The following is a 72,089-nucleotide window of genomic DNA, read 5'->3' as shown; positions in this document are numbered from 1 at the left end:
ATGGACAGCTTCATCATGGTCATAACAGCGGTTCCCACCTTCCAGGGACCCCCGCTCAACATCCAGATAGCTCCGACGCACATCCGGGTCTACTCCATCAATTTCGAGCTAATATATTTAAAAATAACATAATTATATCTAAAAGCATCTAAATACCTGGGGAAAGCCTTTCATATTCGTATTGTTGGTTACTCATCCCTTTGTCTATAAGCCACAATCGACCAACACTTTCTATTGCTACCTGTACTCTGAAACCAACACAAATATAACTGGGAAACAATATAAGGAATAAGAAAAAATGAATTTACCTGTACACATCATTAAATATTTCCCTATAAGGAGGTGTAATGAATCAAAGAACGAAGAAATTCGACATGTAACTACATACAAGAAAGATAAAGGATATGCATATCTGGAGTGTTGTCATTCTCACATTACTTTGAGAGAGTAGGGTTTCATCATATATATTGATCAACCTATGGAATTTTATGATCATATGAAGCTGAGGCATGCATGCAAACCAAAAAAGGCCCTCCATAATCTAAAACAAGCACAACTATAGGATTAGGTGTAGGTCTAGGTTTAGGGATTTTTAGTGTTTCCTTCTTCTTTTCATCAAGCTCTTCAATCACCTTCTTGATGTTTGACTTATCATTGTAAGCAAGAGAAGAATACAGTAAACAAACAACTTCAGACATAAACAAATTCAATTTTTTTAAAGAGAGAGAGAGAGAGAGAGAGAGAGAGAGAGAGATCCTTTACAGGTTGAGAAATACAGCAATATACCTCAATGATGTTTTTCTGGGATAATAAGTCATTGTATTCTGATATGATATTCCCCAATAGATTAGCCGATGCAATGAAAAGTTTGCTAATATGAATTTCACTGAAACATGTTATACACAAGGAAGCATTCATCATCTATTTTAGTCAACCATGAAAAGTAGCTACAATACAAGCAGATCTATGGATAAACTGTCTAAAGATATAAGAAGATTTATTTTCACATTTTTTTACTAAAATTTCTATCCAAACTGTCCCTAAATCATGTGGTTGGAAAAACTTTTAGGAAACAAGTCATCCATGGGCTTGGCAGATAAACTGTCTAAATCACAGGACTGATGTCTGAAGATATTGTCCTGCAAATTACAAGACACATCCAACTCTAGTGGGAGTAAGAAACAGAACCAGCATCCTTTATATTCTTGCAAGGAACTAGATACCACTATATTTCTATTTCTTTTCAAGTAAAGAACAGAGTTATTATGAGGATTACACATCATCAGAAGAACAAAGTAGTGAAAAACAAACAATATGATGTGCATTAGTCTTGCTAAGTTAACATAACTACTTAACATCATGATCATCATATTAATTATATTGGAAACTCAAATATAGAGAGGAATACTAAAGGCACTTGTAACCAATCAAAGAAGCAGAAAAGCATACCAAATGCAATACTTTTACTTCAAGAAAAAAACCAAATGCCTAAGATGACTTCGTTTTCATACAAGTTTTCATGTCCCTATTAGAAACCTGTTACATATCTGAGTATGAACTCATGACTCCATTAAGTGGAGTCCTGCAAACCAAGAACCATGGACAAAAATGATTGTCAGCATTTAATCAAGTTGGATGAGATATAAAATACAAAACTAATAAAATATGCCGACAACACAATTGATAATCATTACCATGACAACCTAAAGAATAGAAAGCATTCCTAGATAGGTCATCCTACACATGCCTCTTTAACAGGAGGTGAGCTATACTCACGCAAGCATGCATGCACAGGTGCACTAAGGCCATTATGTTGTTGATCACCATGAAGGTATTTGTCTAGAAAACTTCTAAAATGTTGTTGGCAACCATGAGGGTCCATTCATGCTTTGGATACCGTTGCACAAGTGCACTAAGGCCATTATTTGTATACAAAAAAATTTGATACTCTGCTTGAGTGGAATGGTTGATGCATAGGCATTAAAAATGCCACTGTGGCACACATGTAACTTAGATTGAACTGTCCAAATTATGCTCCCAAATCTAGATAGATATATAAAAAAATAATAATAATAATAACTAACTTCATTAATGGGCTACGTACCTATTAGACAAGGTGAGTTAGACTCACTTACCTGAATTTTATGTGCAATAGAAGCTAGATTGTGGCTTGCACCTGGTAGAAAGCTTTGATCATGCACCCATGTGAACTCCCCAGTGAAACATTACGGACCTCCTCTCAAGCCTACACAATAAAATAACTTCTTCTACTTTAACTCATATTACAAAGATGGACAAACATAAAATGAAAAAAAAAAGGAACAAATGAAACAGTTCCTTGGTACATATTATACTAATTACAACTTGGACATTTTCCTTGCCAACTAGCATGCAGTCTCTAGCTTGATGAATGCCATTTTTGTAGTGTTTTCTACAGATCCTCTGATGCAATTGACATGCATGGAGAGGTGGTACAGCTGCCTGATTTCCTAGGGAAGGTGGTCGTTGTCTCAGCTGGAATTGTGCCTGACAAAAAAGGTAGTGTAAATACCCATGTGAAGAAGGAAGACTGGCAGCTTTGGAAGATGGACATGGTGCCGAGAAGATGGACATCAGTAGTTTCTTTTAGACAAAATAGAAATTCTTGCTTTTAATTCAATCAGCCATATGTTGATGATAACATGAAAAACCAAAAAGACCCTGCTCGAGTCTTTTTCTAGTGCAAGAAGAAACTGATTTCAATATCACATGAAGTTTATTGTGCTGCCAAGTTCAGAACAGGAAACAATGAATAAAATTTGGCTGCAGCAATCATAACTAATGACAGTTTAGATTCTAATTTTAAAAAGGAATGGATATCCCACTGTAATAGGAACAACACCATAACACCATTTGTTCACAGGATTTTTCAGGTTGGTTACAGTTGCCATGCAACCATTCAAACTGGCTGCTACAATGTGATAGTAGATATGTTACAAAATACTTGCATACAAGATGGTGGGCCCATACGAAAATGATGGATGAAAATAGGCAACACTGCTACACTTCTAAGACACATTCCAAACATCATATTGTTTGAACAGTCCTAACATATGAATTAGTGGGCATCTTTTTTGTTAAAACAGGAACATTGGATTTTTCACTTTTTAACTTTCCAATAAATATCCCATGTTGGAAATGTGGCTACATGGCCATTAAATCAGCCATATGTTGATGATGGTGACGCAATAGCCCAACCCAGGACCCGATTCCTGCTTGTAATCATAAGAAAATTCTCTCTAATTAATGAGGAACGATCACATACAAACATTGGATGCTATGCTTACTATGCTACCCTGTTATTAGGACTGCTCATAGTAAGCTATGTACCTGAGCTTCACACGTGGCGGATCCTCTGTTCAAGAAACACATTGCCTAATTTTCAGTCCTGAACTGGAAAATATGTTTGCCATACTCCAGTTGAAGGTTTTGGATCTTCTGACATAGTGGACTATTGCTAGCATATGGGTGACACTCCCCTCTGTGCAAACAGCCTAAAAACATAATATGCATGGAACAAGAATTTCAGTGGAACTGTTTACTACATTGTTCCCTGTGTGAATTGGTGCTTTGGGAACTCCAAACTTAGCAAACAGACAATCAATCAGAGTAGGGATCAAGGATGACAGGTACCTTGAGTTCTGCACCAGTTTTTGCAATATTTTGCCAGAAAATCAGAAAAGAATCAGTTTTTAGAAAGTGCAGTTTTCATACCTAATATATCCATAGCTCAAGACCCTTGCTGACAAGCCTCATGAATGCATGATTAGGATTCCTAGCACAACCCTATTTAGTATAATAGAACAAAACCCATGAAAGGCTGAGTTAAATCAAATCAATTTTAGTTTCTATGGTAATGTAGCTAAAGAATTTTCCAATTTGCACTGAAATAATTGACAATACAATCCATTGTATCCAACATTACACTCTTAAACAGAGGATTGTTCAAGAAAAGAGAACAATCTTTGTTCTGATAGAATCGGTCCACACGAAAATCCTCTTCAATGAGTATCTTCTCGCGTGTAAGTAACAGGCGCCAAGCAAGAAATCCTCTTCAATGACTTGTCTTGAGAAGCAAATCTCTAAATTTACAATGTGCACATGATTAGTCAGGAAGAAAAAGAAGTGTTGCTAAAGATGTGAAGAAATAGTAACTCAAGAAGGATCTGGAAATTTTGGCAGCAGCAACAGAGATGGTAGCAAAGATTATACTCATCAATCCAGATATATGCATCTAATATTTTCTTAAATTTGGCAAAAATTCTAGATAAATTTAAAAGCCAGTGGACTGCTATGAATTCCAGTCTTGCAAGACCCAAACATGCACACATACACATGAAAAAATTGGATCTAATTAATGCAGGATGACATTTCTTTTCATTTATTTTTTATACTAGACATCATTCTCATCCTGCACAATTTATTTACAAAAATTAATTATAATAGTTCATGCATAGTGGAAACTCTCCATAATACCAAACTTCAAAAGCGAAATACCTGAGTGCAACTTGTCTTGAACAAAATTTGAATTGGTTTTTTGTGAATTTTTATAGAAAATGAAATATTATTATTTTTCTATGCTAGCAAATTTATCAAAAATTTCTCATAGTATAGGAAAAGAAAGTGACTTAAAGATGAATTCATCTAAAAGTCACACCTAATTCCTCCAAACCCTGGAATTTCAGGCAAAATTGGGCTTCCTAAAATATTCTTGATCGCTTTCAAAGATGAGAAGAAAAAATTTAGCATCAATTAAAGCATTAACTCCTTTCAACTGTATCCTCACAACTCAATTAAGAGGAAATCAAAAGCTTACCAAAGACATGTATGAGTGCTACTTATTCCTCTAAAACTTAGAAACTGATGGCAAAATCGAGTTTCTTGTGTTTATTGGCCATGATCTGATTCAATATGGGCAAAAACCAAAGCAAGTTCAATTTTCTTTTTCAAGGTCATCATCACAATCTCAATTAACAAGAAAATAAAAATAGAGATGACTTCATGCAAAATCACCACCCTAATTCATGTAAAAGATTACTGTAGCTTCCTTGGGAAATCTAGTGTAAACTCAAGCGACTAATCTAATTTCCCTGTGAGCTTTCCAGAATCAGGAAATCAGAGGAAATTAAAGTCTCTCACACACACACACACACACACACACACATTTTGTTCCTCCAAAAAAAAAAAGGATTAAAAAAAAGAAGAAAAAAAAGAGTTTCTTATATAACTTGCAATGATGCCTACCATAAAACAAGAAAATGGAACTAAATTATTACTTTTAGCTTATAATCATGAGCTTAAAATCGAGTTTCTTGCAGTAATTCACCACAATTTCTTCCAAAAAAGGAAAAACCATAGAAAATGCGATTTTTATTTAATTTTTTTAAATTTCATCATAATGTCATATTAGCAGGAAATGAAAATAAAATGTATCATAAATTCATGTAAAATATCTGGAAAATTAAGGCAATATCTAAGTTCCCTACATGTTCATTTGTCACAACTTCCTCATGAGAATTCCGTGAAAGCTGAGATATTGACATGCCCTGTGAAAATGACTGTTGTAAGACCCGTGTCCTAATCCGTACTGTTCCGTTAGCTTCCGCGGTCCTTCCGGTCAAATTCCGGCAACCTTCGCACCGTATTTGGTGTTTGCGCACGATCCTAAGCCAGGTCCCGCGCACCGACGTCGGCTTGATCCGAAAGTTTTATCATAGCGACCGCGTCGTCGCCGCGGTTCCAACGCCGTGACTTGCGCACCGAACCGATACCCAGGTAAGAAGATGCCGATCAGCGTTTATTCCGAAGAAACACCGCGTGTTGCGGATTTCGAGGGAATCTCTACACAATTAGTCCCACTAATTAACCATAAATGCAACCATACCTCAAAGTACTTCACTCATTCCCTCTTTTTCCAAAAGTCCACCATCTTTCCACCTCACCATTCCTCTTTTTCTCATTTTCAACCACAACCATCCCTCTTCTCCACCAATTTCAAACTAAACCATATCCCTCATCACTCCTTTCTTACAACCATCACTCCACCCATCCCTCCACCCATTATTTCTATCTCTCCCTCTCATTCTCTAGCAAATTTTTCAAATCCCATGAGAAATTTCACTCATCCAACACTCCCTCTCAACTTCAAGTGTGGCCCACCCTCTCATCTCTAATCTCAACCATTCATCTTTCATCAACCTCCATTAAAAGTGAAGGTAAGGAGCTAAGGAGTCCAAGGGAACAAGGAGAAAGAAGATAAGGTGGGTGATTTTCCATTAATTTAAATTTTAGGGCCCACTTGTTGGTGGGACCCATTTGGATGTATGTGATTTAATCAAGAGGGCCCATAGTGGCGGGGTTCCTCTATCTCACCGTATATCTCCCTCTATCTCTCTCCTTCTCTCTTTCTTTGTAATGGTGTGGATCCCACCAATATGTGCTACATCTACCCCGTCCATCTACATCAGACGGAGTGGCCCACTCCATTGCAGGTGATGATCCACACCATTCATTGTTTGGATGGACCCAATGTATTTATATATATATAAATATATGTATATATGTTATATTTTATATAATATATATAATATAATATGTATTATATATAATATAATATATATATATTTTATGCATATATGTTGGTGGGCCACATCTACGTGGGACCCACCATATTATGTATTTAAGCATGCCGTCCAGCGTCCCTGGACGCTGGACGTGGGCAACAGTGATGTGTAAGCTGGCATGGGCTATACTAACGAGCTAGCATAGAGGAGGGAGTGGTGCGCCACTCATGCAGGCCCCACCTTGACGTATATGCAAAATCCAAGCCGTCCATGTCGTTCCCCATTTCATTTTAGGCGTTGAGTCGAAAAATGAAGTTGATCCCCTTCCTTAGCGGGCCATACCATAGGAAACAAGTTTCCTACCTTTGATCTACTCCCTGATGCTCTGATACGTTTGAAACAGCCCAATATTAGACTCTATGGGTTTGTATCGAGCCACAGGGACTGATGGCTGGCGTGGATCTTTCTGAAGCGGGCCCCGCCTGGGAAAAACCGCGAAAAAACGGTTATACAAAAAAAAAAAATTGAAAGGAAGGAGACGCAGCAGCGCTGCTGCTGCCGTCAGAAGACGCAGGCAGCGCCTGCGGCTGCGCTGCCGCTGACGGACGAGCGAGCAGGCGGGCTGCCAGTCTCGGCCCCGCTGTGGGCCCCATCTTGATGCCGTTCGACCATCTAAACCGTGCATTTGATGGGTCCCCATGGACCAACCGTCCATCCCAAAAATCCGCCTCATAAGGAACTCATGTGGGCCATACCATTTAAAATCATATAAAGACATGTCTAAGCATATAAAAACACTTGGTGGGGCCTACCTGAAACTTGGATGCGGTTGAAACTTGGTCTGTACCCTTAGCTAAGTGGGGCACACATAATGAACGGGCTGGATTTGTGGACCACATCACGGTGGGCCCCCTGTCCATGTGGTATATATATATATTTACACATACGTAAATAAATAAAATAAAATAAAATAAAAACATCAAGGTGGGCCCCTCCCTGACCGCCTGGCCAGTTGGCTGGAAATAAACATTTCAGTGGGCTCCAGTCCAGTGGGCCCTACCCCAGGTACATGTGACCCTTTAGACATGCGTGGCAAATATATATTAATGTGGGTAGAAAATAAACATTACCGTGGGCCTTACCTGGCCCAAGCAACCTCATGGACAGTTGGATGGCAGATAAACAATACAATGGGCCCAAGTTGGGTAGAAAATAAACATTCCAGTGGGCCCAGTCCAGTGGGCCCTACCTTGGTTCAGGTAGCTTTATGAACAGTTGGGTGGAAAATAAACATTATGTTGGGCCTTAAGTTGGGTGGAAAATAAACATCACATTGGGCCTTAGGCTGGGTGGAAAATGAGCATTTTGGTGGGCCCTACTTATGTAAGTATTGTAAACCACACCCTCTATTAGTGTGGGCTCCATCCTAATGTATGTGTTTCATTCCACTGTTCAACTGTTTTGGAGATAAATTAAGGCCCATTATGGAGGCCCATCCTCATGTATTAGTGGTCCTCGTTGAGGCCCGCCTTGATTTGTACTAGGCTCGTATTATGAGGCCCATTTGATGTACTGGAGGCCCACGGGTCAAGGCCCAATAGGATGAACATAATGCCCCTTATAATGTGACTCCACCATAGCATATGTATTGACACTTATAACGGGCCACGCCTTGGGAGCAATGCTGGTTTGACGTCCACATTGATAATGTTGGTTAAATGTCCGCATTATAGCTCTCCCTAAGGCTCATTGATAGGCCCAAACTTGTGGTAAGTAGGCCGTCTAGGCCCATCTCCATTATACCTAGAACCCATCTCTTATTACATGTTTAGTATAGATGCATGATTCATGATCATTCGCACCATATGTATGCCTGATGTGAGGAGTGACCGATCATAGCATATACCTTTGGATAGACCGTTTATGGGCTTCCTGATAGGTGGAGTTGCCTCATATAAGTGCATGGTATATACAGGACTATTGCATGACTGATGGTGTGACTCATGCACTTGCATCTGTGTGATTGTAATTACTGTATGCCCTAGCGACATCAGGGCCATAGCCTCCATAGACACATCGTGGATGGCTGGGTTGGATACCGAAAATATTTGATTCTAGCATACGGGCACCATAGATGTCCCTGGGTGAAAATCCCTAAACCCGATGGTACCAGAGGATGACTCCAACGTCGAGACCGAGTGGATATACAAGCGCATGAGGGCCGAATACCAGGAGGCCGCGTCTCCCACTGTGTCGTGGTCGGTTGGAAAGGAGTGTGGCCTTACTCGCCCGAGGGTAGGGGGCAATACTAGGCTGAGTTTGACCAGCTCGCGAATGGGTCCGCTATCGACGTGCCGGATAGGTATTGGCAGACTATTGGTCAGGCGGATAGTGAGGTTTCTTACGCTCATTTGGACTGTGCGGCTAGGAGAGCGACAGTGCCATTTGGAGTGTATTGAACCCCGGTGATTATCCAGAATGAGAACTGTACTGATACATGTTGAGGATTGGCATGCTTGAGTTGCATCTTGCATCGCATGGCCGTGTTATGGCCGATAGCATTCATATCTTGCACCACATAGCCTTGGTACGGCTGATTGCATTCATGTGCTCATCATCATGATTCCGCATCACTCTGACCTTGCATTTTGAGCACGTTTATATTGCGCACACACTTACACCACCCTCTAAGCTTTTTATAAGCTTATGCACGATTGATGCGTGCAGGTGACGCCAAGACATAGTCTGGCCATAGTTGGAGCGTGCAGCCGAGCTTCTGGAGTTTTGTTTCTTTTGTTGCATTGTATTTCCCCTTTCTGCCGCATTGTACTCAAAAGTTTTTGATCATAGTGGATTTTGTGGTGGTGTTCTTGTGGTTATTGTTTGTGGGTTATGCTTTTGTTATGCTCATTATGAATCAGACTGATGACTTGAAATCCTCCTTGTAGTATTCCAGGATCGGAACCTGGTGAATGGGTGCCGGGATCCGAAAATGGGGTTCTACGGAGGCTGTCGGCGCCGGATTCGGCGATCGGGAATTTTGTGAGCCCGGTTTCCGAGTTCGGGGCGTGACAACTGTTGCGAATGCGACCGGAACTACGAAGAACATTGGCTTTTACCAAAACTGAAGTATCTGCTCCTGGTGGGATTGCATTTCCTCTCCTGCATGAACAGAGTAAGAAAATCACCACAAAAGAAGACTATAAATGTGACCGGATCGGGTTTTCTTGATAAATCTGGACCTAGAATGTGGTGGAAGGACAGAAATGGAGCTCAGATCGCAGGCCTTGCTGATCTTGAACTTCATTATCTGATTTTCAAAGGATCGTAATCTCCATAAATGCTATGTCTCCATCTACTGCTTGAAAGGAGCGGTGAAGAAGGATTCCAGCTCTTTTACAGAGATTGAAGCTGAGAAGACGAGAAAAAAAAAGGAGTAAAATCTATGAATCGGGAGCAGAAACCCTAGGCGAAAAAGCGAAGAAAGAGATCGAGGTCTTGACAGGTTCTTCAAAGATCGAAGAAATCAAAGAGATTTGTAGAAAATTAAATGAAAAAAAAGGAGGGATGATCGAGGTGTGAAAATCCCAGGGGAAAACCCTAGAAAGAGAACAAAGATCTCTCTCGCTTGCTCGCACAGCGAGTGAGAAATCTCATTCTCACCTATTTTTCGGTTAGGAATTTCTCAAGGGATTTTCAGATTTTTGAAGTTTTTCTCAGTGTATTTATTGGGAAAATCTCACTTAAAACATAAAATTTTAAAATATTTATGATAAATTAACATATCATTTTATTTATATGTATGTATGTAATGATTATTTGAAAAAAAAAAAATAATTCAAATAATTCCATTTAATATCATAATAAATTCGGTATAAAATAACAGATAATTAAAAACTGTCGAGATTTTGGTATCTCGTGATAATGACATGATAACAATTTTTTTAATTAATATTACACAAAAATTGCAAGATTTTAAAAAAACTCGGCAATATTTGTCAGGGACATGAGAATCTCTTAGATTGCCGGTAAGAACAAAAAGGTAAAATCTACCCTTCTCTAGAGCTAATCAATTCAGGAGCTCTCTTGATGGAAAATTTGAATTCTGCACCATTTTCCACTCAGGAATAATCACTTCAAAGACATTTCCAATATAAAAGATGCAATTCTCTCAGATTCCTGCAAAACAGAACCTCCAAGATTAATTCAAGGGAGTGTACGCCATTTTCAGTTCTAGAAAGTGATTCAAAGGAACTTTGCAACGTACATATGAAATCTCTCAAACTTTGCAAGAAAAAAAACTCCACTTTCGGATCTAATCATTTCAAGAGCTCATTTGAAAGAAGAACTTGAATCCTACACCATTTTTAGATCTGAAGGAAGCATTTCAAAAAATATCTCTCCAAAAAATAAAATTTTGATAATATCATTCGTAGGGATTAAACACAAATCTCGTTGAGGCCAGACATCAAACAAATGGTGTGCACCATCTTCTATGCAACAAAACTGATGAGATCGAAGAAACTAGGGACCTCATTAGATGGGCCAGGCGTTGATGAAAGGTTGCCTTAAAATGAAACGTGCACCATCTTCTATGCAACAAAACTGATGATCGAAGAAACAGAAATGTAGAGTGTAGTCATGCGAATGCTTACCTATTTGAGATGGTTCTGCACGGTGACTGGTGAGGAAGAGGGCGCTCGAAAGACTCACAGCCCAATCTCGACCAGCGATGAAGAGGGCGCTTGAAAGATGGAACGGAGAGGAAGAAAATGGCGGTCGAAAGAGGCATTTGGAAATTCCTCTTCTGAATTGGGATAAAAGATTCAAATCCGAAAAATGTGAGTTTTCCATAATTTATAAAATAAACGGTCTTCACAGCCGTACAATTAAGGTTCAAGTTACTTGATGGTTAAGATATTATTACATAAGAAAATTATAAATATAAACAATCTACAGCAAGACCCATTATTTGGATGGTCTGGATATCCATATCTCAAACCCACTTTTTCCATGAACAAGTCACCACTATTTTACTTAAAATACAAAACTCACAACTGTTCACCGTGCAAATAACAACACTATCTTAAGCTTTGGATCTGGTAGGGCTCTATGGGCCTCACCGTGATGTTTGTGTTTAATCCACACCATACATCCAGTTGTAAAAAAAATTTAATGTTGATAAAAGGAAAATTTAGCTCGAAATAAATCTCACATGAACCACACCACAGCCAAAACAATAGTGATTGGACGTTCACCGTTAATTGACATCACCATTTTTCGTGTGTCAAACATCTACCCATCATGATGGGTGTCAAACATCTACCCCATCAGTCAGATGCACCATTCCATGGTAGGGCCAAGGATTAAAACTCAAGTCAATCTGTGACTTGTGTGGGCCACACCACATACAAAAGTTGAGAGGGGTTACCCTCCATTAAAACATTCATAATTATTTTTTGGGTCCACCGAGATGTGGTTCACAAATCCAGCCCATCCATTATGTGTGTGCCACTTGGATAAGGGGTCATACCAAGTTTCAGACGCATCCAAATTTCAAGTGGGGCCCACAAAGTGCTTTTATATATTTTAGGCATGTCTTCACATGATTTTAGATGATATGGCCCATCGGAGTTCCGTATACGGCTGATTTTTGGGATATCCCATAATTTAAAGGAGACCCATCAAATGCACGGTGTTGATGTTTGACACACATCATGGTGGGGCCCACACAGCTCGACCTCATGGGGAGTTCCCCTGAGCTCTACGTAAAGAACCTTTTTCCATATATTTTATTACGATATTATATATATATATATATATATATATAATATTTTAAAAAAATATAAAAACCTATTATGTATTTGTTATATCCACACTGTCCATCCATTCTGAGATATTATTTTAAGTCATTAGCCAAAGAATGAGACATAAAAATTTGTAGTGGACCCCGCCAAAGAAAACAACAAGGAGGGTGATTCCCACTGTTGAAACTATCCTAAGGTCCATTGGAATGTTTATTTGAAATTCAACTGGTTCAAAAGTTTTTTTTTTTTTTTTTTTGAAAAAAAACATAAAATAAGGGAATATACAAATATCAACTTCATCAAAAACTTTTGTGGCCTTTAGAAGTTTTTAATGGTGGGCATTACTGTCCCATTGTTTTCTGTGTTGGGGTCCACTGGAGCTTTGGATTTAACTCATTCTTTGGACATTGCCCTAAAATGATCTCTCCAAATGGATGGAAAGTGTGAATACAAAACATACATCATGGTGGGGTCCAAAATTGAGAGGTATATAAAGATCATTTTATGACTTGATCCCAAAAATGAAAAGTATATAAATCGATATCTTAGGTGCACCACACCATATGAAAACAATAGTGATTGGATATCCATCATTAAAATCCTCCTAAGGCCTACTGTACTGTTTATTTGACATCTAATATGTTGATTAGGTCATACATGGCCAGATGAAGGGGAAAAACAAAAATCAGCTTGATCCAAAACTTTTATGGCCCCAAAATGTTTTTTAATGGTTGACGCTCATTCAACACTGTTTCCTAGAATGTGGTCCACTACAGATTTGGATATATCTCATTTTTGGTCTCATACTGTAAGATGATCTTTAAAAACAGATAGACGACATGGATTAAACACATACATCATGGTAGGGCTCACAGAGCACCAACCACCAGCCATTGGATGGTATTAGGGGGAGTAGTCAATCCGTTCCCCTTATTTGTAGTGTGGTCCACTTAATCTTTGGATATGATTCATTTTTTTGATAATTCCGTAAAATTATCTCGAAAAATGGATGAACGGTGTTGGTTGATCCTAAATTTTCAGTAAATCCAAAGCTCAAGTGGACCATGCCACACCAAACAGTGTAGAATAATGATTTCTAGGTTGATACCTTCCTTAGGCCTACAGTAATGTTTATTTGCCCTCCAACCTGTTCATAATATCAAAAAGATGTGAATGAAGAAAACCCAAAACTTCTATGGCCTCCAAGAAATTTTCAATGGTAGAGGTTCAATCACACTATTTCTTATGGTGTGGTCCACTTGAGCTTTGGATATGCTTTCTTTTGATTCTTTAGACCTCAAGTTATTTGTTAACATGGATGAACAGAGTGGATAAAATAAATAAATAATGGTGAACCCCACAGAGTTTACTCTAGTAAAGGTAACGAGTAACTCAAATGTAGTGGAGAAAGTTTTCCTTAAAACATTCATAATCATATATTGGGCCTGCCTAAATGTGATTCACATATCCAACCCACTCATTATGTGTGTCCCACTTGGATGAGGGGTCAGACCAAGTTTCAATCGCATCTAAAACTCATGTGGGCCCCACCAAGTACTTTTATATTTTTTAGGATGTCTTCACATAGTTTTAAATGGTATGGCCCACTTGAGTTTCGTTTACTGATAATTTTTGAGATATCTCATAACCTAAAGGGATACATCAAATCCACAGTATTGATGTTCGACACACATCTTGATGGGGCCCACAAAACTTACTAACATCAATTCTTAGGTTCTCATGAGGTCAGTAAGTTGGGTCACAATTTTAACCAGAATATTTGGCCCATTTTACATGTCTAGTCCATCCACTCTATTTTACTGATCAATACTCTCAATTTGAGTAGTTACTTGCCTCAATCACGCTACATATGAGAAAGATATTGGGCATACAAGATTGATCAACAATTTTAGTGAAATTTGATTTAAACATCTGAAGTTATTTACTCTTTAATTTGAACTAATTAGATTGTCCAAAAAGGATTAAAAGTTCAATTAGTGGATGTGCCTAATAATTTAATAATTTTATTTTTCACAAATAAATTTAACATTTTTTTAAAAAATATATATGTTTTTTACTCTTTTAACTAAATATCATTTTCATTATAAATAAATTTAACATTTTTTTTTACAAAATTTAGTTTTCTTTTTAAAAATATTTTTTTTTTTACAATTTGTCAATTTTTTTCACAATTTTGTTTAATTTTTAAATTTTTTTTTCAAAATATCATTTTTTTAATGTCATATTTGTTATCTAACTTTTCAATTTTCTTGTCAAAATACAAAATTTAGTTTTCTTTTTAAAAATATATATTTTTTTACAATTTGTTAATTTCTTCACAATTTTGTTTAATTTTAAAATTTTTTTTTTCAAAATATTATTTTTTAAATCTCACTTTTGTTATATAACTTTTTAATTTTTATTGTCAAAATACAAAATCTAGTTTTCCTTTTTAAAATATATATTTTTTTACAATTTGTCAAATTTTTCACAATTTTGTTTAATTTTTTAAAATTTCTTTCAAAATATCATTTTTTAAATCTCACTTTTGTTATATAACTTTTTAATTTTTCTTGTCAAAATACTATTTTTTTTATCAAATTTTATTTTTTTCAAAATTATCAACATTATTCAAAGTTCTTAATTTTTTTTTCAAAATCTAGATTTTTATAAAATTACAATTTTTTTTTCAAAATTTAAAATTTTCTTAAACATTGTTAATTATTTTTCTAAGCTTTTCAACTAATTTTTTTTTGTCGAAATTCATAATTTTTTTGGGCTTTTTAAATTTTGACTTAGCATTGGTAGAGACAGTGTTTGACAGGGCTATAAGACGGTCTAGGACCGTCTCTAATAGAGACGGTCTTTGACAATCTCCAATAGAGACGGTTTAGGACCGTCTCTAATATAGACGGTCTTTGCCGGGACTATAAGACGGCTAAGGACCGTCTCTAATGGAGACGGTCTTTGACCGTCTCAGATTACAAGTAAAAGACGGTCAATGACCGTCTCTAATAGAGACGGCCAATGGCCGTCTCAGATAACAGCATATAAGACAGTCAAGGACCGTCTCTAATGTGGACGGCCAATGACCGTCTCAAATGACCCATACAAGACGGTCAACGACCGTCTTAAATGATTTGTGGACGTTCAAATTTTTTAGACAATATTAAGGACGGTCAGGGGCCGTCTAAAATTTTAGAGACGGTTTACGGCCGTCTCTAAAGCGTCTTTAAACCAAGCAATTTTAGAGATGGTCCAGAACCGTCTCTAAATCTGTCCTTTTTTTTCATTTTTCACGTAGTGAGAATACATGATCGTTGTATGCGTGACAACTCCTTTGTGAAAGGATTTGCCATAATATATGCTATAATTAATTCATTACATGTATGTTTGAAATGTGTAGTATAAGTGTTTGATAAAATGTTTGATTGGGTGATTGTTTGATGAAATGTATTTATTAAAGGTGTTGAGATGAGATTCTCAATTACCTTAGCTATATGAATAGATTCCTTCATATAATTTACATTCGACTACGTGATTCATGTATGAAATGCCTATGTGTGATAACATGTGCACTACATGTTTGTTAAAATGCTCAAATGAGATTTATATGTGATTTGGTTGTTAAATGCTATTTGACTATCACATATGAATGCCTATTGCAACTGAGTATGATTGGGACTATCGCATAGTCCAGGCAATCGGTAACAGTTTCCGATCGAGTGGCCGAATTAGTTTCACCACCACGGACACATTCGATGAATCCGAGTCGTATGGTGATTATCGACAGTGCTTAGGCCACAATGAGTGCGTATGTGCTATATGTCAATTAAGTTAGCGTGCGCTCGTACCAATCGACCCTGTCAAGTAACCCGATTGGCCTAATGTGTGTTTACTATGAATGGACGCTACTGCTTGAATCTAAGATACCACTTACCAATGTAAAGCTCGTTTAACTTTGGTACCACGATTCGCTAAGACTCATGAGCCGAGCATAGTGGTGTATGGGACACCGTGGTCGAGCTGTCGGCCTACGCTGGGGTGACGAGCCTCCCCGTAGTGACAGTGAGCAATACAAACTCGTGAGTTGAATACGGTGGTGTATGGGACACCGTATTCGAGCTGTCGGCCTACGCTAAGGTGATGAGCCTTTCCGTAGTGACTTCGAATATAAACTAAGGCCTACGCTGAGGTGACAAGCCTCTTCGTAGTGACCTAAAGTTGCCTATCCACTACTTTCAAATCAGGGGTGATGTTACCCTATAACTTGCCTATTGTATGTGATTAACTAGGATTGACGACCCTAAATGGATCATTATTTGGGAAAATGATATAAATGGAGGTACCTTAGCTTCCCGAATCTGCTGTATGAATAGGTCTAATTAAAAACTTAGCTAACACGACCATGCACCGCATTGTATGTGCCTTTGGCGTGGGAGTTGAGCACAGTGGGAGTTTAGCATGCGTGACCATGAGATAATGTCACAGAGAGAGTGCAAGCGAAGGCATGCATCATTATCGCATATCATTCTTGCATTAACCAGAGTAGTTAGGACATGATTGTTGTACTGCTTTATCATTACTGCTTGACTGAATTGATAACATGTTAACCTTTGCCTTATAGCTCCACTAAGTTGATCACTCACTCCCACTCTGGGATGGTGTTTTAAAACACCAACCAGACTCTGTTGTAGTTGCAGATGATGTTGCGGCTTGGGAGTTGGAGCCGGCCTTTTACGACGACGAGGAGTTCTCCTACATGCAACTCTCTGGCGGGTCTATGTAGACCTTGAGTTGCGTCGCTGGGATCGCATTAGTTAAACATTACACCTTATCATTTGTAAATTTTAGAATTATACATGTAATTATTTAATCTGGTGACACGATCATACTGTGGGGTTCATATCCACTTATACACCTTATATATCTATCACAGTCTTCTACTTGCTAAATTTAATCATCTCTGGAATATGATATGCTGATTTAGTATAATCTCATTCATGTTTAATGCACTAATACAGACAACATGTAATCATCATTTTCTATGTTGCATAAGTGATGCGACGGATCTTGGGTGTTAAGCCTTTGCTCGACCCTCGAAATTTGGGGCGTTACAGGTACACTAATTTGTTGTCACTTAGGAAATCGTTCATTTTTTCAAGTTAAAATAGGTTGTGGGTTTTAAGATTAAAATCTAATTTCATGGTATGAAATTTCATCAGCCAATTCTTAAAAATTGCTAATTAGCCATCCTCATTCTGAAAGAAAAATAAAAAAAAATCAGTACATCTAAGTGGGTACTTGTTTGTTTCACAATAACATTTTAGGTGTCACTACACCAAAATCAGTTATTTGGAACATGATATTTTAGCTTTAGGAGTTGATTTAAACCCTAATTATCAATTTGATTCAAAACTTTTATGTTCCACGAAACATCCTTTTATGTTCAATCACCACTATTTCCTATAGTGTGGTCCATTCAAGATTTGTATCTATTTTATTTTTGGTCCCATGCCCTAAAATGATCAGGGCAAGCAGATATAGACAGCATGGATATACTACACATGCATCAAGGTAGGCCCCACACAACTTTCACATACAAGAACTTCCGCTTCTAATCTAATCAATTATGCTCCTTGTTATGCCAAGCATGGTTTTATGACCGTGGATTGTGTACTACCCCAACATGACCTAGGTGGAGATAAATGGTCCTATCAAGGGCTCTATGAGGCCCATTGTGATGTACATTGTCCATCCATTTTGAGAGATCATTTTAGAACATAAGTCCAAAAAGGAGAAAGATGAAAGGCTAGAATAGGTGACACCATAGAAAAAAGTGGAGATCAAAATCTTCTTTGGAGCCATAAAAGTTTTGAACCAAGCAGATATTTATGTTTTCCTCTCATCCATGTCTATTTGAGCTTATGGACAGGTGGATGGAAATTAAACATTATGCTGGCCTTTTTTCCAACAGTAGGAGTTCTTTCTCCAATTTTCCCTCTCATGTGGTACACTTGAACATTTTTTGTATTTTCTCGATGCCATTGAAGGAGTTTGATGCCATTGACAGACTGTCAATGCCATCGAAGTCCCATCAAAGGTGCCATTGAGTGCACGAGTAGAATTGCATAAGTGCAGGATTTGTTTTCTATTCTGATTGTGATATGATTTTATGCTATATATATCGAGTGTAATCAGAATTTAGTAAGCAAGAGAGGTGTTCTAGGTTTTCTAAATTCGTTCCTAAGGGTTTCAAATGCATAGCTTGGCTTGTGAGGAAGATTCGAGGCTTGTTCGAATCAGTAATTTCTATCTCTTGTAATTTCTGCTTCATAGTGCATTATTGTTGTTTTGTGTCGTGGTTTTTTCTTACAAGGATTTTTTTAATGTAAAATTCAGTTTGTTTGTGTTAGAACTTGGTTGTGCGATTGAAGTACTTTGCTTGATTCATCTTTGTGTGCTTCCGTGGTTCCCCAACAAGACATGTAGGTGTGCGTAAATTCTCCCCTAGCCTGAAGATGAATGCATGTGAAAATAAAAATAAAAATAAAATAGTCCAATCATGTGAAAGGATGAAAGAAAGATGAGCTAGATAGACTGGAAGAGCTCAATAGAATTATATCTATTTAAGTTCTCGAGCTTCAAATTCTTTAAATATTTTGGCACACTTTTTTTTATAGTCCATTAAATGTTGAAATTATTAAATATTTTCCTAGCTAGCTCATTTCTAAGTGCTCAAGAGTCCTCCAATGATGGGAAAGCCTTGACTATTGAATATTTAGGGCTATGCTTCATTGATGGTATGGCCCAATGGTTCAAATCTTGTATATGTGTATGGGGCGTACAATTCAAGAAATGTTTGATAACTAATTTAGATAACTAATGTTGATTTGGGATGTCGATTTGGGATATCTTTCTCTCAAATCTGATTTTTGAATTTGAGAACATGGGTTGTTTCCCACTTTATAATTTGTTTGTAGAATTGTTTTTTATTTTTTTCTTCTTATTTATTTTTATGACTTTCTATGAATCTAGAGCTCTAGTTTTATTGGTAGTTAGAGATAAAATTAGATCATAGAAACTAGGCTTTGGCCTTATTTTTTCTTGTCAATAATTTGTAAAAGTCATTGAAATGATTGTTTACAAATGAAATTTTGGTTGCTTTTAGTTTGGGAATTAAACTATGAATTGAAGTTTGTATTTTTGAAAATTTAGTCATTTTTACTCTCTATTTAGTTGGGCTTTCTATTTTCCTCATTGCTATTTTTTTTATGCCATGTTGGACATCAAGGATATTATTATCTTGACTTTGTATTTCCAAATGAAAACTTATCATTTTTTTTTGGAAAAGGTGGAATCAGCCACCATCATTTTATAAATGAACTGGGATATACAGCCATTCAGGCAGGTCCTAACAAAAAGAATTTGGACCCAGCCTATCATTTAGAGACCTATACAAGGCTAATAAGGAAAATAGAAACAAGGATGGCCCTGAGAAGAGGAGGTTGCAGCTGGAGAAGCAGTAGGGGCAGATCAAGGCGAGCTGACACAGCAAAGCAATGCAAGTCTTCACCGAGCGAAGAAGCTGCACAGGAGAGAGCTGGAAGTTGGTGGACTGAAACAACTAAACTACAGCATGACCCACCAATCATGTGCAGTACATAACAGTTTTTTTCTTTCTAATTAATCCCAACCCTGTTTTGTCGAGACAATAGGAACCTCTCGCAAGAGTAGGGAGATTAGAGGGGACCGAGTAAAGGTAAGAGTTTTGTGAAGCACTATTTTGCCTAGCTAATTAAGTAATCAGCCTGTCCGTTGGCCTCTCTAGGAATGAGGGCAAGGGAAAACGAACCGCAAAGAAGGAGCTTGGTGATCCTCTCCTTCCAATATTTCCATTTCCAAGCAACTGAGGACTTCCCTAGAATGCAATCGACAACCCATCTTGAGTCTGATTCGATGAGGACATGAGAAAGGCCGTGGAGGACGCATAGTTCCACCCCGTCATGAAGAGCCCGAATTTTCGCCCTGTTGTTGGAAGTAACGTCGTACCCATTGGAGAAGGCGAAGTTCATACGGCCATTATGATCTCTGCAAATGCCGCCTCCCCCAGCAGGCCCCGAATTCCGGATAGCGGAATCGTCAACATTGAGCTTGAACCAGCTAGTGGGCGGTTTTTGCCACCTAACGACCTCAAATACAGCAGGTGGGGGGCCAGGCACAGCGTAGGGGAAGGCTGGTTGGGGAGGAGTCGCCAAGCAAGGCTTGTGTCGTGTAGTACTGTTGCCCAGCCACCATAGGTATTACGAATGACGCATTGGACTGAGACTTTCATGCCATCAAAACGGGAGCTATTTCTGGCCTTCCAAATCTCCCATAGCATGAAGGTGGGAGCAAGCTGAAAGACAGAGGAATTACAACTGCGAGGGCAAGGAAACAACCACCACTAGGAGAGCCGATCTTGAATGGAAGAGTGAAGAACAATGGACACATTCATCAGGTCAACGACACGGTTCCAGACTTCATTCGTAAGGGACCCGTGCAGGAACAGAAGCGACAACGATTCAGGAAGGGGAGAGGAAGAGGAAGTCAGCCCCATATCACAACATTCACATTTCGAAGCTAGGGAGATCCCTTTGTGTTGAACGTTTCTGTCAATGGGTAGCGCATTCATGAGCACCTTCCATAGAAAAATAGAGATTTTGGGGGGAAGCAAATGGGTGTCAAACCCACTTAGCCCAAGCCCATCTCTGACCGTGTGTCCTAACCACGTCCCACCCAGATTTGACAGAAAATTGCCCAGCCAGTCCAAGGGGCTAGATGCAAACATCATTGCTGTCGGAAGTGTAGAAACCTTCATGCACGATGTGGGCCCGAATCCAGATAGGAAGAGTTACTGGCGTGTCCTGCCTCAGACCGTTAGCATCTAAGAAATCAGCCACCACTAGGTGCCGAATATCTGGTGAGATATGAATGGAAGGAATGTCCTGCAAAGGGCCCAGTCCCGACTAGTTATATTGCCAAACATTACAGCTGTCACGGCCAATTTTCCATTGGGAATGCCTATCCAGGAGGGGGAATAACTTGGAGAGCTTGTTCCAAAATGGAGAACACACTACGTGAAAAATGGAAAAAAAAAGAAAAAGGATGGATTTTGAGACGGTTGTGGACCGTTTGCAAAATTCCTTGGTTTAAAGACGGTTTAGAGATAGTCGTAAACCATCTCTAAAATTTTAGACGGCTTTTGACTGTCCTTACTATTGTCTTAAAAATGTTGAACGTCCACAAATCATTTAAGACGGTCAGAATCCGTCGTTAACTGTGAAGAAAAGACGACTATCGACCGTCTGGAATAAAAGACGGTCTTTGACCATCTTATATGCGGTCATCTGAGACGGTCAAAGACTGTCCGCATTAGAGACGGTTATTGGCCATCTTTTACTTGTAATCTGAGACTGTTAAGGATCGTCTGCATTAGAGATGGTCATTGGCCGTCTTTTATTGGTAATCTGAGACTATCAAAGACTGTCTGTATTAGAGATAGTCCTTAGCTGTCTTATAGCGGTCATTTGAGACTATCAAAGACCGTCTGCATTAGAGATGGTCCTTAGCCGTCTTATAGCGGTCATTTGAGACTGTTAAAGACCGTCTGCATTAGAGACGGTCTTAAACCGTCTCTAATGCTCATGTCAAAAATTAAGAACAAAAAATTATGAATTTCGAAAAAAAAATAGTTGAGAAGCTTAGAAAATAATTAACAATGTTTAAGAAAAATTTAAATTTTGAAAAAAAAACTGTGATTTTATAAAAATCTAGATTTTGAAAAAAAAAAATTAAGAACTTTGAATAATGTTGATAATTTAAAAAAAAATCGATAAAAAAATTATATTTTGAAAAAGAAAATTTAAAAATTTAAACAAAATTGTGAAAAAATTGACAAATTGTAAAAAAAAATATTTTTAAAAAAAGAAAACTAGATTTTGTATTTTGACAAGAAAAATTAAAAAGTTATATAATAAAAGTGAGATTTTAAAAAAAATGATATTTTGAAAAAGAAAATTTTAAAAATTAAATAAAATTGTGAAAATTTTGACAAATTGTAAAAAAATATATATTTAAAAAAAGAAAACTAGATTTTGTATTTTGATAGGAAAAATTGAAAAGTTAGATAACAAAAGTGAGATTTTGATGGTGTTGTATATCCTTACTGCCCCTATGTTTCTCCAACCCATTTTTGGGCCGGGTATAAAAAATTGTGTGTATTAAAATCTTAAGTGGACCACACCACTGGAAAGAATGATGATATAGTACCTCGCCATTAAAAATTATAAAGAGCCCATCGTAAGGTTTTAGTAATGTTTATTTGCAATCCAACTTGTTGATAATGTAAAGAAGATCTAGATGAAGGTAAACTACAAGGATCAAATTGATCCAAAGCTTTTGTGGCATTCAAAAGGTTTTTAATAGTTATTTATCATTATTTTGATTGGTATGGCCCACCTGAGATTATTGAGTACTTATGATTTGAAATCACATCCTAAAATATGATGGAAAAATATATGGACGGTGTCGATACATAAAATATATCAAGGTGGGCCCTACATGGTTAGAGTAACACCCATGAAGGAGTTACCTAAATAGTGAAATGGTACTATAAGGTAACCTCATGGGAACTTCCCATGAGGTTAATCTGTGTGCGCCCAACCATGATGTGTGTAGAGCATCAACACCATGCATGTGATGTGTCCCCTTTAAGTCCAAAAATAGTCATATACGAAACTCGGGTGGGCCATAGCATCTAAAACTATGTGAAGACATCCCTAAAATATATAAAAGCATTTGGTGGGGCCCACATGAGTCTTGGATGTGTATGAAACTTGGTCTGACTCCTCATCCAAGTGGGACACACATAATGAATGGGCTGGATCTATGAACCACATCTAGGTGGGGCCAATAAATGATTATGAATGTTTTAATGGGAGGGTAACCCTCTCAACTATAGTATGTGGTGTGGCCCACCCAAGTCATTGATTGACTTTATTTTTAAGGTCGTGGCCCACCATGGAATGGTGCATCTGACTGATGGAGCAGATCCAAAGTTCAAGTGGACCCACCATAGAAAAGAGTGGGATAGTGACACCCACTATTGAAACCTTCTTAGGGCCCGCCGCGATGTTTATTTGAGATCCAACCTATTTATAAGTTAATACAGACATGGAATAAGGTGGGACATATGCATAGTTTTGATGTGTCCCCTTTAGCTTATGAGATATCTCAAAAATCATCCATATACGAAACTCAGGTGGGCCATACCATCTAAAACTATGTGAAGACATAAAAAAATATAAAAGCACTTGGTGGGGCCCACATGAGTTTTGAATGCAGCTGAAACTGGGTCTGACCCCTCATCCATGTGGGACGCACATAATGAGCTTGATCCGAAACTTCTCCAGCTCCCAAGAAGTTTTTAATGGTGGAAGTGCAATGGCCAATTTGTACTCCACTTAAGCCTTGTTCCTGCCTAATGTTTTGCATGATACCTTATAATGATCTGAGAAAAAAGATTAGATTATAGGGCTCTATAGGGCCTACAAAAATATATGTTTTATATCGAAGTCGTCCATCTATTTTGAAATATTATTATAGGGCTCTATAGGGGCTCTATAGGGCTTATAAAAATATATGTTTTATATCTAAGCCGTCAATCTATTTTGAAATATTATTATAGGTCATGAAACTAAAAATCAGGTATATTGAAGGCTAAAGTGGACCACACGGTAGGAAACATGGAGATTAAATCACATGTGCTTCCTATGGTGTGGTCCTCTTGGGCCTTCAATCTACTTTATTTTTGGGATCATGTACTAAAATTATTTATTAAAATTAATGGACGGAATAGATAAATAAAATACATCATGGTGGGTCCCACAGAGCTCCGGACAGGACATCCATGTCCGTCTTACCCCATCCACGCCCAAAATTGGGAAATGGATTGGCTACTCTCCTAGCCACCAGCCCCGTGGCTGGTGGTCGGTGCTCTGTGGGCCCCACCATGATGTATGTGTTTCATCCATTCTGTTCATCCATTTTTAAAGATCATTTTATCGCTTGATCCTAAAAATGAGATGGATATAAATCTTAGGTGGACCACACCATATGAAAACAATAGTGATTGGATATCCACCATTAAAATCTTCCTAAGGCCCACGGTACTGTTTGTTTGACATCCAACATGTTGATTAGGTCATACAGGCCCAGATGAAGGGAAAAAACAAAAATCAGCTTGATCAAAAACTTTTATGGCCCCCAAAATATTTTTAATGGTCGACGCTCATTCAACATTGTTTCCTATAATTTGGTCCACTTGAGATTGGGATATACCCCATTTTTGGTCTCATACCATAAAATGATCTGTAAAAATAGATGGATGGCATGGATGCAACACATACATCATGGTGGGTCCCACAGCACCGACCACCGTTTTCCAAAATTGGGCACGCGCTCAAAACAGAGCCGTGCCCAAAAATCCCTCCATTTCTCTCTCTCTCTCTCCGTTCCCTAACCCTATCTCTCTCCCGATCTTGCTCTAGCTCTCTCATCTTCCTCCCTCTCTATTCGTTCCCCAATCTCTCTCTCTGTTCCCCAATCCGTCCCTCCCTCTCAGTCTCTTGCGGTCCGTTGCCGAACGCCCTACCCATGCACGCCCTCTCTCTCTCTCTCTCTGAAGCTCGGTTGAAGGTCATTCACGATAGTGAGGTATCTCTCTCTCTCTCTCTCAATCTCTCTCAATCTCAATATCGATTTAGGGATTTGAGGATTTAGGGATTTAGGGATTTAGGGATTTGGAGATTTGGGGATTTGGGGCGTGTTTGGGCAGTGAGATTAGAAGGGATTAGGTGGGATGGAATTGTAATTGGTCCTGTGCCAATTCCACTCCATGTTTGGTGGTGGGCCCCATGAGATCCAAGTGGTGCCTCTTGTTGGTGGTTGTTCTTTGGCATGTGTGGGCACATGGATGTATTCTAGCAGACATTCATCTTTGGATTTTCAAAATCCAATCTCATGTATGATGAAATAGTTAAGATCTGTTAGAGGTTTGTTAAGCCCATGTACAAGGCCTACCTTCTAATGGCATCACATGTGCCACCATGGCAGACAATGCAATATCAAAGCCATCCATCAGGTTGGTCCAACTGTCAAGATGTTCTCACCCAAAAAATCAGGCTGAAGGAGTAGAGCATGCATACCATCCTAACAGTGAGTAGTGCATAGGCTGGCTCCCATTGTGAAAATGATCATATACAAAAAAATCACCTTTTGGATGGACCCAATGTTGTATATAAATGGCATGTTGGCATGGGTGGTCTAGGTGGACAGTAAGACCATTGAGGTGGATGTTAATTTTCTTCTGTATGTATATGTGTTTCCTTTCATGGGCAAGTGTGCACTCATGTGTATATTTTTTTTTCACGATGTTTTAGTTAAACAACTTTGACATTTTTTTCAAGCATTTTCCTTAAGATTTTCTGTAAGTTCTTAATTCTTATGTTGTGATTGAGAATGGATTTCTAAATTTTCAATATTTTCTCATGTTTTTAGGTTGAAACTAGTAAAGTATTTTTGTGAGATACTAGCGTCGTCTCTCCATACTCTATTTTGCTATTTGGTGGTCCCATTAACATTCAACACCAGATATCCTATCACAGCCTTCTTTATTCATTACACCACAAAAGCCTATAGTTGCTTCTCTTGTTGAAAATAAATATCATGGTAGTTTACATTGTCTATTGTGCAATGGATTTATCCGACTTCAACTTCCATGATATATATATATATATATATATATATATATATATATATATATATATATATATATATATATATATATATATATATATATATATATATATATGGCAACCATTGCGACCATGGTGATCTATGCACCCCTCCAAATATACACTAGATGATCTCGAAAGAAAAATATAGTAGAGATTCACATTCATTATCATTGTCATTGTATCACCATCATCATAGATTGTTAGAAATGGCGTATTTGACTAAAATAGTGATCTATAGATTGTTAGAGTGACAGTACTTGTTTCAATTTTCTTGGATGGATGATGAATGTATTTGCGAATGTAAATGAAAATAAAGAACTTAAATATATATATATATATATATATATATATATATATATATATATATATATATATATAAAATATGTTATCAATGGAGGATACCTTGTTTAGGGGTTATAAAATTCTTGTAGCTTATGGTATGATGCCCTTGGTTGTATGTTACTAGTATGTATACCTAAACTCGATCCGAACCCAAAACCGAACCTTAACCTAAACTTATAACCTTAACCTAAACCTATTCTCAAATCCCAAAACCTATACTTCTAACCTAAACCTAAACCTATAACCTATAACCTAAACCAAAACTTATAACCTTAACCTAAACTTATAACTTCAAATCCTAAAACCTATAACCTAAACCTATAACCTAAACTTAAACCTAAACTTAAAGTTATAACCTACACTTATAGACTAAAGCTATAACCTATTCTCAAATCCCAAAACCTATAACCTAAACCGAACCTTAACCTAAACCTATAACCTATTCTCAAATCCCAAAACCTATAACCTAAACCTGAACATAAACCCGAACCCAAACCCGAACCCGAACCCGAATTCCTAAACCTTAACCTAAACCTAAGCCTATAACCTATAACCTAAACCCAAACCCGAACCCGATTTTCGAAACCTAAACCTTAACTTATTCTCAATTCCCTAAACCTTAACCTATAACCTAACCTAAACCTAAACCTATAACCTACACTTATAACCTAAACCTTTAACCTTAACCTAAACTTAAAACCTAACCTAAACCTTAACCTATAACCTATAACCTATACCTAAACCTTAACCTATAACCTAAACTTATAACCTAACCTAAACCTTAAACTATAACCTATAACCTAAACCTAAACCTCTATAACCTAAACCTAAACCTTAACCTATAACCTATGACCTAAATTCAATTCCCTAAACCTATAACCTATAACCTATAACCTATACCTTAAACTCAATTCCCTAAACCTTAACCTATAACCTATAACCTAAACTAAATTTCTTAAACCTTAATGTAAGCCCCGTATCCTAGACCGTACCGTTCCGTAGACTTCCGCGGTCTTTCCGGTCGAATTTCGGCAACCTTCGACCATTAACCGGTATTTACGCACGACCCTGCATCACACACTGTCAACCTAAATCGACTCAAACTGAGACTTGTACCCTTGCGGCCGCGCCGTCGCCACGGTTCTGATGCCGCGTCTCGCGCGTCGATCTGATACTCTGGCCAGGACATGCGGGCCAGCGCTCGGTGCAAGGAAAACGCTGCACATGCGAATTCTGAGAGAATCTCTATGACTTGTCACATCAATCAATCAATCAATCAATCCGATCATGTCAAGTACATGTCAAGTACATATCACCTTTCACCCATTCCCAAGCAACCCCCAAAGTCAAAAGTTTCTTGCACAAGCCCATACTTTCCTTAAACCAAAAACCACAAAAGTCAAAAAGTTCTTACACCCATCACTCACCACATCCATCACTCCATCACCCATCTCTCTTTACAACCCTCTCTCTCCTTCATTTTCAAATCATAATCCAAGCAACCCAAAAACCTCCATACGTCCAAGCTCTTCCACTCCAAGAGAGCCACAAGTGTGGCCCACCTTTCCTACCCTTTCATCTCTCATCTCAACCATCCAAACCTCATCTCCTCCGTTGGAATCAAAGCTAAGGAGCTAAGGAAGCCTAGGGTGCAAGAAGAAGCCGGTGGGTGATCTTGGATCTCCATTTCTTTGTATTTTTGTGATGTAAGGGCCCACTTATGATGGGACCCACCTTGATGTAGGCTTTGTATCAAAGAAGGGCCCATAGTGGCGGGGCCTCTCCATCCTCGCCAATCTCTCTCTCTCTCTCTCTCTCTCTCTCTCTCTCTCTCTCTCTCTCTCTCTCTCTCTCTCTCGCGTATTGTGGACCCCATATGATGTATGATCCACGCCATCTCATCCGTAGGGCCCACCTTGCTGACCACCTTTGGGTGGGCCTAGATGTAGGGGAAACACAAATAACAGCTTGATCCAAAAGTCTGGTGGGCCATGTCCCTGTGGGGCCCACCATGATGCGTGTGCTATACCCACACTATCTAGCATCCAGGGACGCTGGACGTGTGTAGAGTGAAGTGCGGACTGACCGGGGGTGGCTAACAGTGATGTGAGTGACGGTGGGGTCCATGGGACCCATCACCGTCCATCACCCATTTAGTGGGCCACACCTTGATGTGTCTTTCATCCAAACTATCCACCACCTCGAACAGTGGGGCCACGTCTAGGTGGGGCCCTCCTCTCAAATCCATAGCTCACTGGCAGACTGAGTGGAGGTACCTCGTTTCAACGGTGGGCCCCCATAGCTCACGTGGTAGACTGTGTGAAAGATACCTCTTTTCAACACTGGAGATCTAGTATCGATCCTTGTGGTGGTGACTAACATGGAGTGTGTACCGACATGTGTGGACTAACGTGGGGTGTGGACTGACGGTGGGGTCCATGGGACCCACCCACGTCGTCCATCCATTCCGATGGGCCCCACCACAATGTACGTATTTCATCCAGCCGTCCACCATCTTTGGACGGTGAAGCCCACCCCACGTGGGGGCTACCATGATGTATGTGTAAGTCTAGGCCGCCCAAGGCCTGGACGTTAATTCCATATTAGATATAATATTAATATAATATGTTATATTATATTATATATATAATATGACATATTATATTATATTATAATATCTTATATATGTGATGAGGGTGGGCCCTATGTGGCACCCACCCCTACCCTCTTTTAAATGCCTAAAAGCTGCACAGCAGCAGTATATTTGTAATATATATATTAATGTATTGTATATATATTCATTAGAGTGGGCCCTACGTGGGACCTACCTCTATGGTTCTCTAAGTAGCATTGGCTGCATGTACAGCAGTAGTAGCTGCCTTGTGGTGTGTGAACCTGTTACTGCACATAGCCGCAAGTTCCGTGGGTCCCGCCTATTCCATATCCATGTCGTCCATCTATGGGACCCACCATTATGTATGAGTAGTATCCGAACCATCCAACCATTTGCGAGATCATTTTATGGCATGAGGTGAATGAGTGAGACCCAAAGTTCAAGTGGACCCCACCAATTGTAATAATAATGGGGTACGGTGACATCCACCGTTTAAAACTTCTTAGGAGCCACGGTGGTTCCCACTCAAGTGATATTTGTTTTCACGTCATTTATCCCTATGTTAACTTATGAATAGGTTGGGTCTCAAATTACGTAAGGGTAGGCCCAATTTGACATACATTCTGCTGAACCGATCCGGCCTAACTGATTCGGCCCATTTAAATCGGCCCATTTGATTCGGCCCACTTGGTCGGCCCATTTGAATTGGCTCATTCAATCGACCCATTCAATCGGCCCGGTGAGATGTATGTGAGGCCCATAAGCGAGGCCCAATGTGATCTATGTGTGGCCATTACATTTCGTATGAATTCTTTATGTAGACCACTCCTTGGGAGCAATGTTGGTTTGACGTCCACATTGGTGGGCAATGATGGTTAGATGTCCTCACTGTGACCTTCCCTTAGGCCTTGATAGGCCATTCTCTTCATGGGTTGGCTCAAATAAGTGGGTCCCATTCGCTGTAAATGAATGACTTCATAACCACAGCCGACACCGATTATCGACCCTGATTATCTGTGCCGATTACCGATGCTGATTTTCGGTGCCGATTGCCAAGGCCGACGCCGATTATCGATATCGATTATGAGAACGTGACAACATAACATCATGATACATGTTCATATGCATCATCTGCATGCTTGTGATGAGATGAGTGATTGATCATAGTACAGGCCTTTGGGCAGATTGTTATGGGACCCCCTGGTAAAGGGAGATGCCCACATAAGTGCACGGTGCGCACATGATTGTTGTATGATTGGATTGCGTGATTCATGCATCTCGCATTGTGTGACATGTATACTGTACACCCTAGCGACATCAGGGCCATAGCCGCCACAGGCATATCGTGGTTGGCAAGATTGGATACCAAAAATCTTGTTCTACATGGGGTGTTATAGATATCTCTGGGTAAAAGTCCCTAAACCCTTATGGTACCAGGAGGTTACTCTAACATCTAGACCGAGTGGGTACATGAGCGTCGAATGTCGATTACCAGAAGGTCGCGCTTTCCACTGTGTCGTGGTCGGTTGGAAGGGGGTGCGGCCTTACCCGCCCGAGAGAGGGGGCAAAGCTAGGCTGAGTTTGACCAGCTCAAGGAATGGGTCTACTATCGATGAGCCGAGCCCGATATTGACAGGCGGATAGTGAGGTCTTTTCCACTCACCTTATTGCGCATGATGGGACGACAATCTGGCTTAGAGTGTACTAGACCCCGGTGATATTTCAGAGTTGAGCCATATTGATATGTGGACTTATATGAGGATTCACATGCTTGAGTTGCATTTCACACCGCATAGCCTTGGTATGGCCGACATCATTCATGTCTTGCATCGCATGACCTTAGTACGGCTAATAGTAATCATGGATTCATCAGCATGTTCCGCATTACTCTGATACTGCATACTTATATTATTACCTTACGCACATACTTACACCATCCTCTAAGCTTTCCATAAGCTTATGCACGACCGTTGCATGCAGGTGACGTTGGACCGCAGCAACGCTGAGGTAGGAGCGCATAGCAGATCATTTTAGAGCTTTTTATCTATTATCATTGTATTTCCCTTTATGCTTATTTTACTTATAAAGTTTCTAATCATAATGGAAATGTGATGGAGTTTTTGGTTGTTGTTTGTGAGTTATGCCTTTGGTTATGCTTATTACGAATCAAACTATGTTGAAAATTCTCCTCGTAGCATCCCTGGATCGGAACCTGGAGAATGGGCGCTGGGAGCCGAGAATGGGGTACTATGGAGGCTGTCGACGCTGGATTCGACGATCAGGAATTTTATGAGCCCGGTTTCCGAGTTTGGGGCGTGACACTTAACCTATAACCTAAACTAAATTTCCTAAACCTTAACCTATAACCTATAACCTATAACCTAAACTCAATTCCCTAAACCTTATCCCTAAACCTAAACCTATAACCTACACTTATAACCTAACTATAATATAAACCTAAAACTTAAACCTAAAACCCAAACGTAAACCCGATCTCAAACCCGAACCCGATTTCCTAAACCTAAATCTTAACATATTCTCAAATCCCTAACCTAAATCTAAACCTGAACTTGAAAACCCAAACCTAAACCCAATCCCGAACCCGAACTCGATTTCCTAAACCTAAACTTATAACCTTAACCTAAACCTATTCTCAAATCCTAAAACTTATAACCTAAACGTAAACCTTAACCTATAACCTAAACTCAATTTTCTAAACCTTAACCTATAACCTAACCTAAACCTAAACCTATAACCCGAACTCGATTTCCTAAACCTAAACCTTAACGTATTCTTAAATTCCTAAACCTAAACCTACACCTAATCCTAATCTCAACTCCATAACCTAAACCTAAACCTAAACTTGAAAACCCAAACCTAAAACCGAACCCGATTTCTTAAACCTAAACTTATAACCTTAACCTAAACCTATTCTCAAATCCCAAAACCTATAACCTATAACCTAAACCTAAACCTAAACCTATAACCTAAACCTATAACCTACACTTATAACCTAAACCTAAAACCTAAACCTAAACCTAAAACCTAAATGTATTCTCAAATCCCTAAACCTAAACCTACACCTAATCCTACTCTCAACTCCTTAACCTAAACCTAAACCTAAACTTGAAAACCCAAACCCAAACCCGAACCCGATTTCCTAAACCTAAACCTTAACCTATAACCTAAACTTATAACCTTAACCTAAACCTATTCTCAAATCCCAAAACCTATACTTATAACCTAAACTTAAACCTTAACCTATAACCTAAACCTATACTTATAACCTTAACCTAAACTTATAACCCTAACCTAAACCTATTCTCAAATCCCAAAACCTATACTTATAACCAAAACCTAAACCTTAACCTATAACCTAAACCTATACTTATAACCTTAACATAAACTTATAACCTTAACCAAAACCTACTCTCAAATCCCAAAACCTATACTTATAACCTAAACCTAAACCTTAACCTATAACCTTAACCTATACTTATAACCTTAACCTAAACTTCTAACCTTAACCTAAACCTATTCTCAAATCCTAAAACCTATAACCTAAACCTAAAACTTAACCTATAACCTATAACCTATAACCTAAACTCAATTCCCTAAACCTTAACCTATAACCTAAACCTATAACCTATAACCTAAACTCAATTCCCTAAACCTTAACCTATAACCTATAACCTATAACTTAAACACAATTCCTTAAACCTTAACCCATAACCTAACCTAAACCTAAACCTATAACCTACACTTATAGCCTAACTATAATCGAAACCTAAAACCTAAGCCTAAAATCCAAACGTAAACTTGATCCCGAATCCGAACCTGTTTTCTAAACCTAAACCTTAACGTATTCTCAAATCCCTAAACCTAAACCTACACCTAATCCTAATCTCAATTCCCTAACCTAAACCTAAACCTAAACTTGAAAACCCAAATCTAAACCCAATCCCAAACCCGAACACGATTTCCTAAACTTAAACCTTAACCTATTTTCAATTCCCTAAAGCTATAACCTATAACCTATAACCTAAACCTAAACCTATAACCTAAACCTATTCTCAAATCCCTAAACCTATAACCTAAACCTAAACCTTTAACCTATAACCTATAACCTAAACCCAAACCTAAACCTATAACCTTAACCTATAACCTAAACCTATAACCTATAACCTATAACCTAACCCAAACCTAAACCCGATCCCGAACCTAAACCCGATTTCCTAAACCTAAACTTTAAACTATTCTCAATTCCCTAAAGCTATAACCTATAACTTAAACCTAAACCTAAACCTAAACCTATAACCTTAACCTAAACCTAAAACCTAAATGTATTCTCAAATCCATAAACCTATACCTATACCTACACCTAATCCTAATCACAACTCCTTAACCTAAACCTAAACTTGAAAACCCAAACATAAACCCAAACCCGAACCTGATTTCCTAAACCTAAACCTTAACCTATTCTCAATTCCCTAAACCTTAACCTATATCCTAACCTAAACCTAAACCAAAACGTATAACCTACACTTATAACCTAAACCTAAACCTAACCTAAACGTAAAACCTAAACCTAAACCTAAAACCTAAATGTATTCTCAAATCCCTAAACTTAAATCTAAACCTAAACTTAAACCTAAACCTATAACCTACAATATTAACATAAACTTATAACCTAAACCTATAACCTACAACATTAACCTAAACCTATTCTCAAATCTCAAAACCTATAACCTAAACCTAAACCTTAACCTAAACCTAAACCTATAACTTAAACCTTAACTTATAATGTATAACCTATAACCTAAACTCAATTCTCTAAACCTTAACCTATAACCTAACCTAAACCTAAACTTATAACCTACACTTATAACCTAAACCTATAACCTAAACCTATACCTACAACCTAAACCTAAAACATAAACCTAAACCTAAAACCTAAATGTATTCTTAAATCCCTAAACTTAAACCTACATCTAATCCTAATCTCAACTCCTTAACCTAAACTTAAACCTAAACTTGAAAACCCAAACCTAAACCTGATCCCGAACTCAAACCTGATTTCCTAAACCTAAACCTTAACCTATTCTCAATTCCCGAAAGCTATAACCTATAACCTTAACCTAAACCTATAACCTAAACCTAAACCTTAACCTAAACCTAAACCAAAACCTATAACCTAAACCTTTTACCTATAACCTATAACCTAAACTTATAACCTATAACCTAAACCTAAAACCTAAACCTAAACCTAACCTTAACCTATTGTTGTTTCTATATTTTTTTAAACTTTCTTTTAATTCATTTCTTAGTTTCAATAAGATAGTACATAATATGTTGCAACGGAAAAGAATAGGGCTTAGTTTTTTAGTTCTTTTAAGCTTCTTTATCATCCATGCATGGCACTGCAAACCTTTACTAAACTATAACGCTAATCGAAACTTTATGTGCATTCTGATCAAGTGCATTAACATCTAATACTATCCTATTCCTTTGCAGGATAACATTGCTGTATTTATGGGCCCTTGTGCTACGATTCTTGTTCTCATCATCATTGGACTCTCATGCATGGGAATCAAGGATGTATCCCTTTAACACATGCACCTTTTTACAAAGCTTTAATTTTTGTTGTTGTTTCTATTAACTTGATTTGAAACACTTTTTTGCATTATTCGCTTCCATTAGTTTTATTTTAATGATTAGTTTTATTTTAAAAAAGTGTGCCCACTTTTTTGGGGAAAAAAAAAAAGAATGAAGTTTCTACAATTCTTCATGATTCTGAATTATAATGTTTTGTTGGTTGAATATTTTTTTATTAGATGAAAGACACAAAAAGAAAATTGTTGCGAATTTTTTTCTTTTTTTTATTTTTAATGCAAGAAATTTTCTGACGGCTTTAGGCCGTCCATATTTTTCTAAATATTCAAATCTGAGATGGTTCATAACCATCCTTTTAAAGTTCATCAGAGACGGCTCATAACAGTCCTTTTAAAGGATGGTCAATAACCATCCTTTTAAGGTTCATCAGAGACTACCTATAACAGTCCTTTTTAAGGACAGTCCATGACCGTCCTTAGTAATAGACGGTCCATAGCCGTCGTTTTAATGTTTATATTTATTGACGGTCCATGATCGTCCTTCTTACGGACGGTCCATAACCATCCTTTAAATGTCAATAGCAATGATGGTTCATGACCGTCCTTTAAGTAATACGACACCCCAAAATAGGACGGCCCATGCAACGGTTCAAAACCATCCTTTATTGTCATTTGAGACGGTTTTCAACCGTCCTTTTTTCACTGTTTTGGCGTAGTGACATCCAGCGCTTGATCTGAGGTTGTTATCATTTGGGGCAGCCGACCAGTATTTTGAAAGAAGAAAATTCACCCATAGGTTGTCTTCACTGTGAGATCTCACCCTCCAAGCCATCTTTAGGTGAAGGGCGCACATGACATCTTTCAACCTACATATTCCCAACCCACCTTCGGCCTTAGGGGTAGAGACTGCTGCCCAGTTCTTCCAATGAAGTTTATTTGTACCATCTCGCCAACCCCATAGAAAATTTGCAATGGGCTTTTCAATCTGCCACAGAGTTTTCGAAGGAACCACCAAGGCTGACATTATGTGGACGGGTATGCTGCACAAGACTAAAGATATTATGGATCCATTGCTTATATGTACATTTATCTTGAAATAGATAGCTTTTGCCAAGTTTTGTACTAGTAATGTCTTATAATTGGATGAGGTTTTCACATTTGTGACTTGTTACTCTCTCTCTCTCTCTGTCTCTCTCTCATTACTATATTTAGCTTTGGTTTTCTATATCTTGCATTTTAAATGTTTAGCTTTGGCTTGGATATCTGAAAGCTTGAGCTGATTCAAGAGATGGTAGCTACTATTTCCACGGCAAGGAAACAACTAGGAGTTGTAAGCCAAAAGGAAATATCAAAGAATGATGTGTGTTGCCTTAGAGGAGAGTTGCATCAAGTAAGAGAGGATCGTGATCTCCAACTAGCACAGGTGAAGACCTTAAAGGCGGAAATAGATAGATACACCAAATATACTGGAAAATCCTCGGTGGAGTTGGAAAAGTTTAACTACAAAAACAATTTTTTAAAAAGAAAAACGGAATTTATTATGAAAAAGGGGAAGATTTACAACCTTTTGGGCCGGCTCCAAACAAAAAGATAGGAGCCACACCTATCATATACCGACTCTCCCACTACTAAACAGAGGAATGAACAGAGGATAGCACCAGAGGGGCTATACACAGGGAGCCTCACTGGGCCCAGACTCAAATCGAGAACCGAGAGGAACAGAAAAGAAACTACCAAAAGGGACCTAAATACGCAGATTACCCAGGCCTGCCTTATCCAAAACCAGAAGGCCTCTAACTCTCCTCGGTAATTTAGATGATGAATGATTGAAGGAATTAGCACAGCCTTCAGACGCCAGCCTGGCTAGCGCGTCCGCCACTGAGTTACCTTCACAACAAATATGCCTAAAAATGAGGTTTAGGTTGCTTTTGAGGCATTGAATGGCCCCCAGTCTGTACCAAATGCTCCAAGGGCAATGAGCCAAAGGAGCGGCTGCAGCTTCCACCATGACTTTAGAGTCCGATTCAACGATGATTCTAGAGAACCCCAACTTGCTACATAAAATGATTCCATCCAGCATAGCCTGGACCTCCACACTCGTGTTCGAAATGAGGCCATAGAACCTATTAAAGGCGAATATGACCTTGCCATGGGGGTCTTTAAGCACCCCACCCCCTCCACTCTCACTCGGATTCCCACGAGAGGAACCGTCAACATTGAGTTTAACCCAGCCTTGAAGCGGCTTTTGCCATTTGACAATCTGAGGAGCAACTTCAGGAGGACCCCTTCCACAATCCAGATTTAAAGCCTGAATGGAGACCGAGTCCTTAAAGGACAGAGATTTGCTGTCTGGCAGGAGGTTTCCAATTTCACGCAGCCATCTAGACACTCGGGCAATAACTAAGCTGCTTGTCATCTTGATCCCATCAAAACGCGAAGCGTTTCAGCTCAGCCATAACTCCCAGGCGATCAGCGTCGGAGTCAGGCCCATAAGCTTCTTGAGCCTAGAGGAAGAAGAGCCCCTTGAAACCCAAAGATGAATCTTCTGCTTAATGGTCTGGTTGCGGATGAGGGGAACATCAAACAACCTATGATAGTGGGCCCAAACCTCTGAAGCTATGATCCCATAAGAGAGAATATGATCCAAGCTCTCCACTGCATGAGAAGGGGGCGAGCTGATGCTCTGCTGGGGGCCATTAGGGGGCTAAATAATGGGATGAATGTTCATCAGTGGCTGGATAGGAGTAGTTGGATCGTCTGTGATTGGGGAGTCATGGAGGTCCTAGCTAGGCACCACAGCTACATTGGAAAAAGCTGGCGAGGGGCCAGTAGCGTCTCTGGTTCGAACGACAGAGTGCAGAGCATGGTGGGGCATCCCATCAGGACTGGGAAGGCCCGAGGACCCCGGCCGAATGATTGGCTGCTACGAGATGCTTCGAGATTGGGATGAGTGGGTCCCCAGCTAATTACCATTTCCGACGATGCCACTGGCCATCACAGGATCATAATTCCCTGAGGAACATTCGCACCTAGACACTAGGCTGACAAAAACAAATTTACTTTGAGGTATGTTGGTATCTTTTCTTAAGTTTTTATATTGTTTACCATCTGGAAAATATGATATGTGATTTTGATCATCTTTTACATGATAGATGTGCCTCTCAGAAAGAAGAAATAAGAAAACTACAACATCAGCTAGAAGTTACAAACCAAAAATTTTCCTAGATTATGCTCTGTAACTTTTCTTAGATTGCACAAATCCTTTATGACTTTAGAATTAGCTATGTTAAGTATCATTGTTTTTTCTTTTTTGAGATATATGTTTGCACAAATCCTTCATGGGTTTTTTTTTTCTTCTAAAGAAGCCATTTTTCTATGAGGAATGAAGGAATGATCCTACAACCAGTTGCATGTGAACTTCATGTTCAACCTAGCTCACATGCCACTGTTTCATATGCATAGGACATTTGACCCATACATGAGGTACATCAAACCATGTAGTTCATCTAATGCTCAATAATCAAGCATGTTAACTAATCAGTCAAGCTGTGTACAAAAACAGTGGATTTGTTTTTTAAAATTACCTGTCAACTCTCATTGCTTCTTGTTGTTGCTCTGTTTTTAAAATAAAATAAAATACTCCACACAACTGCTAGCATTTTTTACAGCCGAACCCCATTGTAGGAGATGATCGAGTTACACGCAACTCAAACTCTTGAGTCCTCTTAGAGTAGCACATTGGGACTGGAGCATTCTAACTGGGTCTGCATGATGGGGTTAGATCCTACAGCTTCCACAATATGGAGCGTAAGGGTCAACGTTGTTGAATTGTAGAGAGAGACTGAGAAGTTGTGACGATAGATGAACGAGTGGGTGGAGTAGCTGGTGGAGGAGCGAATGATAGAGCATCTCGAGCAACGGATGAAGTGAATGAGAGAAACAGTGACCTCATTGGTGGTAGCCCTAACTTTCGGCAATGTCTTAATGTAGTGGATATTCTATGTGAATCAATAGCTCCATTCCCAAAGGACAGCTTAATATCCTGTCATAGGGATACACTTGAGGCCGAGGGACCCCAATTTTAAAGAAGGAAGAATTAATAGGTGGCACTACAAGAAAATAGGCCTTTAGCCATAATTTTTTAGCCTCAGTTGAAAAAATGGAGGCTAAATGTGTCTTTTAGCCTCGTTTGTTAAGGAACTGAGGCTAAAAGTTCATCTTTCGCCTCAGTTGTATAGGAATTGAAGCGAAAAGTCTACCTTTTAGCCTCAGTTGCATAGGAACTGAGGTGAAAAGTCTACCTTTTAGCCTCAGTTGCATAAGAACTGAGGCGAAAAGTTTGGTTTTTAGCCTCAGTTGCATAGGAACTGAGGCGAAAAGTCTACCTTTTAGCCTCAGTTGCATATGAACCGAGACGAAAAGTCCACCTTTTAGCCTCAGTTACCTAGGAATCGAGGCAAAAAGTCTACCTTTTAGCCTCAGTTGCATAGGAACCGAGGCGAAAAGTCTATTTTTTAGCCTTAGTTCTATAAGAACCGAGGCCAAAAGTCTACGTTTTAACCTCAGTTGCATAGGAACCGAGGCGAAAGGTCTACTTTTTAGCCTCGTGCATTTTCCCCATTTGGCCGTTCAAAATTCAATTTCCACGCATAGGAACCGAGGCCAAAAGTCTACTTTTTAGCCTCCGTTTTATAAGAACTGAGGCCAAAAGTCTGTATTTAGGAATATTGAAAAAAATTGAGAATATTGAAAGAACTAATAAATTTTAAAATTTTTGACAATTGTGAAAAAATTGAGATTTTTCAAAAAAAAATGGAGACAATTGGGAAAAAATTGAAAATTTTGAAAAGAAAAATTGTGAGTTTTGAAAAAGATTTGAATTTTGAATTTTTTAAGAACTAAGAATTTTTAAAATTTTTGAGAACTTTTAAAAAATTGAGAATTTTTTTTTTTTGAAAAATTAAGAATAAAAAAATGATAATTATGAAAAAGTATGAATTTTTTTAAAAATTGAGATTTAAAAAAAAATTAAGAATTTTGAAAATTTTTGAAAATTTTGAAAAAAAAAAGAATTTTGAATTTGAAAATCTTGAAAAAAATTGAAAATTTTTTAAAAATTGAGAAATTTCAAATAATTGAAAATTCTGAAAAAATTTAAGAAATTTCAAATGAAATCGGATGGGTTGAAGAAAGATTTCACACGAACTTTTTAGCCTCGGTTGCATATGAACCGAGGCTAAAAGTCTAATTCTAAAATATAAATTCGACGGGCGCGAGTGGATACTTTTTTCTTGACTCCTTTTCTCACTTGTTGTGTGAGCGAGCGAGAGAGATCTTCGTTCTCTTTCTAGGGTTTTCCCCTGGGATTTTCACACCTCGATCGTCCTTCCTTTCTTTTTTTTCATTTAATTTTCTACAAATCTCTCTGATTTCTTCTTATCTTTGAAGAACCTGTCAAGACCTCAATCTCTTTCTTCTCTTTTTCGCCTAGGGTTTCTGCTCCCGATTCGTAGATTTTACTCCTTTTTTTTTCTTGTTTTCTCAGCTTCAATCTCTGTAAAAGAGCTGGAATCCTTCTTCGCCACTCCTTTCTAGGGTTCCTGCCCAATATTTACTGTTTTGTCCGTTGGGTTCCTGGACAATACATTCAAGAAGGTTGGGAGAATGCAGCAGAGATTGAAGCAGCAACAACAGCAACAAGCCCTGATGCAGCAGGCGTTGCTACAGAAGCAGCAACTCTACCATCCCGGAGTCCTCGTGGCTGCCACGTCTCAGGTACCATTCCAGTATCAGATTTCCCCCCAAATTTCTCAGTTTTCGTGCCTAATGCATGTTTGTGTCATGATTTGCTCAAAAATGCATTTTCTAAAAATCTCGTTTTGTACGTTTTGATTCTCATAATAAATTCCATTATTTCGCTTTGATATTCCTTTTGGGAAGAAATTCCCAAATTCGACCTGTAATGGGATTTCCTAAACTCTGTAATGGGACCAATGATCTAGATGGCCTGGGTTGCTATAGATGTATGCCATGTATACAATGGATGTAGACATAGAATAGTCTTGTCATTCATCATTTGTTGTGAATGTTTAATGTGTGCACAACATGTGTTTGATGAAATGTCTCAGGGGAAGAGCTGCGAGACTTAGAGAATGCACGACATTGTTGTTGTGGTAGTGCCATGCTCTATATCCCTACGTTGTTGTTTTTATTCTCTGCCCAATTGCGACTTGAGGCCATTAGATTATCAATCGTTTCTGCAACCAAAAGCCAACATTATTAATAGAGAAAATGCTACAAATGATGCATTGTTCAATGATAAAAACTGAGAAAATATGAAAACAGACACATGGCATGCAAGCTGACTGTTAGTCGTCCAGGCTAAAGAATCTGGCTAGTCCGCTCATTATATAAGGTAGGCCAAAATATAGAGAAGAAATGGCAGTTTGCATTAAATATACACAAGTGTTCTCAACCTGATTAATGGACCAACCTGCTTTTCTTGGCCAAGGAAACTGCACGTTATGTATGATCCAGGTGATGGATCTATTACATTTGTCACATGAATATTGTGGTTATAAATGAGTGGAATTATCAAATGTCCTTGTCACAAAAAATAAAATAAATTCAAACATCCTTGTCACAGAGATAAATATCATTCTCAGTAATTTCTCTACTAGTAGAATTCAAGGTAGATTTTAGATTTCGAGGTTTTCTAGGATATTATTGGGAATATCTTGGTGAAACTAAAAAGATTTAAAAAATGTTTGTCACATGAATACTGTGTTACAAATTCGTGGAATTTCAAATGTCCTTCTCAGCAATTTCTCAGCCAGCCAGTCCCCAGACCAGGTAAAAGGAGGGTTGATGTCATGTAGGTAGCTGGCCTGAAGTTCTGTCAAGCAGTCATGAGAATTCCTGTTTCAAATCTTGATAGAAGAAACACTATTTGAGTTATGGAACATCTTTGTTTGCTTAAATTTTTTTTTTCTTTTTGATGCAATCTGTTCATGTATGACAAACATAATTATTGGTCTTTCATCATGGACTTGATGGGGGCAAAAGTCCAAAGTGACCATGTTCTCATACAACTAGAATGCTAAGGTTAATAACATAAAATTCCAAGTTTCTGCACGCTCAATTGACTTTCTAGTTTAACAATCTTATTATGTCTCTTTCTTCAAGTCATTTTGAGTCCTTGATCGAATTTATTGAGTTTTGAAAGCTTTTGCTTGATCTTATTTTCTCAACTTTCAAAGACAAGATCAAGTTTTTGAGTACTTGATTTCTCGTGTGCTCTTATCAACTTCTCTTTCCTTTTCTTGTAACTAATATTCCCCCTTTAGTATTTCTTAAGACGAGTTGAATCTCCTCAGCTTTCTTGGGCACTAAACACTGTTGTTTTTAGATGTAACTTCTCACTAAAGATTCACAGTCTTCTTGAAAAATAATGTAAAACCAACCCCAAATAAAGGGCCCAAAATGAAGCACCCACATTTGTTTGAAAAGTTATGTTTGCTGATAATATGAAAAATTTCGGGGTTTTTTCTTCATTCTAGGGGAGATTTATTCATATGTATTTTCTAATTTGCCAAAAGCTAAAACATTTTAAGTTAGTGGAAAGATTTTGATGAGGACATCAGAGCACCATTCATTAGGCTTTGGTTGGAGTGGGAGGCAAACTGCCTTAGTGGGAATTTAAATGCTGCCAACTCTCTCTCTCAGACGAAGCTCTGAGTTCTAACATGGACTGGTTGGTCTTTACTTTGTTCTGCTTATTCTAATGTTCTGGAGAATAATTGATATTTTTCTAATGCTATCTATCTCTGAATCAGGTCAAAGCATCCAAAATCTGTGTTGATTATGGACGAGGTTGATGGTATGTCTGCTAGTATTAAGATTTCCAAAATTCCTATCTGTAATGACTGCTACAGTCAGAAGCTAAAAAGTCTTGTTAACTACTATTTGCTTCTCAACTTCAGGAAACCTATGAAACAACAGGTTCTTTGTTTGCTTGATGTTGATGCAGAATAGCCTGTGAAGACTTTTCTAACCCCACTTTCATCTTTTTCTACCTTTTTTTCTACCTTTTTAGGCTTGCTTCTTAACGGTGTCACCAAAGCAGTAGAAGAAGAAGCAGATGCAACAGGTATGTATGTACATGCTTTCCCTTGTCATTCTTGGCTCAAATCCCTTCAGGCAATCTTAGTTGTCTAGAAAACATTACAAATGCCACATATTTTGTGTATAGACCCAGTACTGATTCGATAAATACCCCCATAAGTTGTGCTTTTAGCCATATAATAATTCTAAACTAACAGTCCCCAAAAGAAAAATGGTCAATGGCCCACATTTGGTTAGAGGAGGAGGATAAATTTAGGCTAGGATTACCTCAAAAAATAAAAATCTTTTTGTCAACATCAAATATTACATTGCTCAAAGTAATGATTCACCTGGATTGGAATTGCTTAAAGTTACGCATGCACATGTTCCTTTTGTGAGACTATTTTCTTGGTCTGCTCTTTCCAAATGAGCATTAGGGAAAAGAAAGACTATTTTGTTGGTCTGCTCTTTCCAAATTAGCATAAGGGAAAGGAAAGGTATCTTCTTCTTCTTCTTTTTTTAGGTGGACACAAGGTCCCCAGATTTACAGATGGGGTTTAGAATCAATGTTCAGCATATTCAGTGAACCACTACTGCTTGAATTTGTATTAACAGCCCAGTTTCTATTCTTGCACCACTATTACAAATCATCTTGACTCATTGGTATCTCAAATATTTAAACTGACTTTTTTTAATAAATAGTTTCTACCCATGTTATGTGGGTCCTTCAAAAGTGGAGTATCTGAGTTGGATACTCAAACAGCAGGATAAGGTATGGATAAGAGACCTGCCTTCACAAGACTTGAAATCCAGATCCATTCTGTTTTTAAACTGTTGAGCTATCAGTTATTTAGAATTTTAAATGAATATTACCAATTGGGTTGCAAGTCCAGCTTGCTTGATATTGTTGGGGCATCATTTGAACTTGGCTATCTTTTTTGAACAGTAACACAAGAAAATTTTATTAGAACCACTGAAAAGAGGGAAAAATGAGAATAAGCAATGTGGGAAGAAGAGAGATCATTGCATTCACCCCTAAAGATGGCATTAAGGAAGAAAAAGATCCAACAACCCAATAATTCCTCCTTTTTACTTCTAAACTATAGGCAAACCCATTGCCCAAGACGGATCCAACTGTTGAGCTTATGAAAGATCTCTTCCACAGATTCCAAGCAATTGCTGAAGTACCTATTGTTTCTTCCTTTCTAGATTGACCACACCACTACTAGAAAGGAGAGACACCATATAAATGCTTTCCTTTTGCCTTTCTTTTGTCTGTTCTAGGCAAGGTAGAAAGCATCAATCAAACATGGTGCAATCCATAACATGATTATCTTATGAGTTCTGACCAATCCCTTGCTGTATCTGTCATGAAAATTTGGGTTTAGGGGATCTGGCGTACCTGATCCTTGCTGTATCCATACTCAGGTACTGTATTTTTATACAATTTCTCCAAGAAGATAGTCATGCATGTGATTTAGCAGTGGTAAGAACTTTTCTTTGGCTTACTTCACCAATTTGCTACTGAGCCATTGAATTGCCTATGGATGCATTGGTAACTTTGAAATCTTTTGCCAAAGAAGAAGAAAAAGGAGGAGACAAGTTTTATTCTTTTGTCAGAGAAGAAGAAGGTTACAAGTTTTATTCTTTTGCCAGAGAAGAAGGTGACAAGTTATATTATTTATAGGTATGGTTAGGATGTGTTTGGATGATGCTTGTAAATGGGGTTAACTGTAAATGATTTACAGGTAAATGGTTTATAGTCTGTGTTTGGATGCTGAAAATTGCCTGTAAATGCTTTTCTACGGCTTGCAGGTTTTGACCCTTCCACTTTCATGCCTGATTAAAGTTCTCCTCTGCCCTTTGAATTTACAGATGCGGATTGGCTTGTTACCCGAGGTAGATGGTGGAAAAGCTATTTTATTTGATTGCATGTGTTATACTAATGTTCTGCATTTTTGGAGTCATAGCATTTCCAGCAGGCTTATGTTTTTTAATGCTGTAAATTTCAGGTTGTATCGTGGTGATCCAGTGCTAAATCCTCTTACACCTTGGGATAGACCTCCATTGAAAAACATTTTCTGTATATATGGGATAGATATGAAGATTGAGGTAATGTACTATTTTATTTGAATAATAATTATTTCTAAATTCTTCTTTTTAAAAAAATTGTAATTTGTTATGGCTGAGCCAATTGTGGCACTGCATCTGTCTACCCTGACATTCCTGAGTTAATTTTTGGATTCTCATTGGGTATGAGCGAAGTTTGTGAGTGTTTAACTCCTGATACTGTAAATAATAAGTATCATGGATGTGAAGACTGGTGGAGGCAAGTTTTTTCAGCACAAGGCTTATTGTGAAAAGCATAGCTTGGATCAGAAAAAGAAGGTCATATCAATTGCTTTTGAAAAATGAATATCTTATGATGCATTGTCTTTCATAGGATAAAAGTCTTATTTTACAATGCATAAGTTTATTTCCCCTGCCTCATCTTGGTTTTTATTAATTTCTACAGGCTGAGAATCTTCAACGTGGACCTGATGAGGTCCGCCGCATTAAGCAAATCCGGGTCAGTGAGAATGTACTATAATCCACATCTTGTCTGTTTTCTCATTCATTATTGGATCCTCCTTTTGGGTTTCCTTTCCAGCACTTCCAACTCTCAATTATACTCTCTTTCCTTTCCCTATACATCCATCTGCATTTCATTTCTTATTTGAGAGTTTCATTTCATGTGTTGCAGCTAGCAAGCCAGAGCTACCTGTTGAGATTGCAGGGCCTGCTACGCACAATTCGAATGGAGAATGCTGGTGACGGCAATGATGGCATTGGCCTGGAAGCAGCAGAAGATGGACAGGTAGTGTTATCTCAGGGTCCGCCAAGCACGACGACACCAGTGATGACTGGCGCAACCATGACTTTGTATTATTTGTGGAACCTAGTGTTGTGTAACAGTTTGATTGAGTTAAACTTTAAATAGACTGTTGTTAACTGTTTTGTTGGTATTGTGTCTTTCATGATTGATTGTTTCATGAGTGGATTGAATGAATGAATTAGTAGTTTAAATAAATATTTTTAAAAAAAACGTTTTTAGCCTCAATTTGTAACTGAGGCTTGAATTTAGCCTCGGTTGTTGATAACCAAGGTTGAAATTCCTGTGGCTAAAGGCTTTAGCCTCGGCTGTTGAGAACTGAGGTTAAAAATAGATTTAGCTTCGGTTGGAGGCAATTGAGGCTAAAATTCGGATTTAGTCTCAGTTGAAAACAATGGAGGCTAAAATTTTGATTTAGCCTTATTTCGAGAAAATTGAAGCTAAAAAGGTTTTTAGCCTCACTTGAAGAACCGAGGCTATAAGCTAAAACCTTTAGCCACAGGGATTTCAACCTCGGTTTGGATAACTAAGGCAAAACTGAAGCTAAAGGCTTTAGCCTCAGTTTTTAACCTTTTTAGCCACAGTTTTGAACCGTGGCTAAAACCCCCTTTTATTGTTGTGTGGTTTTTTATTTTTCTTTTCATAATCGTATATTGTGACACTTATATGTGAGATTTCATTATTTTTGTAATTCTTTGCTTAGAGTATGATATTTAGTAAATTGTGTTTCCATAATTGTTTTATGTCTTGATAAATGATTTGATTGCATTAATATGATAGGATTGATTGAAATGATGGGAATGAATGAATAAATGATGATAGAGGCTAAATAGTGAAACATGCACAGATTTATTCAAACAAATATTTAAAAAATAAAAATAAAAATTGAACGCTTCTAGTTCACGGTTTATAATTGAGGATAAAATATATTGTTAGCCTTGGGTTGGTAGAAAACGAGGTTAAAGAAGAATTTATCTTTTGTCGGCATCAACCGAGGCTAAAAAGGAGTCTAAAAACTAGATATAGTGAGGTTAAAAACTTATTTAGCCCAGCTGATGCCAATAGAGGCTAAATCAATCTTTGACCTTAAAAACTGATTTAGCCTTGGTTGATGCCAATAGAAGTTAAATCAATCTTTAGCTTTAGTTGATACCATCAGAGGCTAAATTCATCTTTGGTCTCAGTTTTGCCTCAGTTATTTAAATCAAGACTACAACTTTATGGTTAAAGGCTTTAGCCCCACTTGTCGAGAACTGAGGTTAAAAATTGGATTTTACAGCCGAGGCTAAAATTTGGATTTGATCTCGATTGGAAACAACCAAGGAAAAAACTTCATTTAGCCTCCGTTCAAGGAAACCAAAGCTAAAAATGTTCTTTTAACCTTGGTTGAAGAATCTTTTTAGCCTCGGTTGCCAAAACTAAGTCTAAAAGGTTCTTTTAACTTGGGTTAAGGAACTGAGGCTAAAAGACTTTTTTAACCTCGGTTGTTAAAATCGAGGTGAAAGCCTTTAACCATTGGACTTTTAGTCACAATTTGGGTAAGGCAAAACATAGGCTAAAGGATTTAGCCTCAATTTTTTAACTTTTTAGCCATGGTTTTGAACCGATGTTAAAGGCCTTATTTTTGTAGAAATTCGAAAGAGACGTCAACGACATTATGGTTTTTTATTCTTCATCGATCTTCACCTCCACACTTTTTAGTTTGCAAACGAGTTTATTAAAAGCATGGATGTGTTCAGAAAGATCAGATCCTTCCACCATCTTTAAAGTGTACAACTGTCTCTTCAGATATAAGCGATTGGAGTGCGACTTCATCATGTAAAAGCTCTCCAACATCGCCCATAAGCTTGCGGTAGTTGTCTCATTAATCACATTGTAAAGGACATCATCAACTAAGCACAATTGGATGCACTTATCACTTTCTAATCTAAGTCATCCTAATCATCCTTCATCTATTCAGGATGTCTCACTTTGTTAAGGAGTGTCTGCTACAGCCCTTACTGAATCAGGAGGGCTTTCATCTTCAACCTCCATAATTCAAAATTATTTTCCCTATAAATATCTTTATCTCATACTTCATATACGATCTCTTCATACCCTTGTCTTAAATTTGATCTAAAATTACCGTAATGTGAAAACTATGCTCTAATACTACTTGTTGCACGTAGCCGCCACACATTAGGTATGGAAGCAACCTTAGAATGATTCAAACACGCAATAGGAAAACAAAAATGGCAAGTAATCACAGAGAAATACAATGATTTTATGTGAAAAAACCACGGCACCAAGTGGCAAAACAATCCACTACAGTTAAAGAATTACAAGAGATAGACAACTTACAGATATGTAAAACCATCATCTCTTAAGACAAATCCCTTCTCGAAACCCTTTTGCTCTCTCCCACATTCGAGTGTTAACCTATGTCCCATTTTACAACTGTATATATAAAGCCTATACATAATTAGAAACAAAACCGTGCACTTACGCATAAGTTGTGCAAAACTTTGATTGAATCGTTGATCGAATCGACAACAATCGAGGACCATCGATCGGATTGATGCCACCTTCTATCGAATTGAAAGTGTCCAGAAGTGTCTAGAGAGCAAACTCAATTTTCTAGATTTTCTCAATTGGATTGAAGCTAATTTCGATCGAATCAAAACTATCAAAATCTCTCAAATGAGTAAACTGCATAATCTAGGATTTTTCCATTCGAATCAAACATGATGTCGATTGAATCAAAACCACTATTAAAGCACAAGATTGAAGACACCCAATCAACGCCCATCCGTATTCAACAGTCCAAGCTACAATCTCGATACTAGTCGATCCATGTCCTGGCGCACATGATAATTAATTAATGGTCTCGAATCTTGCAATCGACATACATTGCCCTGAGTACCATGTCCAGGACACTAATAAGAACTTTCATTGACAGAGTAGCATCTCTTATACACACCCTAGTTCAAAAACCCAAAACCTCAACTCGACTCCACGTCCAAACGGGTCAGGTCGACTCATAGACACGTCGACTCGACCCAATACAACTTGATAATTAATTATTATAACTGGGAAATATTAGGAATGCTAATATGTATTTAATTAAGACAGTTACAGTTGTACAAATAATATGAAACACAAATAAAAAACACCAACATCACCACCTACTATATACAGACATGCACGTACATGTACAGTACTTGCATACATAGTATCAGTACATGCATACACGTGCATGAAGATGCATTAGGCCTGGAGTATCTCATCACTGGATGTAAACTGTTTCCCTCCCTTTTCCATTCCATGAAAATCAATGGTAGCACTTTCCTCTTCTGCTTCCCTCTCTTCCTCTCAACAAACACTCCCAACTCTTCTTCTTCTTCTTCAAATTTAATTCCTCCTCAATCCAGTTCAAAATTCAGGTCATGGAACCGGGTGCAATTGCCGCCATCCAACACTCAGCGCCGATGAATCCACTCATCCACCCTGCTCACTTAACAACAATTCAAAACAATACATCCACCTTTCATTTCAGCAGATTCTTTGGCCTATGTCCTTCACCCTCTTTCTAAACCCCTCCCTCCGTCTGACAATTCGCCTCGCAAACATCATCTTCTCTCAGCAACATCTCTACTTCTGATAACGGAGAAGAACACCCAGACATATATAACTGATGAGAAGAAGCATAAGAGGATGATATCCAACAGAGAATCCGCCCGACGGTCTCTGATACGCCAGAAGAAGCATCTTGACGAGCTATTGGTGCAGGTCATCCAGTTCGGGGACCAGAACTGCCAGCTTATTGACAAGCTGAACCACATGGAGGACTGCCTTGACCGGATCGTTGAGGAGAATGGCCTACTCAGGGAAGAAGCTTCCAACCTCCTTCAAACTCTCTGAAACATGCAGCCCAAAAATAATCCTTACGCCATTTCGAAAGATACAGAAGAAATCCCATGCAACACAGCGTATCTCGGAGCCAAATTATATCAATAAACCAAACCTTCATCACTCCCATGGATTTGCTCCACTGAGATGGCTCCCCTTCCTTTTTTGCCTTTTTTCTCTTATTTTAGAGTCTATGGAGTCGCCTATAATAACTTCTCATCAAGTACTTGAATGTCACAAAATATAAGGTTTTGGATTCTGGAAGCATTATTCCATATATAATAAAAGTGCAGTGTAATCTGATGTCACACACACACAACAAAAAAAAAAGTCTTCGGGTGTGTCTGCAGTTATAAATATAATAGAATGCTAGTCTCTTGTATATGTTCTTCTCTTCTCTCTGCACAAAGATCTCATGGCTTGTAGAGCAAAACAGGTGAGAATGATGTTGCCACCTGCTCGGTTGATGCACACGGTAAATCCATCATCGCCCTCTCCTCATAGACCATTTTGAGCACCCTGGGTGGTTTGATCATGGGAGATGGTAGGGAGCCTAGGGATTCCTCCACTGATTCCATGTTGTATGAGGAAGAGAATCGGGTGTATCTCTGTACACACTATCATATTTATAGAGAAAATAAGGAGACTAAGAAACCCTAACCTTAATGGGCCTATGGGCTAGGAGCCCAATAATAACACAAAGACAGGCCCAATCCATCTCAATTATCCTAACCAATGTTTGCGATATTGACAATATCAGCCGATATTACACTTCAAATGAAATCAGTAGAAACTCACGAGACTTTTCAATATCGACGATATTATCAGTGTATCGCAATGTATTGATGACTGCCCAGCTGTATTCTTGATATATTGATTCCAATGGCAACACTTAAATTTTCTTTTAAAAAAATAAAGTGAACCAATTAAAATACTTAAAATCACCTCTTTTGTCAAATATTCCACTCTTAATTAATTTTTTAGATTTATAATTAATATGAATTGATTTTGAATCTAATTACATCACTTTATATGATAGCGCATAATTTAGAACCTTATACAAAGAGAACTTATTGTGTACACTTCTTCTTTTTTTGTGATTTTTTTTTTTTTTAATTTCTAAGCATATAATATTAATATCTTTTTTATCCTCTCACGAAGTTTTAATGAAAAATTCAACTAATTTTTTATTGTTTTCTAAAATCAACAAAACATTACACAAAATATTTAATATTTTCCATAAGTGATATTCCGCATTCCAAGGGCACGTGATACATCCGTCAATACCAAAATTGAAAACACATTCACTGGAAATCCAGATTAAGAGAGAATAACTAAAAAAGAAGTAATAAATCCATTAGGTGTACTAGAATGGAGATAAGAAGTGTGGGGCACGGTCCAGTGAGTGTATCCTTGATGATGGGCCACCTTGATATATTTCCAAAAATAAGGAAGATCCAAATCTCGGGTGGACCACACCACAGGAAATAGTGGTGATTGACCATTAAAAACTTCTTATAGCCCACAAAAGTTTTGGATGAAGCTGATGTTTGTGTGGTCCCTTCATCTAAATCATTGTGACCTTATCAACAGGTTGGATGACAAATAAACATTCCAGTTCTCTCAAAAATGTTTTTAATGGTGGGTATTCAATCACTATTGTTTTCTATCGTGTGGTCCACCTAAGTTTTGAATTGCTTCATTTTTGGAATCATGCCTTAAAATGAGCTTTAAAAATGGATGGACGGTGTGGATATAAGGCACATACATCAAGGTGAGCCCCACAGTCAAGGATCCGCCCATCTTGGTGGATCCAGGGATCCATCGAAGCCGCAGTCAGAAGTGTGGTCAGAATTAGAGTGGGCCACCCTTGTCTGGGGACACACTCCAATAACTTTTTAGAGGGAGAGGTTCCAGAGCTATGCTGACATGGCAATAAGAGATATCGGCCGTAGTGACGGCAATGGCGGCAATTGTGGGTATAATCCATGTCAGAGGCATTACTACAAAAGGCAAAAACATCTGAAAAGGCTTTCCACTAAAAGTGGAAATGGCGCCGTGATTTTTCCAAGTGGATCGAGGTCAGGTACATTCCGCGGGAAATTTTGTGTTGGATCCAGGACATGTACCAGTCACATAACTATGATTCCATGTCCCAAATTAACCCTTCAAATTTCATTTTCTGGGAACTTTTGAAACTGAAATTCATGGAAATGATTTCATATTTTTAGGGTTTCATGGGGTTAAAGTCAGAATCTCATGTAAACCAGACAGCAAACAGAAATAAAAGATAGCAACGATGGAAAAATAAGGTTTTATCCTCATCATCATCTAAGCGTAATAACAGTTCTCAACTAATTGTAATCAGCTGTATGAATCCTGTAGTATGTTCCGCTATATCAAGGACCGCATTCTCAGCTGACTAATCTTTTCTTACTAGCTCCACCACATTTATTTTTTTTTTGCACTTTCCTTTTCACTTATCTGGTTCAAGCCTTCAACTTGAACCAATTCGCTCACAGCTAGTGCAGAGTTGAAGGCTTTAAAAAAAAAAAAAAAAAAGGAAGGTGCAATTTTCTGATAGCCGAGGACGTAGTCCTTGATAGAGTAGAACAGTGATATAAGATTCATGCAGCCAACTAAAATTAGTTTGGAATTGTGATTAGACTTAGATGATGATAATGATGATAGTTTTCTCTTGAAACCTTATTTTTCCATTGTTGCTATCTTTTATTTCTGTTTAATGTTTTGTTTTCATGAGATTCTGAATATAACCCCATAAAACCGAAAAAAAAAAAAATTTGAAATCGTTCCATGAATTTCAGTTTCAAAATCTGCTGAGATTCGCAGGGTTAGTTTGGGAGATGGAATGCTGGTTGTGTGACTGGTCTTAGCATTCCCCACTGAAGAAGACAGATTCCCGCGTAATGAACCTGTCCGGGACCGCTCCGAAAATGACAAAAAGCATTGGTGCCATTTTAGATTCTAGTGGAAAGCCTTTAAAGATGTTTTTAATTCTCATGGTAAGGCCCCTGTGATGGATTATAACGACAATTGTCCGTATATCGTACAAGCTCTAGAACGTTCCTCTAAAAAGTTACTGTTGTGTGTCCCCTGACAAGGGTGGCCCACTCTAATTCCACCCACACTTCTCTTCATTCTAGTACGCCCTGTGTTTGAAGTATCTATATATATTTATAAGTTTTGCTGGCTGGAAATATGGATAATACCGTCAATTTTTTAAAATGCAGAAAAGTATTGGAAAACCATGGGAAAAATGAGGAAATTTTTAAATAAAATTTCAGAAAATACTAAAATACATATATTTACATATTTAAGAATCAAATTATTTGTATATTTGATAATAAAATAATTTGTATATATATTTAGGAATCAAATGATAAGTTTCTCTTTAATAGGGCCTAAAAGCATGTAACATTGACTCAAGGAAAAATTGAGAAAACAGGGGAAAATGGTGGATCCATCCGTTCATCCAACCATCCATCCATGCATGCACATACATACATAGGCATGATCCATTCATCCATCCATGTACAAACACAAACACATCTCTCTATCCATCCAACTAGCCATCCAATCATCCATGCATGCATGCATGTATGCATACATATACGTACATAGAAATGTGCATTTCATAATACAACCATGCGCCCATAAAAAATTAAAATGAAAATTTTTTAATAAATAGATTTTTGGCGATATCAATACATTGGTAATATTATTGAAATATCAATGATACACTAATAATACAAGTGACACCTATGTGCATGCATGCATGTATGCATACATATACGTACATAGAAATGTGCATTTCATAATACAACCATGCGCCCAGAAAAAATTAAAATGAAAATTTTTTAATAAATAGATTTTTGGCGATATCGATACATTGGTAATATTATTGAAATATCAACGATACACTAGTAATACAAGCGACACCCTAAATTTACATAGTTAAAAATATTGGCGATATCAATACATCAGCGATACAAGAGACTCACATAGTCGAAAACATTGGTGATACATTAGAGATATCAATACATTGGCAATACTAAGCACTCCCTAAATTTTCTGATGTTATTAGCGTTATCAGTATTGCTGCTAGTGTTATAGGTATCGCTGAGCTAGAGATATGGATAATATCAAGGATATTTCAATAATATTATGAATACTCTAAACAATGAGTATACCTAATGAAATTATTACTTTTTTTGTTATTCTTTCTTGTAAGTACTTTGTTATGATGTAGATTTCGGTACATATTTAGAAATATCAGAAATATTTTGATAGTATTGGGGATACTCCAAACAATGATCTTGATTTCCAGTGAGTACTTTGTTAGTATCAATGTTTTCAATATCAGCATCGATGGATGTATCACATTCTTAGGATGTAGAAGCATATTGTTTATCGCATGGGAAATATTGAATGTACCTATAATGTTCCGCTATTTACGGAAAATTCTTGAAAATTGGTCAAATGTTTCATTGTACACTTAGAAATCAAAATATTATAAAAACAAGTGCATATAATAAGTTTCCTTTCTATAAAGTCCTACACTATGCACTATCTAACAAAAGTGATGCAACAATACATTCAAAATCAATTCATATCATTTATAAGTCTAAGAAATGGATTAGGAGTTGAAGATTTGACAAAAATGGGATATTTTAAGTTATTTTTCAATTTTTCAAAAAAAAAAAATTTAGAAACCTGAGTATCGCCGTTGGTATCAATATATCAACGATAACTGATAGTCATTGATACATTGTGATAATATGTTAACATTTAAAAGTCTTGCAATTTCTCGTAAGTTTCATTCATTTAGGTGCAATATCCATAATATTAGCTGATATATCGCAAACATTGGTTAGGATAATTGAGATAGATTGGGCCCATCTTTGTGTTAGTTGGGCGCATGACCCATAGGCCCACTAAAGTTAGGGTTCCTTAAGTCTCTTTGTTTCTCTGTAAGTGTGATGGTGTGTAGAGACATCTACACCATATTCTCTTCCTCAAACAACATGGAATGAGAGTGGGGGAATCCCCATGCTCTGTAGCATCCCCCAATGTACTCCATAATCAGATGATGGAGTTACTCGTGTGCATCAAACAAGCGGGCAACGACATCATTCTTACCCATTTTGCTGTACAAGCCATGAGATCTTTGTGTAGAGAGACGAGATGAACATATACAAGAGACTGCATTCTATTATATTTAGAACTGCAGCCACACCCCAAGACTATTTTTTTTTATTTTTTTTTTATATCAGAGAAACACTGCACTTGCACCTGTTACCCATTTTGCTCTTCAAGCCATGAGTTTCAACACAAGGTCACGTGTTCGAGCATATCCCTTGTGGTGCGAGTGTGTGGGGTGTGAGTGTGTGGGAGGGATGTGAGTGTGTGTGTAAAAAAAAAAAAAAAAAGAGTACACTGCACTTTTATTATATATGGATTAGTGCTTCCACAATCCAAAACCTTACATTTTGTGGTGACATCAAAGTACTTGATGAGAAGTTATTATAGGCGACTCCATAGACACTAAATTAGTAAGAGAGAAAAAAAAAAGGAAGACGAGCAATCTCAATAAAGCAAATCCATGGGACTGATGAAGGTTTGGTTTGTTGATTTGGCTCCAAGATATGCAATGTTGCATGGGATTTCTTCTGTATCTTTCAAAATGGTGTAAGGATTTTTGTGCTGCATGTTTCGGAGAGTTTGATGGAGGTTGGAAGCTTCTTCCCTGAGTAGGCCATTCTCCTGTAGGATCCGGTCATTCCAGTCCTCCATGTGATTCAGCTTGTCGAGAAGCTGGCAGTTCTGGTCACGAAGCTGGATGATCTGCACCAATAGCTGGTCAAGATGCTTCTTCTTGCGTATCCGAGACCGTCGAGCAGATTCTCTGTTGGATATCATCCTCCTATGCTTCTTGATCTCATCGGCTATGCCCGGGTATTCTTCCGCATCATCAGAAGTAGACTTGTTGCTGAGAGAAGACAATGCCTGCGAGGTGAATTGGCAGACAGAGGTAGGAGTTTGGAAAGAGGGTGAAGGATGTAAGGCAAAGAATCTGCTGAAATGAAAGGTCGGTGTATTGTTTTGAATTGTCGTAAAGTTAGATGAGTGGATGGTTGGATTCATGGGCTCTGAGTGTTGGATGACTTGAATTTTGAACTGGAATGGGGAGGAATTGAATTTGAAGAAGTGTTTGTTGATAGAAAGAGAAGGAAGCAGAAGAGGCGGGGTGTTTATAGAATATGGAAAAGGCTAGGGAAGTGGCCCACTTCAGCAAAGCTAAGGAAAATGCTATTAATTACCATTGATTTTCATGGAGCAAACAGCTTACATCTATTGATGAGATACTCCAGACATATTTCATCTTCATGCACGTGTATGCATGTACTGATACTATGTATGTATGCATGTACTGATACTATGTATGTATGTATGTAATGTACATGTACCTGCATGTCTGTATATAGTAGGTGGTAACGTTGATGCCTTTTGAGGTGTGTTTACAGATGTAACTATTTTAAATAGATATATTAGCATTCTTAATATTTGTAATTTATAATAATTAAATATCGATCGAGTTGAGTCAGGTTGACTGCTTGTAATATACAATAATAAATATTGAGTCGAAGTACAAAGCGTCTCCCAGACGGTGGTGGCCTTATTTTTCACTGAGGGTAGAGCCCCGTGGATTGCCCACTACTGGAAAAATTCTTTCGATAAGATAAGGGCCGGCATTACCTTTGAAATGAAGTACATTCCCCGGGAGGCGAACAAAGTAGTGGACGGCCTGGCTCGTATGGGCAGTTCCACTCAAACGGATAGGATATTCACAGTCGCCTCAGACCTTTCGCCCCTTATTAGAGGGGCTGGGCTCAATTAGGGGTCGGTTATAGTTTTAATTTTTTCTTGATTGTTAGCGTATAGCCTGCCCCGGCCCGAATGTGTAGTTCTCTGTTTTCTCCATATGAATATACGTCATTATTGAAAAATAAAATAAATAATAAATAAAAAAAGTTGACTACTTGGGTTGAGCCGACTAGTCAACCTGAGCCATCTGGACATCGAGTTGAGTTGGGTTTTCGGGTTTTTGAATTATGGTGTGTCCAAGAGGTGATACTCTCTTAATAGTTCTAGTAAGCTACTTGAATGAACAGGTTGGCACCCATCTTTTAATCTGCTATATCTGAAATGAGGGTGACCCTTGAGTGTGAGGCCCCCCAATGTATGTGTTGTATATCCATGTCTTCTGTCCGTTTTATCACATTATTTTAGGGCATGGCCTCAAAAATGAGGTAGATCTAAATCCCAGGTGGATCACACTGCATGAAAACATGAACACCCACCATTAAGAACCTCCTAGAGTCCACTGTAATATTTATTTGCCATCCTACCTGTTGACAAGATCACACATACCAGGATGGAGGGAAAACAAAAATAGCAACTTCATCCAAAACTTTTGTGGCCCCAAGTAGTTTTTAATGGTAGGAATTCAATTCCTACTATGTGGTCCATCTGAGATTTGGATCTGCCTCATTTTTGGGACTGCCCTAAAATGAGTTGACAAAATGGATCGAATGCATGGATATACAACACATACATCGAAGTAGACCTATGGTCAGGACTCACCCACTAAGCTAGTACCCCAGACTCATCTACTCGGCGCCCCTGAAATCAGCCCAACTAGACATTGTGTATTCCTACTCATGTGTGTGCAAAATTGGGGTCATTCATTAGGTGGGGCTCTTCTGTGAAGGTGGGGCTCTTCAGTGAACAATGCTCCCGCCTGGAAATCAAGCTAGGCCACTTATGAGATAGCCATATGTGCTGAAAGAACATGAAGGGTAAAAAACCATGGTCTATATTTGGGGTGTTTGTTTTTCAGTTTCCTCATGTTAATGCAGGTAAATAAATGTAAATGAGTAATGATTAATTAGTAATATAATCCTAACACTTTTTTTTCTATGCCACAATAATTAGCTTACTTTTTTATACTAAAAGGGAGGTGGGTGCAAATTTTATGTGGGGCCCACTGTGATATATATATATGGCTTATCCACCAACCATCCATTTTGCTAGTTGATTTTAGGGCACGAACCCAAATTTGAGGTAGATCCAAAGTTCAAGTGGACCATGCCACATGAAACTGTGGGTTGAATGCCTAATGTTAAAAGCCTTTTGTGACCATGATTTCCTATAGTGTGGGCCACTTGAGCTTTGGATGCACCTCATTTTTTCGATCTAAAACAGATGGACCGCATGGATATGTCACACGCATCACGGTAGACTCAACATATTTAAATCAGTCTTTTCTGAATCGAGTTTCAAGGTAGAAATAGCCCTTGCTTTCAAACATGGCCTCGTCGACGGCCCAATCTAATGAAAGGCCTACATCTTACATGCATATACTATGTTGGCACGGTTGCTTTGAAGAAAACCCTTGACATTGTTGAGGAATAGCAGAAGCATAGAGATTAATCAAGCAAAGTATTCAAATAGCACAATCAAGCTCAATAACAAAGACTCCTAATTTAATGTGAAAAAGTCCTTGCGGTAAAAAGCCACGGCATAAAGCGGTAGATATGCACTATGAAAGTAAAAAATTACAAGAGATACAGATTACCCGATTCAAACAAGCCTCGAATCACCCAAGCTACACCCTTAAAACTTAAGAACGAATTAGAAAGCTCTTGGATACACCTTATTCCCAATTACACCCATATATAGAGCCTCTAGGGGAATCACAATCGAAATATGAAACAAATCCCACACTTACGCAACTCTGTGTAACCTTGCGCGATCGTTCAATGACAACTTTGACGGCTCTTCAATGTTATCGAACTAAACACCAAAACATTTCAGAGACTAAACATGTATTTTTTGAATTTTATCAATAACACTTCGATGAAACTTTGATGTCATTGACAGCTCGTCAATGGCATCGAACCTATTTAGATGGCATCGAGCAGGGCACCTAAAGTGTCCAGCGACCAATCATGAGATTTCCAGATTTTTCCAATGACATCGAGCAACTGTTGGAGGCATCGAGCCGCTGTCGATGGCATCGAATGGTCTGTCAATAGCATTGACAAACCATGTTGCCGAAAGATTCGAGACATCAACAACAAACATCACGAGATTAGCCCATGATGACTAAGCTACCACCCAGGTGGGTTCCAACATAATAAAACGTACAATAAATATTATCGCTTATGAGAGAGGATTGGTGGATCGAATCGGCACAGATGTCACACCATCGATATTCCTAGCCGTCTGCTTTTGCATGCTGCAAGTGGCCGCCTTAAATTGACCTTTGTATGCCGATCATGATCCTAATTTTCTCGTTGTATGCAGACTGCGTCCCACGGCCAACAGAATCCAATCGATGATATTTTTTCTACGTGGGCCATGTATCTTGAGATCTCCCGGATGGATGGCTTTGATCCCCAAGGCTGGGCCCTACATACGATATCTTGAGGGTCTCTGAGTAAATAACTAAATTACAAAAATCGCACTGTTGGATCGGACCGAAAAAGCCTTTGGAATTCTCTTAGACCTTATTATGACTTGTTCTCGCATGCTAGATTGCCAACGTATGTGGTGTACATTTGGGCCAATCTAGACCGTAGAAATCCTGGCCCTGTTATAGATGGAGCATTGTCTGAAAATCATGTTCATCTGTTTTTCAGATGTCAACCATCTTGACTGATTTCACCCACTGGATTTGGAAAGCATGGTATTTTGTTATCAAATTTCAATTGGATTTGGAACACTGGCCATTTTCTTCTAATAACACGGCCATAAACGAGATGGCTAGGATTGTCCGTTTAGCTCCTTCAAAATGGGCCCCATGATTTTGATGGTACGTATTAGCCTGCATGCATGCAAAAGTTTATCATGGATGAGTTGCTTGGTTCCAAATTCACATCTAAGAAGAAAAAAAAAAATTTACAAGTTGCGGATGTCACATTCAAACCAATGTTTATAGGAAAAGGGAACTTTGATACCCAAATGTGTGGCTACGAGAAAGCCACCCATGATATTTTTTTTCATCCACCTGTAAATCAGTCAACCAGATCTGGATGAAGGTAAAATATAAAAATCAGCTTGACCCAAAACCTTTGTGGCTCACAAAAAGCTTTTAATTTTCATTTATTACTGTTTCTAATGGTGTGGTCCACCTGAGATTTGGATCTTCTTAAAATTTTGGTATTACATTCTAAAAATAAGGTGGAAAATAGATGGACGGCATGGATGTATAAAAAATTCATCAAGGTGAGACCCACATGGTTAGGGTAGCACCCACTAAGGTGTTACCCAGGTAACACTTAATCCGTTCAGGGGCAACCAAACCCCAAAACTAGCCAGAGTTGAAATGATTCCGGCTGAGTTGGAACTTGTCGGATGTCATACTCAAACCAATGTTGGATGGAAAAGGGAAATGTGTGGCTATGAGAAGCCCACTAAATTCTCATAGCAACCAAACCCCGTAACTAGCCTTAGTTGAAATGATTCCAAACTGTGGTGGAACTTGTAGGATGTCACACTCAAACCAATGTTCCATGGAAAAGGGAAATGTGTGGCTGTGAAGAAGTCACCCAGTCTAACGAAAATTGGTTACATTGTGAGAAAAATAATCTCCAACATTTTGAAAACATAGCAATATCCTCTTGGAATCATTTGAAAGTGATATTTTTGAATGATTTTCTAGTTTTTTTATAGTATCATGATAATCTAGTACTACTATAGTGACATTTGATAATTTTTGGATGTTATTGTTGTTTGCTTAATTTAATCAAATATGGGCCGCATGTGTTAGTGGGGCACTTTACTCATTTTAGTGTGCGATTAGGAAAATGTAGGCATGCCAAAGTTGTACTCCACTTAATGTTTGATTGAATGTTGGTGCATGCCCCTATATTGAGATGGACTGTTTAAGACAGAATTCTATAATCAACCACTAGTTGTAACAACGATTAGGTGATTTGTAAAATGGTAGGAGTTGGTCCTTCCTGATAGATTCTTTTTACTTTGTGTCTTAGAGATTTGTTCTTTCACCAGTAATTACAGCCAATGTATTTTTCAAAGAAGCGAATGAACAAACTAAAATAGCAAAGGGTAAAAATAATGTTGATTTTTATTAATTTATAATTGATGCTCAATACAATCATCAGAGTAATAAATAAAACTAAAGCAGAAAAATAAAACAAGAGACAAACACCTAAACCACCTGTATGGATGGATTATCTAAGCGAATGGTCAGTAAGATATGACCAAGATGTTTGATCTTCCAAATAAGGACTCGGTTGATCATGATCTAACAACAAAAGGTTTTGGATATTTATCCTACTCTTAAGTGTAACGTAGCAATGGTGATGGACGATAGCAATCTGATCTAAAACAAAAGTTAGGCTAAGATAAAAGGATAGACTATAAAGATAGATTATGTTTGGCATGGGCCTCGAACTCTTCATCGCATTCTCATTTTATAGCTTTTAATTAAAGCCAGCAAAACTCTCGCGGGTTTTCTTATTGGTTCAAGATCCTTTGCTACTATAAATTTTTACATGCTCTTCCTACAAGAGATATCCATGAATCTAAAACTATTTTTGGATCTCTTGCTAGCGTGACTATAGAGATTTGTGACTCTTTAGGGATCAATCTTACTTGATCCGGTTAAGTCACAAATCATTTTTAAATCTCCCTTTATCGTGACTGTGAATATTTTGTAGCTAGTAGAATTGGTTCTACTGGATTCAGATCGAGATTCAATTCATTAGTTTTCATTCGCATTGATATTGGTACAATCTTCAAATCTTCGTAATCATTGAGAGAGCTCTAAACGTCTTTGGAAAGATCTCTCATTTTGGAAGGATCATGAGAGACGACTTTACCAAGCATATCTAAATCTGTGATTGGATCCTTACCTTACTGAGTCTTCTGTGGACATGTTGGGGTATGCTTCTTTGATTATGTATCACACGAATTAGGACTACATATCACTCTTCGCTTCATCTCCTCTAGAAGTGTGTGTACGGTTCTATGCCACCATATTTATGGTAAAAATATGTCGTGAAAGAATAAAGACAAAAGTTATCCTTGAGTGTGAGTACGATTCTGTCATTATTTGATGTAGATCGGCTCGCAGACAATTTTATGGCCAAGATAAATCAAAAAGGCAAGATCGGAAGCGAAGGTGATCTGGATCGTCAGAACTTAAAATGGACATATCCCGCAAACCGGAATGAGCTATCGGACATACTGTATATTATTTTGGAGTAAGACAAGCTACTTTGGCCATCCATCCCGTTTGCTAGGTTGCCCATGCCAAATTTGTGAAATACCATCAAATCCACAGTCAAATTCCATTTTTAATTTTGTTTTTACTATTTATAGTAAGTTTTAGTTTGAGTATAACTCTTCATCCGTTGGGCTTCACGAGTTGCGCCCAACATGAAAAGTGCTTAGAATAATTAGGGGAACATCATGCTTTGACCAACTAGGACACTATTTTTGGCCGAAAACCATGCACACTAGTAGGAATCATGACCATCTATAAATAGTAAGTTTACTACTTATATTAAGTCGCAATTTCTAGGAGTTTCAGTTTAGTTTAATTCTAAAACTTGTTCCATGGCTTAGTATCCCTATTTAAAGGGGTGTATACTCATTTATTCAGACATCAATCAATTTGCAAATTTTCTAGAATATTATTTCTATTTTCTTACTTTTTTTCCTCATGGATTCGAGAAGTCTCTATGAGGAGTCCAGAGAAGCTTTGTGGATTCGAAGTAGTTATCCTTGAGGAAGACGGTGATCTACCTCATTACGTTCATCCCTGCGTCATTGTTAGGCATGTAATGCAGACATGTGGTGGTGTCTTATTAGTCCACGAGAGTGTGTGTAAAAATTAAAAAAAAAAGTATAAACAATCATTTCTACTTTTCTCTCATGATTTGGACATGCTTAACTGTAACCAAGAGCTATAGCAATTGGGAGCGAGTTAATTAAGTTGAAGGTTTTAAAAAGGCAGGCATAGGGGAATGTACAAAAGGGATTTGCTGGAGCTAGTCAATAAAGATTTGATGCCCTATGCAAAAGGATTTGCTGGAGCTAGTCAATAAAGATTTGATGCCCTATAATTTAACTGAAGATGCATATGGTGGAATAGTGGCACAAGATTCATGCAGCCGACTGCATTTAGTTAGGAATTGTGATTAGCTTTGATGATCATCCTTTTCTACTTCCGTTCACACTATTAGAAATTTATGTTCTCTTGAACCCTTATTTTTCCATCGTTTTTATCTTCTTCCTTTTTTTAAGTTCTCTATGAGATTCTGAAAACAACCCCACATATCACTGAAAATATGAAACCATTCCCATGAATTTCAATTTCAAAAGTTGTCGAGAATCATATTTGAAGGGTCATTTTGGGTTATGGAATCCTAGTTATGTTACTGGTCTCATCATTTCCCGTGAAAAAAAGAAAAAGACGAATTCCTGCAGAATGTAGCCGTCCTGGATCCCCTCCGGAAAATACAGAACTGGTGCCATTTCCATTTTTAGTGAAAAGCCTTTTTAGATGTTTTTACTTCTTATGGTCATGGATTATAACCACAGCTGCCACCATCATCACCGTTCCGCCGCCGCCTCCTGTTTCCATATCAGCATGGCTCTATAAATGGGAGCGGACCATTTGCAGCCCGGCTTCACCCAGGACAGATTGGCCCTTACTGTGAGGTCCTTTTTGCAGGGTTAAAATGAGGCAGATCCAAATCTTAAATGAACCATATCATAACAAATAGGTGATTGACTATTAATGAACCACAAAAGTTTTGGATCAAGCTAATATTTGTTTAGGTTGGATGGCAAACAAATAACATGGAAACGTTAAAGTGGGGCCTAAGAAATTTTTAATGGTAGGGCATTCAATCACTATTATTTCCTATAGCATATGATTCATTGAGATTTGTATCTTCTTCGTTTTTTGTGCCATGCCTAAAAAGATCTTTCAAAATAGATGCATGGCATGAATAAAGAATACATGCATCAAAATGGGCCTCCAGTAACACCGCATTGTCTTGGGTGAAGCCCGGGGTGCACCTAAACCGCTCCCTATGGAACCTCCCTTTAAAAAGTTATTGCTTAGTGTCCCCTGACAAGGGTGGCCCGCTCTAATTCCACCCATGCTTCTGGTCGTGGCTTTGGTGGATCCTAGAATCCACCGAGTTGGGAGGATCCTTGATTGTGAGCTGCCCACCTTGATCTATGTGCCTTACATCCACACCAAACGTTCATCCATTTTACAACTCATTTTAAGGCATGATCCAAAAAATGAAGCACATCAAAATATGAGGTGGACCATGCCACATGAAACAGTGGTGATTGAATACCCACTATTAAAAACTTCATGGGGGCCACCAGAATGTTTATTTGTCATCCAACCTGGTGATAAGTTCACAATGACATGGATGAAGGGACCACATAAATATCAGCTTGATCCATATTGTTAAGGTTGGTGGTATTCAGATCCTTACTCTTGCTCAGGTGGTAGACTCTCAAGAGTTTCAACACCCGGTCAAGGGTTCAAGCATCAATAGGCGGGGAAATCCCACTACGGCGTGAGTGTGTGGGGGTGTGTGCGTGTGTTTTAAAAAAAACAAAAAAGATTAGTGGTATTCATGACAATTAGGGCTGTTCACAAGTCAAGCTACCTCGAAAAGCTCGCTTGACTCGGCTCGAGTAAGCTTGAATTGACTCGGCTTGAATGGTCGATTCGACCGAGCCAAGCTAATTATTTGAAGCTCAAGTTGAGTTCAAGCCAAGTTCGACCAGGGGGCATTTGAACTCGAGCTTGACTCGGCTCGGTTAATAAATATATTAAATATTATATATATTATATTAATATAAGTTTTAAGTTTAAACTTAAAGATAAAAAAAATAAAAAACAAACCTTAGAATATCTACCCGACCGTACACACTCCCTTCCATTTTCCTTTCTTCTCTTTCTCTGCCCACTGCCAGCCACACGCCCGCCCCGACCACCACTACCAGTTTTCATTTCAGCTCCACAATAGTATGATTTCAATCTCTTGAGATATACTTCTTAGGCGAGAAACCCAAGAAATTCAAGATGGGTTCTTTTCAGATTTGTTAGAGCTTCAAGAAAATCCGATGATCTGATTGGCTAGAGCTCTTGAATTTCTAATCTGTGTTCTGCTCTGTTTCTTTTTTAGTACTTAGATTTCTGGTGGTGGAAAAAGATCAAAAACAGATCGGTTTTTACAGGTTTCCTCATTTGATTCGAAGCTTTGTTTGATTTTTTCATTGAGTTTTGCTTTTATTATCATAAGATTTTTGAATTTTCATCAATGAAGGAGGATCAAGAACAGAATCCATTACTCTCTCACCCAACAAGCTCGAGCTCAACTCGAGGTAAACTCGACTCGACTCGAACCACTAGCTCGACTCGAACTCAACTCGACAGCTTTGGCAAACAAGTCAAGCTTCAATGTTGAGCTCGAGCTCGAACTCGAGTACACCATAGACAAGCCAAGCCAAGCTTGGCCCACCTCAACTCGACTCGGCTCGATGCCCACCTCCAATGACGATGTTTAGTCTCACTTCGTCAAGATTAAATATTGTGATAGCTACCACGATTCAATACCAATAATTTTGATGGACAAAATTATAGAAGCGTTGCTCGTATTATCCACTAATTGCATTGGTTAGCTGTTCAGATGTTTTCTTCAAAATTAAAACATTTTTTTAAAATATTTTCAAAATTAAATCTTGACATTATTCAATGTAGCCCAAGTGGAATAATATAAGAATTTCTATAAGGTGGGCCTAATTGATTAACGGTTTAGATCTCCCTAAGAGTTGGATACCAGTGGACTCCACTAAAGATGTGATCAGTCTCTAATTTGTGTAGGCGTGGTGCACCACGTTTTGTTACACACATGGCGTTCTCGTTTTCGATGGGTTACAAACTCCTCCCTCCCATAACTATTTAAACATAGTTGGGTCTTTGAGCCAACATATATCTGAAGCTTTCTTCTTTCCATCAAAGTGTGCTTTTTTTGAGGGTGTAAGGTGCGGAAGATTTCAGCCATCTCCTGGCAAAAGCTTTTCAATAAGTATGCTTCATTTATATTATTTAATCTCCATGCTTGATGCATATTCTATTCCGCATTATAGTTTCACAAAGTAGAGTTGTTGCTGAGAGTGGAGTTTGGAAAGAGGGCGAAGGATGTAGACCGAAGAATCTGCTGAAATGAAAGGTGGATGTATTGTTTTGCATATTAGTAAACTGAGCTGGGTGGACGGTTGGATTCATGGGCGCTTAATGTTGGAGGTCAGCAATTGCACCCGGCTCCATGACCTGACTTTTGAACTGGAATGGGCAGGAATTAAATTTAAAGAAGAAGAAGAAGAAGAAGCGTTGAGAGTGTTTGTTGAGAGAGAGGGATGTTATAGAATGAAAAAGGCTAGGGAAGAGTCCCACTTCAGCAAAGCTAACGAAAATGCTATTATCATTGATTTTCATGGACTAAGCAGTTTATATCCATTGATAAGATACTCCAGGCATAATGCATCTTCATGCACGTGTGTGCATGTACTGTACATGTACGTGCATGTCTGTATATAGAGGTGGTACTGTTGATGCCTTTTGAGTAAGCGCGGATCGTTTGTGTTCATGGACCTACAAAAGTTTGACACGTCAACACGCCCGTTGCTATGTTCCACCCTATACAATCCAAGTTCGGCGGACGCGGATTTCCCGCCGAAGCCTCTCGCAGGAAGTTCCTGCCCAAAGATGCTGGGTGGGGCCTACCCAGATATTCGTGACAAATCCACAAATCCACCCGTCCATCCGTTTTTTGAGATAATTTCAGGACATGTGACCAAAAGTGAGGTATATCCAAAGCTTAAGTACGCCACACGAGAGGAAACAGTGGTGATTTAGTGAGTTCCGTTGAAACATTTTTGTGGCCATGAAAGTCTTGTATCAGGATAAACATTTAGTTTTTCCCTTAGTCCTAGTTGTAATGACCTTATAAACGGTTTGGATGGCATATAAACATCAAGGTGGAGCCCTTGAAGGTTTCAACAGTAGGCATTTCTTTCCCCAATTTTCCCTCTCGTGTGACCGAGTTGAGTTTTGTCTCTAACTCCTGTTTGGTGGCATACACTAAAATGATCTAGAAACACAGATGGACAGGGTGGATTTTCTACCAACATCCTTGTCCAGGAACTTCATGCCGAAGGCTCTTGCAGGAGAAAAGCGGGCGCAGTGGATAGATTCCTGACAGTGGGACCAACCGTGATATATGGACCCTACATCTACCCCATCCATCCGTTTTTAAAGATTATTTCAGGACATGATTTAAAAAATGAAGTACATCAAATTCTTAGGTGTAACATATCACAAGAAAATGGCGATTGAGCATTAAAAACTTATCTCGGGCTACAAAAGTTTTGGATCAATCTGATATCTGTGTGGTCATTTTTAATTTATTTTATTTAAAAAAAAAAAAAACTGATATCATTTCATTTGAGGGATAATTACATTCGGGTTCCCCTCAAGAGAAAAAATTCTGGGGGAACCTATCATAAATGAGGCCACCAAGAGCAATGAGGCTTAAAAAAAAAAACCAAAAAAACAAAACCGTCAGTCACTCCCTACCCTGACCGAACCCAATCCCGCCTTGTTGAGAAAACAGAGACCCCGAACCTGCAGCGGGAGGTCCTGGAAATTGGTAAGAAGACGGGATTGTTGATCCGAGCTCCCAGCCCGAGCCAATGCATCAGCCGCCGCATTGCCTTCTCTGCAAATATGTTCAAAAAGGAACTCCCCTCTTTTCTTTAAGTGCTCAATCCTCGAGATCTAGTAACCCCATTTCCAGCCAGGGGACGAAGCCCTGCGGAGGATGTCGATCACAAGAAGCGAATCCAACTCAACTACCACCCTTCGAAAACCTCTCAACGTACACTGCACCATACTATCCAGGATCACCCTTAACTCGGCGTTCACGTTAGACCCCACTCCATAGCCCGACTCGAAAGCAAACAAAAAGTTTCCTTTGTCTCCTCTACAAATGTCCCCACCGCCGGAGGGACCGGGATTGCCATGCAACCCCCCATCCACATTCACCTTTACCCAGCCCATTGGGGGTTTGTTCCATCTAACTACCCTGGACTGACAGCTCGCCCTGAGCCCAGCCCGCACGCCGCGCAGCCACTGCTGGGGACCAAGGTTTCCAACCATAGAAAGCAGGGGGTTGGGATGGCTGCTCGAAGGGACCATCCCCTCCCCAACGATGTAGGCCATCCACCATCTAGCCCGAGCCATCACTGATGGAACTCCGACGATCTGCCCGTCGAATCTAGCCACATTTCAACACTTCCAGATGGCCCAGAGAATAATGCAAGGGACAAGTTTGTGGGCTGTAGAGTTGTTGGAGTAGTTCACCGAGGCACCCCACCATTGAGTCAACCTGATAAGTATCGAATCGGCTTGCAGAATGTGAACCCCGAAAATGTTCCCGAAGTGAGACCAAGCTGCTGTTGCGATTTGGCTGTGTGGTCATTTCATCCATGTCATTGTGACCTTATCATCAGGTTAAAATGGCAAGTAAACATTTGGTTAGCCCTTAGAAGATTTTGATGTTGCTTATTCGATCACCATCGTTTCTGTGGTGTGATCCACCTAAAATTTGAATCTGCTTCATCTTTTTAATATCATGCAATAAAATGATACATAAAATCGGATGATCCTCTTCTCAAGGGCCTATTTGATTTTTGAAATTACGTGTAAATGCTGGTGAATTAGCAATTATCATTTCTTCACCCCATTTAAAATTGCACTTCATTTCAGTTTCAAAGACTGAGCCAAAAAGACTGGTTTAAACTTTTGGGCCCCACCGCGATACATACGATATATTTTCGCCATCAATCCATTTTAACATAAAATTTTAAGGCATGAGCTAAAAAATGAGGCTGATCCAACACTCAAGTGACCCATGCTAGAGGAAACAATGGAGCCAATAAGTTTTTAACGGTAGATGTTCGATTCCCTAAATCATGTAAGTGTAGTTCACTTGAACTTTGTATCAGCCTCATTATTTTGGTCAACCCCTAAATTTATCTGGCATAGCAGATGGACCGTGTGGATAAGCCACGTACATCAAGGGGGGGACCCAAATATATTTGGCGGGTCCTCACTTTTAGAGCGCAAAAAGTAACCATCAAATCAAGCATTGGTTACAGGCCGCATTTACCCCGGGGAAATAATGATTACCCCATTTGCACGCGTATCTACCCATGATTTAGAAAATCAAACACGCCCTAAACGTCACTGCTCATGATCGCGGATGCTGTCAACTGAAAAGTATTAGCTCACGCGTGTTTTCGTATTCTACGGCTCTTTACTTTAGACTGTAACTGTGTAGTTACTACAATAACAATATCCTGTAATTATAAAATTTAGGGGCAAAAATAAATATCAACCACTATAAGGAATCTATAACAGCAAATTTTATACCTCTGCTGTTGTATCTTTCTTCCTACTACTGCCAAAGCTATCAATATTACAGTGGAACATAACAATGATGTGTTAATGTGGTAAACTTGTATGGACCCCACAATGATGTATGTGTTTTATATGTGCCACCAATTCATTTTATAAGATCATTTTAACACATCAGCTCAAAAACAAGGCAGATCCAAAGCTCAAGTGGACCATGCCACATAAAGCAATCAGACAATGACACCCATCATCAAAACTTTCTTAAGGCTCACCATGATATTTATTTGCTATCCAACTTATTAATAAGGTTATAAAGACCTGGGTGAAGGGAAAACACATAGCCACCTTATCCTAAATTACTTATGTGCCCCAATGCGCGCGTTTTATGATAGGTTTTCAATTCCCATTGCTCTATGGTTCATTTGAGCTTTGGATATCCTTCAATCTTGGGATCATGCCCTAAAATGAGTTAGTAGAATGAATGGTCCGCCTGGATTAAAACATGCACCACAGTGGGTCCACAGGTTAGATGGAAAATAAATGTCATGGTGGACCCTAAAAAAGTTTCAATGGTAGTCATTCAATCCGTGCTTCTTTCTGTCTTGTGGTCCACTTAAGCTTTGTATCTGCCTTGTTTTTGGGCTTGTGCCCTAAAATGATTTGGCAAAATGGATAAACGGCTTCTTTCTGTCTTGTGGTCCACTTAAGCTTTGCATCTGCCTTGTTTCTGGGCTTGTGCCCTAAAATGATTTGGCAAAATGGATAGACAGTGTAGATCTAACACATATATCTAGATCTAACACATATATCATGGTGAGAGAAAATCAGTGTACTAGAAATATGTATATTTGGAAATCCCTATGTATTTCCTTTACTTTTATGAGTTTTTTCTCGGCTAATGTTAACTGATGTCATCAGCGGTGACCTGGAACACCACAAGAATTAGTTGGGCCTTCGACACATACCTGGATGAAGGGAAAACACAATTATCTAGTTGATCCAAAACTTAGGTAGCCCATAAGAAGTTCTCAACAATAGCAATTTAATCCCCACTGTGTGGTGTAATTTAGCCTTGGATTTGTCTCATTTTTTGACTTGTAACTTAAAATGATATAACAAAATGGATGGAGAGTGTGGATAAAACCCATATGTCAAGGCGGCCCCTCATAGGCCTAGCTTGTCCAGAGCTCGGGATAGGCTCGGGCTATGAGGGTCCACTGTGATGTATGGATTTTATCCACACCATCCATCCGCTTTTTCATGCCATTTTAGGATATAAGCTCAAAATTGATGCAGATCTAAGGCTAAAGTGGACCACACCACAGGAAGCTGCGGTGATACTGACACAAACCATGGAAACCTTCCTATGGCCCATCATGATGTTTATTTGCGATCCAACATTTTCATAAGGTCATATAGACTTCGATGGAGGGAAAAAACAAATATCAGCTTGATCCAAAACTTTTGTGGCCTTAAGAAGTTTTCAACAATAGTCGTTTAATAACCATTGTGTGGTCCCCTTGAGCCTTGGATCTATCTCATTTTTGGACTTGTAACCTAAAGTGATACAGAAAAATGGATGAACAACATAGATAAAACCCATACATCATGATGGCCCTTTAGATGCCCAGCTTGTCCCGAGCTCAGGGACAAGTGGGGTACTAGTACCCAATCCACAAATTACCCCTACCTGTCCCAAAGCTCAGGACAAGCTAGGGCTTTGAGAATCCACCCTGTATTGATTTTATCCACAGCATTTGTCCATCTTTCTCATACCATTTTAGGATATGAGCTCAAAAATGAGGCAAATTTAAGGCTCAAGTGGACCAAACCATAGGAAGTAGCAGTGCTAACAATGCCCACCATTGGAACATTCCTAGGGCCCATTGTATCCAACCTTTTCATAAGGTCATATAGACTTGGATGAAGGGAAAATACAAATATCATCTCAATCCAAAACTTTTGTGGCCCATGAGAAGTTTTCAACAATAGGTGTTCAATCCCCGCTACTTAGTCTACTTAAGCCTACTTATAATCTAAAATGATGGGTTGAGTCTACGCTTAACTTGACTCATCTGGACATCGAGTGGAGTTGAACTATGGTGTGTGTATAAGAGACGTTACTTATTTATTTTTTTACTTTTTTACATGCACACCCATACACTCATACCATAGTAATATTTCACCACAATGTGTACTCAAATCAATGACCTTGTGTTGAAACTCTTGCAAGGCATGAATAAGGACCTTAAGAGATGCTCCTCTCTAAGTGGAAGTTTTAGTGAGTGTCCTGATTATGGTACACATGGCAATATGTATGTTGATTGCGATATTTGAGACCATTTATCTAGTGGACCAGGACATGGATTGACTGTGGGTACAACAGCTGCATTGTCTTGCTCTTTGGGTTATAGACATTTCTACTTGGGGTTCCACATCAATGGTACGCCGTTATCACCGTGCACAAGTCCAATTGTTCAATGGAGATGTTTAGAGTTAGGCAGAATCTGACCCGATCCGACGAATCTGACTCAATCCAAACTGAACCGAAGGCCTGGATCGATGCGAATCGAGTAGGACCACTCAGATTCGATCGTACATCGGATCGAGTTGGGATCGTGATCAATCCGGACTGATCTGATCCAAAATCCAAACGAACTCTAACCCCTCTTTCTCTACCCGAAGGAGGCGTTGCACCACCCATCTCTCCTCCTTTCTCTCCCTCTTTCTCTCTTGATTTCCCTCCTCTCCTTCCTTCTCTCCTCCTTTCCCTCCTTCTTTCTCTCCTCCTTTCTCTCCCTCTCTCCCTAAACTCAACTTGATCCGACTCGATTTGGTTTCCCA

At 38.5% G+C, this 72,089-nt stretch overlaps 2 protein-coding genes and 2 long non-coding RNA genes across 6 annotated transcripts; 3 read left to right on the top strand and 1 right to left on the bottom strand.

The window, feature by feature from the left end:
• Positions 1-41,035: 41,035 nt before the first annotated feature.
• Positions 41,036-42,956, top strand: LOC131256442 (uncharacterized). 2 transcript variants are annotated; one of them, XR_009176819.1, is made up of 3 exons: positions 41,036-42,568; positions 42,651-42,694; positions 42,911-42,956. It is a non-coding gene; the product is annotated as an uncharacterized LOC131256442 (long non-coding RNA). The 2 variants fall into 2 exon arrangements; XR_009176820.1 differs by lacking the exon at positions 42,911-42,956 and adding an exon at positions 42,798-42,870.
• A 34-nt stretch (positions 42,957-42,990) lies between these two features.
• On the top strand, positions 42,991-45,604 carry LOC131255649 (uncharacterized). 2 transcript variants are annotated; one of them, XR_009176220.1, is made up of 4 exons: positions 42,991-44,817; positions 44,931-45,030; positions 45,184-45,306; positions 45,434-45,604. It is a non-coding gene; the product is annotated as an uncharacterized LOC131255649 (long non-coding RNA). The 2 variants fall into 2 exon arrangements; XR_009176219.1 differs by lacking the exon at positions 45,434-45,604 and having other exon boundaries at positions 45,184-45,415.
• A 111-nt stretch (positions 45,605-45,715) lies between these two features.
• On the top strand, positions 45,716-49,690 carry LOC131255107 (basic leucine zipper 8-like). The gene is made up of 3 exons (XM_058255800.1): positions 45,716-45,775; positions 47,530-47,608; positions 49,326-49,690. Exons 1-3 carry the CDS (start codon positions 45,716-45,718, stop codon positions 49,688-49,690), a joined length of 504 nt encoding a protein of 167 aa, XP_058111783.1.
• Positions 49,691-55,115: 5,425 nt separating this feature from the next.
• Positions 55,116-55,931, bottom strand: LOC131256441 (basic leucine zipper 43-like). The gene has a single exon (XM_058257333.1). It carries the CDS (start codon positions 55,841-55,843, stop codon positions 55,286-55,288), a length of 558 nt encoding a protein of 185 aa, XP_058113316.1. The 5' UTR covers positions 55,844-55,931; the 3' UTR covers positions 55,116-55,285.
• Between the last annotated feature and the right edge of the window lie 16,158 nt (positions 55,932-72,089).

Source organism: Magnolia sinica, chromosome 9, assembly GCF_029962835.1.
Source record: "Magnolia sinica isolate HGM2019 chromosome 9, MsV1, whole genome shotgun sequence".
NCBI lineage: Eukaryota > Viridiplantae > Streptophyta > Magnoliopsida > Magnoliales > Magnoliaceae > Magnolia > Magnolia sinica.
Note: the sequence above shows the minus strand (reverse complement) of the source record. Positions and strands in the feature narration are given on the sequence as shown.

Excerpts from the sequence above, each read along its gene's own strand:
- LOC131255107 (XM_058255800.1), top strand. The coding sequence starts at position 45,716 with ATGGAGAATGCTGGTGACGGCAATGATGGCATTGGCCTGGAAGCAGCA. Across the intron at positions 45,776-47,529 it reads AAGCAGCAGAAGATGGACAG|AAAGATCAGATCCTTCCACC; the intron begins GTAGTGTTATCT and ends GGATGTGTTCAG. Across the intron at positions 47,609-49,325 it reads TTGGAGTGCGACTTCATCAT|CAGATTCTTTGGCCTATGTC; the intron begins GTAAAAGCTCTC and ends CTTTCATTTCAG.
- LOC131256441 (XM_058257333.1), bottom strand. The coding sequence starts at position 55,843 with ATGAATCCAACCATCCACTCATCTAACTTTACGACAATTCAAAACAAT.